Source organism: Bufo gargarizans, chromosome 4 (genome assembly GCF_014858855.1).
Source record: "Bufo gargarizans isolate SCDJY-AF-19 chromosome 4, ASM1485885v1, whole genome shotgun sequence".
NCBI classification, from domain to species: Eukaryota; Metazoa; Chordata; class Amphibia; order Anura; family Bufonidae; genus Bufo; species Bufo gargarizans.
Genome location: NC_058083.1, coordinates 402618356 through 402690444, shown reverse-complemented (window position 1 = coordinate 402690444; position 72089 = coordinate 402618356). Strand labels below are relative to the sequence as shown.

The 72089-nt window shown below is 44.2% G+C and overlaps 1 protein-coding gene across 1 annotated transcript; it reads left to right on the top strand.

The window, feature by feature from the left end:
• Window positions 1–38674: 38674 nt before the first annotated feature.
• On the top strand, window positions 38675–64326 carry LOC122936335 (visual pigment-like receptor peropsin). Its single transcript, XM_044292484.1, has 6 exons — window positions 38675–38795; window positions 42216–42421; window positions 57326–57425; window positions 61353–61457; window positions 62299–62522; window positions 63874–64326. The coding sequence occupies exons 1-6, from the start codon at window positions 38675–38677 to the stop codon at window positions 64324–64326; spliced, it is 1209 nt and encodes a 402-aa protein (XP_044148419.1).
• Window positions 64327–72089: the final 7763 nt, after the last annotated feature.

Below are 72089 nucleotides of genomic sequence, written 5' to 3'. Positions count from 1 at the left end.
TATATACAGGGAGTGCAGAATTATTAGGCAAATGAGTATTTTGACCACATCATCCTCTTTATGCATGTTGTCTTACTCCAAGCTGTATAGGCTCGAAAGCTTACTACCAATTAAGCATATTAGGTGATGTGCATCTCTGTAATGAGAAGGGGTGTGGTCTGATGACATCAACACCCTATATCAGGTGTGCATAATTATTAGGCAACTTCCTTTCCTTTGGCAAAATGGGTCAAAAGAAGGACTTGACAGGCTCAGAAAAGTCAAAAATAGTGAGATATCTTGCAGAGGGATGCAGCACTCTTAAAATTGCAAAGCTTCTGAAGCGTGATCATCGAACAATCAAGCGTTTCATTCAAAATAGTCAACAGGGTCGCAAGAAGCGTGTGGAAAAACCAAAGCGCAAAATAACTGCCCATGAACTGAGAAAAGTCAAGCGTGCAGCTGCCAAGATGCCACTTCCCACCAGTTTGGCCATATTTCAGAGCTGCAACATCACGGGAGTGCCCAAAAGCACAAGGTGTGCAATACTCAGAGACATGGCCAAGGTAAGAAAGGCTGAAAGACGACCACCACTGAACAAGACACACAAGCTGAAATGTCAAGACTGGGCCAAGAAATATCTCAAGACTGATTCTTCTAAGGTTTTATGGACTGATGAAATGAGAGTGAGTCTTGATGGGCCAGATGGATGGGCCCGTGGCTGGATTGGTAAAGGGCAGAGAGCTTCAGTCCGACTCAGACGCCAGCAAGGTGGAGGTGGAGTACTGGTTTGGGCTGGTATCATCAAAGATGAGCTTGTGGGGCCTTTTCGGGTTGAGGATGGAGTCAAGCTCAACTCCCAGTCCTACTGCCAGTTTCTGGAAGACACCTTCTTCAAGCAGTGGTACAGGAAGAAGTCTGCATCCTTCAAGAAAAACATGATTTTCATGCAGGACAATGCTCCATCACACGCGTCCAAGTACTCCACAGCGTGGCTGGCAAGAAAGGGTATAAAAGAAGAAAAACTAATGACATGGCCTCCTTGTTCACCTGATCTGAACCCCATTGAGAACCTGTGGTCCATCATCAAATGTGAGATTTACAAGGAGGGAAAACAGTACACCTTCTGAACAGTGTCTGGGAGGCTGTGGTTGCTGCTGCACGCAATGTTGATGGTGAACAGATCAAAACACTGGCAGGCTTTTGAGTGTCATTGCAAAGAAAGGGGGCTATATTGGTCACTGATTTGTTTTTGTTTTGTTTTTGAATGTCAGAAATTTATATTTGTGAATGTTGAGATGTTATATTGGTTTCACTGGTAAAAATAAATCATTGAAATGGGTATATATTTGTTTTTTGTTAAGTTGCCTAATAATTATGCACAGTAATAGTCACCTGCACACACAGATATCCCCCTAAAATAGCTAAAACTAAAAACAAACTAAAAACTACTTCCAAAAATATTCAGCTTTGATATTAATGAGTTTTTTGGGTTCATTGAGAACATGGTTGTTGTTCAATAATAAAATTAATCCTCAAAAATACAACTTGCCTAATAATTCTGCACTCCCTGTACACTTCACTGCTTAATTTGTTCCTGGTGAAAGCATGTAGGGGCATTTTTCTGTAACAAAATTAAAAATCTATACACACTTCACTGCTTAATTTTTTCCTGGTGAAAGCCTATAGGGGCATTTTTCTGTAACAAAAAGAAAAATCGATACACACTAAACTGATTAATTGTTTCCTGGTGAAAGCTTATAGGGGCGTATTTCAGTACTGCAAGAAAAATATATTCTCTGTTCACTTATTTTCTTCTATTCTCTTCTTAATTATAGGGGCGTATTTCAGTACAACAAGAAAATTATATTCGTCGCTTTTAGGGGTGTTTTAATTTGTGTTTAATTTATTTAGTTCAGCTAAAAGTATGTCAGACAGAGAATTGCCAGGCAATGCACAGAGGAGTGGCAGAGGCCTAAATGTTTCTGACGCAGGCAGAGTTCGCAGCAGAGTAAGGGGTCGCAGCGAGAGGTCTGAGCTCCCGGTGTCATCTAGCGGTCATGTCTTGACAAGCAACTCAGCGGTTCTTGATTGGTTAACTCAGTCATCCACATCATCCCAAGTGACCTCAGACACCCCCAGCCAACAGTCGGTGGGTTCATCAGACACAACCCTTAGTTGGCATGGCCCTTGAGCAGGCCATGTGCCCTCACCTGTCCTCAACCTGTCTCTGTCATTTGCTGTTCCATCACCCACTGAAGTATTGCATTCTGTGGGCTCAGCTCCACTATACAGCGAGGACGAGCTACTAGAGGACAGTCAGCAGCTATTGGCCAGCCAGGATCTGGAGGAGACATCTGCCGCTTCCTCCGCTAGGCGGGCAAGTAGTAATGAGGAGAGTGGTGTGGGAGGTGGTGTTGCAAGCGGTCAGTCTCCTGACCCAGAGACCATTGAGGAGGACATCAGTGACATGCAGACACTACTCGATGATGATTAAGCCGATCGCACTTGGGAGCTGGGTGCAGAAGGGGCTTCATCATCATCAGGAGAAGAGGATGGCAACTTGCCTGTGTGCCAGAGACGGAGCCAAAAAGTCGATAGGGTGGCCGGGAGTCAGCAGGGTGGCAGCAGTGGGAGGTCGGGAGCCAAACAGGCACGGGGTAGACCACCTGCTTCACAGCAGCCTACCTGCCTGGGAAGTAGAGGTGCAGGGGTTCACAGAGGCAGCGGCGGTAGCAGTCAGTCAGTGCAGACTGTTGGGGGGTGCCGGAGGAGGTGAACGTGGCCTTATGTAGAATCTGTGGGCAGAAAATAAAGCGTGGCCAGGGTGCCAATGTTGGCACTACGGCCCCGTGTCAACATATGCAGCGTCGCCATACCGTGGCCTGGGAGAACTGTGGCTCCAATGTGTTGGTCTAGTCTGCCGCAGAAACCGCTGTATCACCCACTGGCACGCACCCGGTTTCGGGCAGTCAAGGCTCCACAACCTCAGCCGAAGGGAGCTGTCTGTCTTTCACATCATCTGCCGGTCCTGATGCTCCTGCTCCTCCTCATCACGTATAACATTAGCAATCGATCACCAAAGCGATTGCCAAGAGACAGCAGTATGCCTGCACGCATGCAACGGCGCAGAAGCTGAATGTGCTCCTGTCCAAGTTACTAGTGCTGCAGTCCCTCCCTTTCCAAGTGGTGGAATCTGCACCTTTCAGAGAACTGATGGCTTGTGCCGAGCCGAGGTGGAGAGTCCCAAGCCGTCATTTCTTTGCCAAAAAGGCAGTACTAGCCCTGCACAAATATGTAGAACAGAAGGTGGGCCAGTTCTTGAGCATGTCGGTGTCTGCCAAAATGCAAGGCAGCGCCGACGTGTGGAGCTGAAACTACGGTCAGGGACAGTACAGGTCCTTTATGGCCCACTGGGTGAATATGGTTCCTGCACAGCCACACCAGCAACTTGGCCAGGTGACTCCGCCTCTGCCTCCACGTTCTCACGCCGTTGGTCCTGTAACAATGTCCGCCTCTGCCTCCTCATCAACCACCGTGTCCTCAGCCTCCACTGCAGGGACAAGTCCCAGTGCCCCTCCAGCATACCACATGTGCAGGGCACGGCAGTGTCACACTGTTCTGCACCTGGTTTGCCTTGGCAAACTGAGTCACACAGGGGAGGAACTGCTCGGTGTGATTCATGAAGAAATTGAATTCTGGCTTTCTCCGCGACAACTCAAAATCAGAACCATGGTGACCGACAACAAGAAAAACATGGTGTCGGCGCTGCGCCAAGGAGGGCTGAGCCATGTGCCCTGCATGGCACATGTGTTCAATCTGGTTGTCAAGCGGTTCCTGAAGTCTTCCACCCATCTGCAAGACATCCTAAAAATGGCCAGGTAGCATTGCATGCACTTCAGCCACTCGTACACCGCAAAGCACACCCTCCTTCAGCTGCAGTGGCAGAACAGCATCCCCCAACATAGGCTGATATGCGACTTTTTCACCCATTGGAATTCCACCCTCCATATGTTGGACCGGCTATACGAACAGAGAAAGGCCAAAAATGATTTCTTGATGATCCAAGCGGATAGGAGTACTCCCCTGTGTAACTTTGATGTCAGCCTGTGGCAGCTCATGCGTGACACCTGCCGTTTTCTCAGGCCCTTTGAGGAAGCCACGTTATTTGTCAGTCGCCAGGACTATAGGATGAACGACGTCATTCCACTGCGTCATGTCCTGGAACAGATGCTGGTAACAATGGCTGGTTAGGGCACTAGAGATGTGGCGCCTAGATCTCAAGGCCACATAAGCCCTGTGGGGGCTGAACTGGAGGAGGAGGAGAAGGAGGAAGAGGACATTAATGCACAAGCAATGTGTAGTGGAATTGGTGGTTTTTCTACTCAGGTGACAGGAGAGGAGGATCGGGAGCAGCCAGAGAAGCTACAGGGTGATGAGGAAGACGAGACAAAGGACCCAGACACACCGTGGCAGTATGCAGTGGAGATGGAGGCAGGGAGTCCCTCAGAGTCACTCCGAGGCACAAATGGCCTGATGCATACTCACTTGCTTGCGTAGTGACAGCCGAATTGTCACCATTCGGCAGAGGCATGACTTCTGGCTCTCCACCTTTTTGGACCCTCGCTACCGAGGGAGGACAAACTGAACTAATACAGAGACATCCTATGTAGTCAGTTAGCCGCTGCCTATCTGCATCATCGTCCATCCTCTCGTAGGTCTGACCGGGGGGCTCTCTGCACTCACGCTTCTCTGCCATGACTGCTGGGAGGGGTGGGGTGGCAGGAGACGTATCAGCTCCATCAGCAGCAGCCTGAGTCTACAGTCGCTGATGAGTAGCTTTCTTCACCCGCAAAGTGAAGAAACTACTCACCAGAAGCAGCAAGTAGACCTGGAGCAGGACTTGAACCAGGAGGTGGTGGCATACTTGGACAGCACCCTGCCACCCCACATTGAAGATCTGCTTGACTATTGGGCAGTCAAACTGGATTTGTGGCCGCAACTAGCCGAGTTTGCCCTGGAAAAGCTGTCCTGTCCGCCCAGTAGTGTGGCATGAGAGCTGGTTTTTAGTGCAGCGGGGGCCATAGTTACCCCAAGGAGAACTCACCTGTCCACTCAAAATGTGGAGAGACTAACCTTTGTCAAGATGAATCAGGCATGGACCAGCCAGGATTTCCATCCACCAATTGCATGTGCATTAGACTAGATAATCCATGGTGCCAAAACAACACTTTGACAAAAGAGACTGGTTTCTTCTGGCTACCTGCCTCAGCCACTACTCTGATGCTGCCACCCGCCTGATGCCACACATCTGATGCCAAGTGCTCCTTCTTTCACCCACCTTTTTCACCGGGTACTGGTAATGCCACCCACCGCCTGTCACCAGGTCACTTTGTGGTCTCCTGATGCAGCTGCTGCTGCCATCTCCACACTATGTCATTTTACCACTCTGTGGTATCCTGATGCTGCTGCCCTATCCACACTATGTCACCTTTCCACTCTGTGGTATCGTGATGCTGCTGATGCCTTATCGACACTATGTGACCTTACCACTGTATGGTATCCTGATGCTGCTGCTGCCATCTCCACACTATGTTACCTTGCCACTCTGTGGTATCCTGATGCTGCTGCTGCCTTATCCACACTATATCACCTTGCCACTCTGTGGCCTCCTCCTGATGCTGCTGCTGCCCCCTCCGCACTCTGTCTTTGTGCCAGCCTGTGGTCTCCTCATACTGCTGCCAACTCCATACTCTGTCATTGTGCCACTCTGTGGCTTCCTTATGCTGCTGCCACCTCTAGACACTGTCATTGTTCTACTATGTGGCCTCCTCATACTGCTGCCACCTCCAGACTCTGTCATTGTGCTATTCTGTTGCATACTCATGCTGCTGTCACCTCCAGACTCTGTCATTGTGCTACTCTGTGGCTTCCTACTGATGCTGCTTCCACCTCCAGACTGTGTCATTGCGCCACTCTGTGGTTTCCTCATGCTTCTTCCACCTCCAAACTCTCTCATTTTGCCACTATGTGGCTTCCTACTGATGCTGCTGCTGCCACCTCCAGACTCTGTCATTGTGCCACTCTGTGGCCTGCTTATGCTGCTGCCTCCTCCAGACTCTGTCATTGTGCCACTCTGTGGCTTTCTCATGCTGCGCCACCTTAAGACACTGTCATTGTGCTACTATGTGGCCTTCTCATACTGCTGCCACCTCCAGACTCTGTCATTGTGCTATTCTGTTGCCTACTCATGCTGCTGTTACCTCCAGACTCTGTCATTGTGCCACTCTGTGGCTTCCTCATGCTGCTGCCACCTTAAGACTCTGTCATTGTGCCACTCTGTGGCAAAATTAAGCAAAATTAAGCAAAAGCTTAATCGGCCAGGATTACAAATGGGGCCAGTGGTACTGCAGATCTGAGCAGTTGTCTGGGTTCTGGAAGGGTGAGCTGATTGGCCATGTAGCCATTCCCCTATTCTGGAAGCACGGAAGATGCGCGTCTCAGAAATGCTTCCATAGTTCTTGATATCAAAAATGATAAACTGGGACCTACTGTCAGCCAAGGCCAACAGCACTGCTGAGAAATATTGCTTCTAATTTAAGTAACAGGACCCTGAATGAGGCTACTTCCTAACTTGGATGTGTTTGCCATCCATAGCCCTGATTTACTTCAGAAACTGCACAGTATCTTGCAAGCCCTCAATGATATGGAGCTAGACTTCCACCTTGGGCTGTGGCATCACAGGACTTTTAGAGTTACTGGCAGATGACATTGCAAGTTAGTCTGATAATCTGATAAATGGTAGAGGTCTCTAGCAAGAACTCGAAATGCAAGGATGGAAATCAGTTTCTGGTCACAGGAAACCTGATACATATTTCTGAGAAAACAGTACAGAAGGACAACAACTGCTCCCCCCTCCTCCTGTCACCCCACTAGTAACCCTCCTCCCCTCCACTAGTGACCCTGTGTGTTCCTTTACGGAGAGGAGCCTGGCTGGAGTGTGGTGAGGCCTAGCTGTGTGTCTGTCCCTGTGTGTGTGTGTCTGTCCCTGTGTGTGTGTGTGTGTCTGTCCCTGTGTGTGTGTGTGTGTGTGTCTGTCCCTGTGTGTGTGTGTGTGTGTGTGTTTTTCTGTCCCTGTGTATGTGTGTCTGTCCCTGTGTGTGTCACCATCACCATGCCCACAGTGTTCCTAAGTCTTGACACAGCTGCATCAGGACATTCTAAAGAAGAAGAAGATGGAAGAGGATTCAGCGCCACCAGCATGGAGTCCGTGGCAGAGACACAGGGAGGCACACTAAGGACGTAGGTAACACTACCACATTATCAGCACTAGTGTTATCTGTGGTTTTACATAAGACTGCAGGTAACACTACAACATTTTCTGTACTCAGATAGCTATTACTGTGTTATCTGTGTTGTTACATAGGACTGCAGGGAACATCTACTATATTATCTGTACTCAGAAAGTTATCACTGTGTAAGGGGGCCCACTGAGACTTTATCGCCCAAGGGCCCACATGAGCCTGGATGTGTGTGGGGCTGTGTGTGGGTGTGGCTTGATGGTGGGTGGGGACACAGGGGCTCCATAATCTCCTATTGCCCGGGGGCCCCATGAGTTGTCAGTCCGCTCCTGCAGAAGACCTGCAAATATTCCATTCACGTGTCATCTCTGTTTTAGATCCACTCCTGTTTTTTTTTGGCATTAGCAATACTGATGGATTATTAAGCAAAGCTGACCAAGTGAAGGCGTATTCTCCACAGACAGGATCCGATATTTGTGGGTAATTGTTCTGACGGATCAGAGAATAGGGAAAATTAATCAGGGACGTCAACACAAACTTACTGCTGACACCCTCTCCACTCTGTCTTGGGGGGCTCTACTAGTATAAACGTTTAATAGAATAGGTTCTGCAGACATCTATGTGGAATCAGCTGACAACGGTGTAAAAGGAATGCGCTTCTTCTTGACGCTAACATCGACCTGTAAGGCTGAGTTGATACTTCAGTTATTCGGTCAGTTTTGGCCCCGTGACTGCCCAAATAAGTGAAGTATGCAGTGATTCTAAGAGTCACCCCTGTAATCTGCATGTCATATTGACTCACAGTATTATTTCACAGTGTCCTACACCCCCTATAAAGGCTCTCTGCAGCCCGGAAATAGCATTTTTTTAACGTAATTCACCGCAAATAAATTCGGATCGAACCAAATTTTTCCGAGAAATTCAGCGAACGGTCCGAATCGAATTTTTGAAAAATTCGCTCATCTCTAATTAAAAGCCGTTCACTTTTGACACCTCAACATTTGGTTTATTAGCTTAGGGTTTTTTTTATAAATAGTTTAAAAATTTTACGCCAAATTTCTTTTTTTTTAAAATGTGTTGTGGTCTGTAAAACCTTTTTTTATGTAAAAAAAGTAAAATACTTGTACACTTTCAACCTAAAAAATTGGACTGAAAGGGGAATTTGGTCATTAAAATACCTCAGCTCACAAGCCCACGTCAAGGGTCCTCATTCTCTTGCAATAACTAAACGACAGAGAAACTAACTAGAAAACTCGTAAACTAAAATATCCAGGGTGGCATGGCCTGAATGCATCTGTAGGGATGACATGAACACCCTCCACTTGTGGAAATGTATTCCAAAGGCAGACTCCACACACCAACGGGCTCTCACAAACCAGTAGTTGAAAATGCACCTCATGTTGTCCAAGTCGTGCCTTGGGAAGGGCTGCATTATGTGCGGTGACAAAGCAAAAGCTTAATCTGCCAGGATTACAAATGGGGCCAGTGGTACTGCAGATCTGAGCAGTTGTCTGGGTTCTGGAAGGGTGAGCTGATTGGACATGTAGCCATTCCCCTATTCTGGAAGCACGGAAGATGCGCGTCTCAGAAATGCTTCCATAGTTCTTGATATCAAAAATGATAAACTGGGACCTACTGTCAGCCAAGGCCAACAGCACTGCTGAGAAATATTGCTTCTAATTTAAGTAACAGGACCCTGAATGAGGCTACTTCCTAACTTGGATGTGTTTGCCATTCATCGCGCTGATTTACTTCAGAAACTGCACAGTATCTTGCAAGCCCTCAATGATATGGAGCTAGACTTCCACCTTGGGCTGTGGCATCACAGGACTTTTAGAGTTACTGGCAGATGACATTGCAAGTTAGTCTGATAATCTGATAAATGGTAGAGGTCTCTAGCAAGAACTCGAAATGCAAGGATGGAAATCAGTTTCTGGTCACAGGAAACCTGATACATATTTCTGAGAAAACAGTACAGAAGGACAACATCCACAGTGTTTTTTGCCATGGTGATCAGCCAAAAACTGCCAGAAACGAATGCAAGCCAAGCAGAGGACTCTAACAGAACTCTCTACACTGTAAAAGCAGAAGAAAATGGTACTGAAGCAATCACCTGACTATAATATGGGTGTTTCCAGGAGGTTGGGGCTTCAATAGCGACCTTTTTCTGCTTCTGTTATTTTTGCGATCCACAAACAATGGATGAAGAATGAAAACAACATGACCATAATACACCATATTGTGGAAGGAACGCGGGAGCCTAACGGAAGCATGGATCCCTTGTTTGCAGACCTTTCTACTGCAACATGTACTTGTACATGAGGTTTTACATTGATAACAATAAAATAGTGTATAAAATGTCTTCAGTAAAATTAGAGTTTAGTAACATCTTTATTGGTAAATCAGTTTGCAATTTCATAGAGACAAATAACCTAATCAAATAGAAAGGCAAGCAAGTTTGTAAATTTCACATTGAGATATGCTGGTGTAGCGTCTCACTACATGTGTGTGGGCACTGCTTAAAAGCACTTTTTACCCTAAAAGCTGTATTATGCTGTATTATGTGACTTTGTACTAATTTATCTGCAAAATCCCTGTTACCAGGCAGATTAGGTGTAATTTATACATCCCACCACTAGATGGGGATGACACTTAGTTTCTATATATACCTAGGTCAGGCCTAGTGAGAGGCTTGAGAATGGATTTAGAGATTAGAGCATATCTGAGGAGATCAGATTAGATTAGTGGGAGAGAATGCAGAGTGAAGACTTCACAACACAGATTAGTGTGTGAAGCCAATTTAGCTATGAGGTAGTACCAAGATGTGAGGTGCAGAAGAGCGTTTTCCTTCTGTGGCCGGACTATAGACTTGCATCCCTGACCGGTAGGAGAGAGTTTGCCTCCCTGGAATAGAAACAAGCTTCCTAAGGATTTATCGATGATAAAAGCCATTATTTAGGGCCACAGACACCTTTGCGTATGGTGGAGGATTTATAGCTTCTGGCAGCCACACCATAACTCTGGGAAACAGATGAGTTTCCTGTCCCAATGTTCAGCTTGTAGGGAAAGGACAAGGTATAGGACTGAGCACATCAACAGAAACAAGGTACTCCTTAACCACAGCTCAAATCAAGCCTAAGAAAGCCTAGGAACAGCAGATCTGCAGATTAACTCTAATACCAACAAGAGACTGTATTTTGTACTGCTGCAACCAAAGTCAACATCAGTAAAAGTTGTGAGTTGCACCTTACTACTGTCTACCTCATTATTACTACTATTGGTTGTACCACCATTAACGGTACTGGCGTCACGACAGAAACCATAAAGGGACTCAGCCGCAACAAGCACCCTACGCACCCCTAACATCAAGGGCACCTCAACCACCATATTGGCTGATGCTTTCCTACCAGAGGATTTTGTGCTGTCCACCTCAACACTGTGCTGCCAGCCCAGGGAGGATTTCTGCTAACCGTGAGTAAACTGATGAACTCTGTGTTATATTATTTGGCCCCTCATCGGTCCACCGTGCACCTCACGTGTTTCCCCTGCGCTACTGGCTGGCTGTGCTGGGAAATAAAGCAGATGCAAGGAAATAAAACATCTATATGAACTGTGGATCTCTTTAATTTTGATGTTGTCAATGTATACACTACATTATGAAGCTTTGGCAAAACTTTTTCCCTTTACAGAGTTGATGTCTACATATATGAATGTTGTTTTTTGATCCTACATTCATTTAACTTCTGCTATGACAAGTATTTCAAGATATACAGTATGCGGATATACGGTATTAAGGTAAAACCACTACTTTACACTGGCCAACTATTAGACTAGACTTCTGAAGAAGACAGAATCTCAATGATCAAACATACTCAGCACATGGAAAATGATAATCTTGTTTGTTAGATCACAGAGATATAGTTACATTTGTTCATGTGCTGTACATTACAATATTGTATATTTCTCTGCAGCATTCTTGATTTTAACCATTTGACTGTAATGCCTTCCACTACTGGTCCCCATTGGGTGCAAATTGCAGCAAAAAATCATATGTAGTTACCAAAGATAAGGATTACTTTTGCATTGCTGACATTGTGTGGGAACCTCAGAGTGATCAGGAGTGTGACTGCCAATCGCAGCCATGCCCCAGCTGTAATGTCTTCAGTAGAGTTGAGCGAACACCTGGATGTTCGGGTTCGAGAAGTTCGGCCGAACTTCCCGAAAATGTTCGGGTTCGGGATCCGAACCCGATCCGAACTTCGTCCCGAACCCGAACCCCATTGAAGTCAATGGGGACCCGAACTTTTCGGCACTAAAAAGGCTGTAAAACAGCCCAGGAAAGGGCTAGAGGGCTGCAAAAGGCAGCAACATGTAGGTAAATCCCCTGCAAACAAATGTGGATAGGGAAATGAATTAAAATAAAAATTAAATAAATAAAAATTAACCAAAATCAATTGGAGAGAGGTCCCATAGCAGAGAATCTGGCTTCCCGTCACCCACCACTGGAACAGTCCATTCTCAGATATTTAGGCCCCGGAACCCAGGCAGAGGAGAGAGGTCCCGTAACAGAGAATCTGGCTTCATGTCAGCAGAGAATTAGTCTTCATGTCATAGCAGAGAATCAGGCTTCACGTCACCCACCACTGTAAGAGTCTATTTTCATAAATTTAGGCCCAGCACCCAGGCAGAGGAGAGAGGTCCCGTAACAGAGGATCTGGCTTCATGTCAGCAGAGAATTAGTCTGCATGTCATAGCAGAGAATGAGGCTTCACGTCAGCCACCACTGCAACAGTCCATTGGCATATATTTAGGCCCAGCACACAGGCAGAGGAGAGAGGTCCCGTAACAGACAATCTGGCTTCATGTCAGCAGAGAATCAGTCTGCATGTCATAGCAGAGAATCAGGCTTCACGTCACCCACCACTGCAACAGTCCATTGTCATAAATTTAGGCCCAGCACCCAGGCAGAGGAGAGAGGTCCCATAACAGACAATCTGGCTTCATGTCAGCAGAAAATTAGTCTGCATGTCATAGCAGAGAATGAGGCTTTACGTCAGCCACCACTGCAACAGTCCATTGGCATATATTTAGGCCCAGCACCCAGGCAGAGGAGAGAGGTCCCGTAACAGACAATCTGGCTTCATGTCAGCAGAGAATCAGTCTTCATGTCATAGCAGAGAATCAGGCTTCACGTCACCCACCACTGTAAGAGTCCATTTTCATAAATTTAGGCCCAGCACCCAGGCAGAGGAGAGAGGTCCCGTAACAGAGGATCTGGCTTCATGTCAGCAGAGAATTAGTCTGCATGTCATAGCAGAGAATGAGGCTTCACGTCAGCCACCACTGCAACAGTCTATTGGCATATATTTAGGCCCAGCACACAGGCAGAGGAGAGAGGTCCCGTAACAGACAATCTGGCTTCATGTCAGCAGAGAATCAGTCTGCATGTCATAGCAGAGAATCAGGCTTCACGTCACCCACCACTGCAACAGTCCATTGTCATAAATTTAGGCCCAGCACCCAGGCAGAGGAGAGAGGTCCCGTAACAGAGGATCTGGCTTCATGTCAGCAGAGAATTAGTCTGCATGTCATAGCAGAGAATGAGGCTTCACGTCAGACACCACTGCAACAGTCCATTGGCATATATTTAGGCCCAGCACACAGGCAGAGGAGAGAGGTCCCGTAACAGACAATCTGGCTTCATGTCAGCAGAGAATCAGTCTTGGACTTGGAAATGCACAGTAGCGTGTGTGTGAAGTTATTCTGAATGACCCTATGTGCACCTTGAATATTATATACCCTTTTAGGGATAGATTTCAAATAGCTCTGATATAGCAGAAACCACTAAATTATGAAATTGCTAAATTGGGAATTGTATTTCAACCCTGAACAAAAAATGTGCTTTGACGGACACTAAATAACTTGCCCAGCCACAACAGTACAGCGGTAACAACAGATTTAGCGGGATATAAATTTGAGGCCTAGTATTTAGGCGCTGGGTGACCGGTATGGATTTAGTGACAGAATTAGACTGGGATATGGCCAAAAAATAACCACACTATTGCTGGTTAAATGCACTTGGTGACGGGCGCAGCTTGCCCCTGATGTAGTATATGGCCAAAAAATGAACAGACTATTGCTGGTTAAATGCACTTGGTGTCACAGCTTGACCAACCACACTACTGAGGGTTAAATGCACTTGGTGACGGGCGCAGCTTGCCCCTGATGTAGTATATGGCCAAAAAATGAACAGACTATTGCTGGTTAAATGCACTTGGTGTGATAGCTTGACCAACCACACTACTGAGGGTTAAATGCACTTGGTGACGGGCGCAGCTTGCCCCTGATGTAGTATATGGCCAAAAAATGAACAGACTATTGCTGGTTAAATGCACTTGGTGACGGGCGCAGCTTGCCCCTGATTTAGTATATGGCCAAAAAATGAACAGACTATTGCTGGTTAAATGCACTTGGTGTGATAGCTTGACCAACCACACTACTGAGGGTTAAATGCACTTGGTGACGGGTGCAGCTTGCCCCTGATGTAGTATATGGCCAAAAAATGAACAGACTATTGCTGGTTAAATGCACTTGGTGACGGGCGCAGCTTGCCCCTGATTTAGTATATGGCCAAAAAATGAACAGACTATTGCTGGTTAAATGCACTTGGTGTGATAGCTTGACCAACCACACTACTGAGGGTTAAATGCACTTGGTGACGGGCGCAGCTTGCCCCTGATTTAGTATATGGCCAAAAAATGAACAGACTATTGCTGGTTAAATGCACTTGGTGTGACAGCTTCACCCTGATGTAGGCTTTAGCCAAAAAACAACCACACCATTGAGGGTTAAATGCACTTGGTGACAGGCGCAGCTTGCCCCTGATGTAGTATATGGCCAAAAAATGAACAGACTATTGCTGGTTAAATGCACTTGGTGTGACAGCTTGACCAACCACACTACTGAGGGTTAAATGCACTTGGTGACGGGCGCAGCTTGCCCCTGATGTAGTATATGGCCAAAAAATGAACAGACTATTGCTGGTTAAATGCACTTGGTGTGATAGCTTGACCAACCACACTACTGAGGGTTAAATGCACTTGGTGACGGGCGCAGCTTGCCCCTGATGTAGTATATGGCCAAAAAATGAACAGACTATTGCTGGTTAAATGCACTTGGTGACGGGCGCAGCTTGCCCCTGATTTAGTATATGGCCAAAAAATGAACAGACTATTGCTGGTTAAATGCACTTGGTGTGATAGCTTGACCAACCACACTACTGAGGGTTAAATGCACTTGGTGACGGGTGCAGCTTGCCCCTGATGTAGTTTATGGCCAAAAAATGAACAGACTATTGCTGGTTAAATGCACTTGGTGTCACAGCTTGACCAACCACACTACTGAGGGTTAAATGCACTTGGTGACGGGCGCAGCTTGCCCCTGATGTAGTATATGGCCAAAAAATGAACAGACTATTGCTGGTTAAATGCACTTGGTGACGGGCGCAGCTTGCCCCTGATTTAGTATATGGCCAAAAAATGAACAGACTATTGCTGGTTAAATGCACTTGGTGTGATAGCTTGACCAACCACACTACTGAGGGTTAAATGCACTTGGTGACGGGCGCAGCTTGCCCCTGATGTAGTATATGGCCAAAAAATAAACAGACTATTGCTGGTTAAATGCACTTGGTGTGACAGCTTCACCCTGATGTAGGCTTTAGCCAAAAAACAACCACACCATTGAGGGTTAAATGCACTTGGTCGCAGCTTGTGCTGGCGCACCACAAGACACAAAATGGCCGCCGATCACCCCAGAAAAATGTGACTGACAAACGGTCTGGGCAGCCTAAAAACAGTGAGCAATTGAGTATCAGCAGCTCAATGATCCACAGCTGCAGATCGATCAATAATCAAGTACTTTGGAGGAGTTAATCTGCCTAATCTCGCCCTACTGTCGCAGCCGCAACCTCTCCCTACGCTAATCAGAGCAGAGTGACGGGCGGCGCTATGTGACTCCAGCTTAAATAGAGGCTGGGTCACATGGTGCTCTGGCCAATCACAGCCATGCCAATAGTAGGCATGGCTGTGATGGCCTCTTGGGGCAAGTAGTATGACGCTTGTTGATTGGCTGCTTTGCAGCCTTTCAAAAAGCGCCAAGAAAGCGTCACAAAAGCGCCAAGAAAGCGACGAACACCGAACCCGAACCCGGACTTTTACGAAAATGTCCGGGTTCGGGTCCGTGTCACGGACACCCCAAAATTCGGTACGAACCCGAACTATACAGTTCGAGTTCGCTCATCCCTAGTCTTCAGCTTAAAAAAGATAAACCAAAGGGCTCATTGGTCTGACTTTCAGGACAAATTTATGAATTCTGCTTTTAGTAAAAATCTGGATATTCAGATTTACACACTAAGGGCCACATTTATTAAGACTGACGTCTTAATATCCCTTATAGCTGGCGGTGAATCCGCTGAAGTTATGAAGAGGTGCTGGCATCTCCATAACTTTGGCGCATTCAACGTCAGTTCTAAATGTAAGACAGCTTCTGAGCTAAAACAGGCATAGAAAATGATGAATGAGACGGGCCTACCGGAACGTCGTCTTCCCCGCTCATGCCAGGTCTAAAATTGTGGGCATGAAGCAAAGTCGCAGATAGCAAGCCCACTAACCACTGCGAAGCTATCTGCACCTGAGAAACACCTAATTTAGGCGTATTTCAGATTAGTGAATGACCCACTATGACTAGGCAGAACAGTTAGGGTATGTTCAGGGGTGGCAGAGTTTGCACTACCAAGGATTAAATGCACAATGAGAGTCCTCAAATACACAAGATAATCTATATTTTTCCATTACACATGGATGAGGTTTTGAAAACTCCAGTCATTTGTATTGTACTGTAATTTTTAGTGCATCTGTTACATCTGAATGTAGCCTTAAAGTTGTCCAGGATGTTGATATTGTTGACTTAAAGGGGTTCTGCATTTGTCCTCTGGATAGATCATCAGCTTCTGATCGGTGGGGGTCCGACACCTGGGACCCCCGCCGATCAGCTGTTTGAGAAGGCAGCAACCTTCTCACTGTTTACCGCTGGCCGAGTGACGTCACGACTTGTATCAATGGGCCTAGGGGGGACTAAGCTCCATTCAAGTAAACAGAGCTTAGCCACTCCCAGGCCAGTGATACTAGTCGTGACGTCACTCGGCCAGCAGTAAACAGTGAGAAGGCTGCAGCGCTGCTGGAGCGCCGCTGCCTTCTCAAACAGCTGATCATCGGGGGTCCCGAGTGTCGGACCCCTGCCGATCAGAAGCTGATGATCTATCCATAGGATAGATCATCAGTTTAAACAAAGTGCAGAACCCCTTTAACTTGTAGCTTCAGAAGTTGATGCCAAGACTAAACAACTCTGTCCATTGTGTAGTGGATGGATTTAATTCAATGATAGCAGCAGTGGGTTACCAGCTCTGTCTTCAGGATAGGTCATCAATATTAGATCAGCAGGAGTCAAACAACCCATAGCTCTGCCGATCAGATGCTAACTTAATGTTAACTTGTAGCTCCGGAAGTCGATTGTGGAACTACTCAGCTCTATCCTTTGTGTAGTGGATGGAGCTGGTTACAGTAACATTCACTTCAATCAGAACAGCAGAGAGTTGCCAACTGTTTCCACTATATAATGGACAAAGCAGTGTAGTTCTAGCGCTGACTTCCAATGCCAGAGCTCACAGCTGATTGGTGGGAGTGCAGGGTGTCAGACCCCCACCAATCTAAACATGTTGGCAATACTGAGGATGGGCTATCAATAAAAAGAATCCTGGGCAACCTGATTAAGATACAAATAATGGTAATTTCAGAAAGTTCATTTTTTTTTACTATCTCTTTAGACATCTACCATGCACACCTTGGGCTCCTTTTTCAAAATAAATCTTAATGCTTACCTCAATGTGTTTTACTTTGGCAAGTCTTACATAAGGCAGTAGGTATTTACTGCTGTGAATTCTTAATAAGTGAGTCATAACCAAGAGAATTACATGTTACTGAAATTTTTTTCGGTGAGTTATCAAAGAATTGCACAAAAGAAAAAACTCCCTGAACATCTAATTATTTTGCCCTTCAACACACAGACGCGCACACTAGACAAGAGCACTTAACCCAGGAAGATCTTAAACCTATCCAGAGCTCCAGGTCTGTTTTTTCTTCGACTCTGCCCTAGTATGCAAACAACTGTCTCATTAGTTGGAGGACTCCAATCTTTGAAGAAAACTTGTCACATGTAACTCAATAGATGACAGCAAATTACCATGTGAACTTTGAAGAGAATTTGTGAAAGCACAAGGAAAAGTAGTAGATTAATGAGTGCTTATTTTTACTCTCCTTTCAATACCTACATTTCTTTTGTCTTTATTGAACTTGTAGAACCAATTGAAGGGTCTGGGGAAGGATTTGCTTTCAGGCCGTAAGCCACGGATGCACATCAGCCATGAACAACAGCCTTTATGAAATTAAATCCATAACCTTTCCTGCAAATCAGTGTGCTTGGTCAAACATTAATAGGTCATTGTATCTGCCATAGCCATGGGAAGTTTTTGAGATTAGACTACAGCTATACAAGGTGCTTTATGCTCCTGTCAAGTCTGTCTGTAAGTATAGATAAGACATCTGTGTAAACTTCTTAAAGGATAGAATTAGAGGCAGAAAAGCAAAAAAAAAAAAAAAGTACTCACTTTTACTGATCTCTGGCGCTCACATGTTGAAGCTTTCTAGGTCTTCTACCAATTTCCACTTCCTAGTCATACTTAATACAGAAATATTACTGCTTAGCCAATCACTGGCTTAGCTGTCACATTTCCTGATCAGAGCCTCCTGGCGCAGGCCTCTCCATAACTTAGGCACTTCCTCAAGCAGGACATGCGACAATCTTAAATCTACACCAGCTCATTTTGTGCGCCAAAAAGTGGCGTAGAAAGCTACGCAATCGAGCCTGCCGGCCTGTCGTCTTCTCTACCCATGCCATGCCCAATTTTCTAGACCTGTCAACAAAGTGTCATGAGCAGGGAAAAGTCGCTGATTTTGTCGCAAAATTGCTTGCAACAATATCTGCGACCGATATACGCCACAAAAGTTAATAAATGAGCCCTGTTGTGATCAAAATTGGCTCCAAAATTTGTGAAAATTGGCATATTTTACTCTTTTCAACTGCAATATTTCACATACATACATAAATACTATTCAATATTGTTATCAAAAATATATTTCCACATCTTTCGTTTATTTTGGATGCACTTTCAAAAAACTTCTACTTAAAAAAAAAAAAGAGACTTACCATTTTAACATTAATTTTAAGTACATATTTTTTCCTGCAACAAGCTAAGTGTCAGAATAATATAAACCCCCCAAAATTGACCCCATTTTGAAAACTAGACCCCTTAACGTATTCATCTATGGGTGTAATAAGTATTTTGACACCCTATTTTATTAGGTGAAAAAAACTTTTTTTACACAAAAGTGTCAATTTGATTTTTTTTTCCTACAAAGCACATGAAAATGAAGAAGTACACCCCAAAATGTATCACCCCATTTCTCCTGTCTTCAGAAATATCTCCATTGTGGCCCTAATCTTATGTCTTGACACACGCCAGGGCCCAAACATAAAGGAGCACCTGGGGCCTTTCAGATAATAAACTGAAAATGTTTTAGGCCTCATTGCACACTTTTAATGGCATTGAGTTGTAAAATGACAGAAAACCCTTAAAATAATGTGTATATATGGTTTGCCTGTACATATGACTATGTCTCACCAACAAAGCAGTTGTCCTGCATTTCTGTTATTCTGATGCTGTTGTGAGCAGCGTTCTGGTCTGACATATACCGTATTTTTCGCCGTATAAGACGCACCGGCCTATAAGACGCACCTAGGTTTTTGAGGAGGAAAATAAGAAAAAAAATATTTTGAACCAAAAGGTGCACTTTTGGTGGGTTTTGAACTAATTGTGGTCTGTGGGTGACGCACTGTTATGGGGGATCTGTGGGTGACACTTATGGGGGATCTGTGGGTGACTGTTATGGGGGATCTGTGGGTGACACTTATGGGGGATCTGTGGGTGACACTTATGGGGGATCTGTGGGTGACACTTATGGGGGATCTGTGGGTGACACTTATGGGGGATCTGTGGGTGACACTTATGGGGGATCTGTGGGTGACACTTATGGGGGATCTGTGGGTGACACTTATGGGGGATCCTCTCTGGATGGCACTGTTATGAGGATGAGGATCTGTGAATGACAGTTATGGGGGGGATCTGTGGATGACACATATATAGCATCTTATGCTGTCATCCACAGATCCCCTCCATAAGTGTCCCTGTAGTGAATGGGGGTCGCATCTGCTTTAATAATGACAGCGGGGCCCGTGCAGTGACTATTCTACTACACGGGCCCCGCTTACTGTATAATCATATCTCTCTAATAGTTAATTGTTGTATGCATGTAATCGCATAATGAGCGCTAATGAGCGCTGTGTATTACCGTACTTAAAACTAGCAGCGCTCGCCGTTCGGAGCAGAGAGGAGGCAGGAGGCAGGCCGGGAGGACGGGCGCTTGCAACGTGAATCATACGTCATGCGCCTGCGCCGCCTGCTTCATTCATAAGTGGGCGGTGCAGGCGCGTGACGTATGACTCACGCTGCAAGTGCCCGTCCTCCTGCCTCCTCTCTGCTCCGAACGGCGAGCGCTGCTAGTTTTAAGTACGGTAATACACACTATTAGAGAGATATGATTATACAGTGAGCGGGGCCCGTGTAGTAGAACAGTCACTGCACGGGCCCCGCTGTCATTATTAATGCAGATGCCGCCCCCAGCCCCTCCTCCCTCACAGCTGATACACCCGCCGCGCGGCATCGCGGCGGGTGTATCATTGAAAACTGGGCAAAATCAGCTACATTCGCCGTATAAGACGCACTGCTATTTTCCCCCCACTTTTGGGGGGAAAAAAGTGCGTCTTATACGGCGAAAAATACGGTAATTACTTACTGCAGAAAAAACAACTGAACTGTAGTGAAAAGCAACATGTCCAAGAAAACAAAGCAAAATGTCTCCAACTATGTTGCAAATTCCAGTTTGTTCACAAGATACAAGAACACCGATAGGCCTGTAATGACAAGCTGGCATTCAAGGACAGTGACTGGTCGTCCCTGTGTTTGCAGCATGGAGGGATTTAAAAAGGGGTATGCTGGTATAAAAACTATCAGTGTACACATGGTACCCTTTATGCAGGAATGGCGCCAATAGATCCCACACAATTTTTCCTGATGTCACAATATCTTCAGGGCAGCCTGGGAGTTAAGTTGGGAGTCTCTGCCCTCATATAAAGACAGACCGCAGGTGTAGCCGGTTGTGCTCTCGCACACTTTATATAATTTTCCCCCATATCTGGCACGCTTGGAGGGAATAAACTGAGGGAAGGAAAGGAGTCTGTTAAAACTAAAAAGGGATTCATTGACGGAAAGATTTTTTTTCAGGGCTATATCATTTTAAGAATAAATCCATAAGGAGGGAAATAAGGAGTCTCAATTTATTTAGGCGGTCGTAGGCTGGGTCAGTTCTTGGGGGGAACCACATAAACCAGATAAACCACATTAGGGCTTCATAGCGGTTTTGGAGCATAACTGTTGCAAACACAGGGGTTGAGTGGACAGTACTCGCAGCCCAATAGGATAGGACAGATGGCTTTTTTACAATGTCCATGTCCAGGGCAAGCCCCTTGTGGGTGTCCACTGTCTTATATAAATAGACATGGGCTGTTGTACAGCAAATTGTGTGGCGTACAGATTAGTCTGCTGCACAATTAATTCCAGGACTTTATCGTCCACAAATAAATAAATAAAAATCATAAGGGGTAAAATTGGTGATGTCCACATTAATTTGGGGAGTAGACAAAAATTGGGGTACTTGAGGGGAAAATGATGAAGCAGGGACCCATGTAGTAGAAGGGACGGAACCGCTGGGTGGTGAATGCGACGCGGTGGCAACTTCTACCACAATAGGGGTTTGGGGTCTGGGGATGGAAGCGGAGCTAGAGTCCCCGCTATCAGAAAATATTTCCGCCTCTGAAGTGGTGTTGGATTCAGAGTTTTCAGACCATAGAAATTCATATGCCTGCTCTGCACTATATAATCTTCGAGCCATTTTATTTACTAAAAAGCTCAGAAAGCAAAAATATTTTTTATCCCACCCTAAAAATGTTAAGTAAGTGTTCACTAGCGTCAGTAGCGGTGCGTCCACTGACCAACAATTATGGATGGACCCTAACAGATGATTACTGTCCGACTAACAGATGCCCACTGACCGACTAAGAGATGGACTGTGACAGATGTCCTCTGACCACCAGTGACAAATGGCCTCTGACCGCCAGTGACAGACGGACAGTGACAGATGGCCTCTGATTGCCAGTAACAGACGGACAAATGGTCCCTAATGAAAGTAACTGACCGTCTCTAATAGACTCCTAATGACGAACGCCAAATGATGGACGCCCACTGACCGACTGTAACAGGCGCTTAGTGACAGACGCCCACTACCCGCCAGTTACGGACGGACAGTTTATAAATGGATTTTTCTTTCTTTTACAGTAAATCGCACAGCCAGGACAGAAGTCTGATCTATCTCTCTCTCCTCACAGAACAACTGCACTGAGGGGAGAGAGAAACACAGCCCATGTCCTGGATATATTTAGTAAATATAATAGAAGTGATCTCTATGATAGGGTTATCATGAAGACTACATGATCAGGGACCAATAGTAATGCCCCCTGATGATTACTGTGCAGATCTTCAGCACAGTAACTACTGCGCATGCCTGCGCCATTTTGTTTGTTTTTTTACTTTATTTTGGGGGGAAGCTCCTTCCCTTTAATAAAACATTTGGGGGCCATATTTCCCTGATCAGGGTGCTGGGGGACCTGATCGGGGCATAATTAAAAACTCTCTTTCCTCTCCAGAGGAGTAGTAATGGGCAGCAGGGGCTATATTCGAATTTGCGATATTTCACAAATATTTTGTAGAATATTCGTCATATATTCTTGAATTTTGAGAATTCGAGATTATTTTATTGAACGCAAAAAATCGGCAATGTAAAAATCGCCTAATGTGAATTCGTAACGCGAAATACAGGCGTGGGTAACTTTGGCTACATTTTTCAAGCTGGTATATGTTTCCTAACACTGTAGAAAATGGTTGGCATGGCAGAACATTACAATAGCTTTATAAGCAGATAGAGTTAAGTGCTCCAATATATTCTCGATTGCTCTAATCGGCAGATAGAACATTTTTTCACACTATGTGCAACTTCACATTTTAGCAGGTCTGACTACAGATTACTGATTAATGCACTAAGTATTGTTATAAACTTGACATTGCTTCCTTCTCATTGGCCCACAAGCAAGAAGCAGAGAGGAAACATTTTCTCAGATGGAAAAAAAATGCTGAATATTCGATATAACAAATATATAGCACTAAATACTAAATATTCGCAAATTCTCGAAGTGGCGATATTCACGAAGAAAATTCGCTATTCGAACACTACAGAGGAGAGGGAACCTGTGCAGGGGTGGTGGCAGCGGCCGGCTTATAGTGTGTGCATGCACCGGGCCACCATCTTTCTTGAGGGCTCGTAGGGGTGAGGATCTTATATGAGAGGAGGTAGAAAGTTTACTGCCGGCAGCTTCGCTGACGGAATTTTCGGTAATCGCCACGATACACTGTATCACGGCGATTATGTGATCAGAGACCGCTTGTCACGGTCTCTTATCACTGCCCTGAGGCCTCAGCTACCTTCGGTAGCTGCGGGCATGGAGCTCCAGCGCTTGATTGAAGCGATAACTTGGGCTGAAGTGCCGCCATAAAAAGGCGGTACTTCAGCCCAATGGCCCCTTAGTGACCGCCATAAAAACACGTATGTGGTCACTATGGGGTTAAAGGTTTGAAAATGTTACATAAAACAGATAGATAAGCCTGAAGGCAAAGGTCATAGCATTCAGGACTTCGGAAAATCATTTTAATCTTGTTAGCCTGAGGTGCTTCCATGAGATTCAACCTGTTTCTGACTCATAGATCTCCTGTCTGAAAGGACATGTCAAAAGTAAGCGATCTTGCAAAACAAAATCTTTTTATTTCATCCTTTCAATTGTATTGCAAGTTCTATACTTTAGTCCATGTTTCTGTATTTTTACCATTTTATTTTGCTTTAATAAAGATATAATAAATATTATTAGGTGGAATGTATGTGAGATATGTGTAAGTATGAGGTCATCTGGGATTGCTGACATCCATTTGTTTCCATTTACAGTAAAGAGAATAATCTATCATTCTGCATGCCATCATCAGTTGGTGCAGGACCCTTCCCATAGCAATATCTTTAAGGCCTTGGAGCTACAACTCAAAGCTAAATGATAGATTATTGTAACCTGCCTTTATCTTGAGCACCTAATAACCAGAGAATTTTGGGTCATAAGGACCACTCAAGCCATTTAGATTTATGTCTGAAAGTGAAATAAAACAGAAGCAACTTTGTAAATAGTCAGGATTAAAAAAGTTTTGCTATTTTGCCTATACAGTAGCTCTTATGCAAACCTTTATATATTAATGGCCCCAAACTTTAGGTGTAGTCTGATTTTGCTTTCTTAAAATATGATTTCTACTGCTTGAAAGCACAACATGCTGAATGACTACACTATGTTAACCATGAAATGTATTAAAGCTGGCCATACATATTAGACAAAACGTGGGCTAAACCATAACTGCCAGCTTTCTAATTTGCATGTGTAATGTGCATAGGGATCTCCTGGCTCTACCTGAGCAGCATATTTTGAGGAAGCATGACTCAGCATGCTCATTAATTTGTTCTCATCAGGCAGCGGCTTATTAATCTCTCTCTATTGAAACAAATGTACATGTTTATGGTTTAGTTAAAAGAAACAGCTGCCACTGAACAGTTATTTCATGTATTTGGTTGCTTTAAAGGGACACTGACAGGCCCAATAACCATAATTAGCTGTACATATGCATGCACAGGTCTTCTAATGTGCATTAAAAACATATAAGTATCCCCCCTGTCCACATTATGAATACAGTTAACTCACGTTTTATAACCTGAACTAATCCCTGTTCTTTCTGCCCAAGGGGCAGGTTTTCAGCTTCTCTTGCGCCCAGCCAGCATCAGCCCAATGTAAAGAAGCGCGCCCGACACCCATAGCTTTCTATTGGGCATGCGCCGGATCTCGGACGGTCGGGGACTGCAGAAGCCGCCCAGCTAAGTGAATATTGATGAGCTGGGCGGCGCTTCAAAAAATGGCTCTTGGGCTGATGCTGGCTGGGCGCAAGAGAAGCTGAAAACCCGCCTTGGGCAGAAAGAACAGCGATTAGTTCAGGTTATAAAATGTGAGTTAACTGTATTCATAATGTGGACAGGGGGGATACTTATGTTTTTAATGCACATTAGAAGACCTGTACATACATATGTGCAGCTAATTATGGTTATTGATATGTCTATGTACAATGTTGACTGGTTTGCCCAGGCACACATTAATAAAATGTTAGATCCCTCTCCAGCTTACATCAGCAGGGAGAAAGTAAAGGACTGCAGTGAATTAAGTTTCATCCTACTCTACCCCACATAATTTTATATACAAAAAAAGGTGCACTCCATATAGTCTACTTCCTATCCTGTAGACTTCCTCCATATAGTCTACTTCCTATCTTCCTCCTTGATTGAACTTTTAGTATTTTTAGTTTTACACTAGCATTTACCATCTCTGGCAGGCTGTTCGGGCAGGGAGAAGCCTGCTGGAGATTTCTGGTTCCGGCACTGCCGGCTGCTACCTGACACCTGTTGGCCCCAACTATAATACGGACCTGCGGAGATGCGACTGAAACCCAGCATTCATCCAGTCAATTCTTGTCATATTTGCCAGGTTGCAGTTGGATCTCTGCAGGTCCCCATTATAGTTAATGGGACCGGACAGAATTCCATCAGTGCCCATCAGTGACAGATCCAGCAGGCTGTTCTGGCTGGGATCTGTCAAATGTAGATGTGAAACAGACCTTACTTGGCTTTCTCAGTCAGACTATTTACTGTAACTAGAGAGGGAAAAGGCATGAGTGACTCAATTACAGTACCCTGATAAGTGCAATGCTCTTCTGTGGGCTCTTGTAGGCCTATCAGGAGAACAATAGAGTTGTCAACTGTTAACCTAATTCTACTAATTATAACCACTATTATACCATCAGATAACATCTTCCCATTGCAGCAGCGGTAAACTAAAGAATGGGTTCCATATCTGTAGTACCCAAGAGCATGCACTACTATTCCTACACCCTGCTACTGTCTCTAATGACTAACAAATAATGTCTTTATATAATCTGTACTTGATTCCAGGTTCTTTGATATTGTGCCTTAATAACATGGCTATGTACAGTAACTTCTGTATTGTTATTATAAGCGCTGTGCCTGGGTGACCAGTAACAGTGTATCTGGCAGAGTACCTTTACCATTCCATTCTCCCCCTTTTTGGGCAGACGTGGGGTAGTCCTTCTTCCAACCAAGGGAGAGGTTGCAGGAAGTTACAGTTAGTCGAGAGTAAAATTAATAATCTCTACATGTGCAGTGACCCAGTGGTTCACAGCTAAAATGGATGATGTGATTTTACTGTGTATTATATGATCCCAAAAGCTGTATACAGGGGAAAGGTTCATTTACTGGCTATAGATTCAGTTGCTAGGTGTGGGCTGTTCCCACTATCAGGTAGCTGATGAGTAAAAAAGTCTTCAATGTTTGCAGTTACAAGGAAATGCAGCAGAAAGGGACACACCAGCCTCTACGAGCCAAGAACAATCAGAAAATTACTCTGACAAGCCAGCCTATAAGGAAAAGAAGCATTGAAGTTTACAGAAGGTTGAAGGCCATTTATAGGGTGAGTGCATGGACAAAAAAGCTATTGAAAGTAATGCCTGTATGTTTGCTGTGGACATCACTGCATTTGGTTGAGACGATAAGCTTCAGGTACTCTACCATACTAAGGAGACAGACTGGCTATCTGCTAAAAGACTACACACCACAGTTTGACATTTTAGTACCATATTGAGAGTGAGAGTTTATTGAGAGAGAGAGAGAATTTGCATTCCTTTGCCTGAAATAGCTGAAAAGAGACTTGGAGAACCATTAGGGTCCATTCACACGTCCGCAATTTCGTTCCGCATTGCAGACCCATTCATTTCTATGGGGCAGCATGATGTGCTGCCCGGACACGGAATTGCGGACCCACACTTCTGGGTCCGCAATTCCGTTCCAGAAATTGCGGACAAGAATAGGCATATTCTATTAGTGTCGGCAATGTGCTGTCTGCAAAATGTGGAACGCATATTGCCGCTGTCTGTGTATTGCGGATCTGCGGATCCATGGATCCGCAAAACACGTTACGGACATGTGAATGGACCCTTATACAGATTTTTCTTCTATATGCAGCAGGGGTGGGATTCAATTTTTTAACAACAGGTTCCCTACTCAGTGGTGGATACGCAGAGCGTCACGAGTCATGACACATATTTACATACACCATATATATGCAACACAGTCACGACATATTTACATACACCATATATACACTACACACAAATACACTATATATACACTACACACATACCACTCAACTTTTAAAAAGCCTTAGGCCCCCTCTTTGTTATTACTGTAATGGCCCCCTCTTTATTATTATTATAATGGCCCACTCTTTATTTTTAATGTAATGGCCCCCACTTTATTATTAATATAATGACCCCCTCTTTTTTATTAATATAATGGCCCCCTCTTTATTATTAATATAATGGCCCCCTCTTTATTATTAATATAATGGCCCCCTCTTTGTTATTACTGTAACGGCCCCCTCTTTGTTATTACTGTAATGGCCCCCTCTTTATTATTATTATAATGGCCCACTCTTTATTTTTAATGTACTGGCCCCCACTTTATTATTAATATAATGGCCCCCTCTTTTTTATTAATATAATGGCCCCCTCTTTATTATTAATATAATGGCCCCCTCTTTATTATTAATATAATGGCCCCCTCTTTATTATTAATATAATGGCCCCCTCTTTGTTATTACTGTAACGGCCCCCTCTTTGTTATTACTGTAACGGCCCCCTCTTTATTATTATAATGGCCCACTCTTTATTTTTAATGTAATGGCCCCCACTTTATTATTAATATAATGGCCCCCACTTTATTATTAATATAATGGCCCCCTCTTTATTATTAATATAATGGCCCCCACTTTATTATTAATATAATGGCCCCCTCTTTATTATTAATATAATGGCCCCCTCTTTATTATTAATATAATGGCCCCCACTTTAATAACAAAGAGGGGGCCATTACATTAATAACAAAGAGGGGGCCATTACATTAATAATAAAGAGGGGGCCATTATATTAATAATAAAGAGGGGGCCATTACATAGTGGAGTACCGCTTAAAAAAGCTGCTCTTACTCTGTGGGCAAAATAGATGTGTTTCCCTGTGTGTGGCCACCTTAAATATTGTCATCAACCCCATCCATAACTCTTGTTTGGCTAAAAGAATCTAAACATTGGGTCAGGATGAGGGGAAGGTGGAGTAGGCACCTGCTTAGGAGAAATAATTAATACTTACCTCTCTCTCCTTCACAGCTTGTGGCATCCTGGTACAGGCGGTCACCAATGCCTCGCTCACTGTGCCTTCCCGCGCCGCGTCATCGCGTCATCTCGCGAGATCCGCCGCAGGAGGTCACAGTGAGGTACGTGACTAAGTCCTGCGTCGCACCTCAACTGAAGCCGCTCCCCCGGCCCCTCCTCACTTCGCCTGCCCAGCTGCCCTGCACAGTGCGCGTCACACAGGGCCTCTCCTCTCGGCTTCCGCTCCGCCCCCACCCCTATAGCTACGCCACTGGTGCAGGCGCAGCTGCAGGACCGGGTCGGGATCCCTGCTTCTCACCGGTCCTGCGAACCGCCTGTAATTTTAACAAACGGTTCGGGAGAACCGGCTGGATCCCATGCCTGATATGCAGCCTTGACGAAACTAAAAACCTGTAAACACTGCACCTACTTCTTGCAAGTGCCTGTGTGTACCATCTGCTGAGTTGTTCCAGTAAAGTATGGTCTACTTGTTCTCACCCACAACAGGCCTCAACTTTGACTCACATCTTCACCTGCGCTGCCACTGCATTATATTGCACCTCAAGGGGCCCCTGCCTTGCACCCTGACACCCACTGACACTATAGACACCCCACCAACCCCCCAACCAGGATTCCCCAGGTCAGGATGTGTCCTAAAGGGAAGAAATGGTGCACCCCTCCCTTCACTGTGTCTGTATGCAAGGATCAGAAAGACCTAGAGAAGGAGTACTACTTCCACCACACAGTCACCATTCCCATCCTCTCCACCCATTGTGCCAATTAACTGGTTTGGCTTTGGCTAAAGCCTAAGGGCATTATTCTGGCACTCCCCTAGTATTCACCCTTTAAGCCCTGTACAGGGATCTGGACTCCGCTGCAGATGAGAAACCAGACGACTTCCCCTTGAGATAGTCCTATTATAGTTTGCAGCTGACCTACTGGGGCCAGAGACACTAGTGCAAATGCCAGAAGTTCTAGGCACAGAAAACGCACCAAAACTACACCAAAAACCATAGGTACAGTCTGCCACATATACTGATTGTGTATATTTAGCAAAACTAGTGCAATGGAAAACTGTCTTAGTTGCCCATAGCAACCAATATGATTGATTCTTTCATTTGCCAGAAGAGCTCTTAAAAATGAAAGGTGGAATCTGATTGGTTACTATGTATAACTGAGCCTGTTTTCCTTTGCACCGGTTTTGACCAATATCCCACATTGTCTTTCACCTTCATTAATGACACTATTAACCCCGTAGTGACTACTAATACATCTCTTCACTGACCTAAAGGCTTTCTGTGCCATGTGGAGACTGTACCAGCTGGACTCCTTCTGTAATGGCTGGGGTCACAGAAACCTCATATCCCAACCATTAAACTACTTAGATGATGTGGTCGATATCAACTGCTGCATTTAAGTTGTTTCAAAGGCAGGTGACTCCCCTGACTCCCTCTTGGCCCCCACAACACAATTGCTGTATATGATAGGTTGCTGTGGTAGTCAGAATCCTAACAATGTAAAGAACACTTATAAATGGAAAAGCAAGCAATCAATAAATGTTATGTATCCTAAAGTGGTATCATTAAAAAACTACAAATCATCTGCAGAACAGACCCCCAAGCTTCATCAGACCTCTGTATCAAACCCCCTTGAGACACTAATTTCTTCTTAGACCTCAGATCAGACCTCCAATCTCCATCAGACCCCCCAAGCTCCATCAGACCTCAGATCAGACCCTCATCAGACCCCCAAGCTTCATCAGACCTCTGTATTAGACCCTGATTCCTTATTAGTCTTCAGATCAGACCCCCAAGCTCCATCAGACTTTATATTAGACCCCCATCAGACTTCTGTATAAGACCCCCATTCCTCCTCAGATCATAACTCAATCAGACCTCAGATCAGACCCCTATTCCTCCTCAGGCCTCAGATCAGAATCCCAAGCTCCATCAAACCAAAAAAACTATATATAAATGTGGTATTGCAACAATGATATTGGCCCAAAGAATATGTGTATCATATTATTTATACTGCATGCTGAACTCTGTAAAAACAAATCAAACTGGAAATGTCAGAATTGTTGTTCTCCCACCTCTACCAAAAAAGTTAACACTACAAGTTATGCAATAAATGTTATGTAATGTACCCTAAAAAAAATCCTTCCCACATACCATGTTTTCTGGTTTGTTAACATGGCTCTGTTGTATATGACAAATTGTTGCTAGACAAATTTAAATTTGGCCACCAAGGTGACTTCTTCCAGACAACTACTTCCTTGCTATGAAACGGATTCTTGAAATGGTTGAACGTAGAACAAGAATACACGGAATACAAAAGCTTTTTCTAAGGATTTTGGAGCAATCTCATTTTCCAGTTTGGTTGAAGTTATACTTTAATTTTAAAATCATTAAAATCATGTTTCTATAGTACAAAAAATACAAACAATAACCTGCATGTAAGTAGCATTTTAATGTGATTTTAATTGGAAGTTCTGTTGCAGTCCTAAGACACGTGGTTAATAATGAATCTCTGTGAACATGTAGAATCGTTTTCTGTAAAGTAAAATGTAAATCCTTATTTTTTTTTTTTCTCTTGTGACTTAAATAGCTTAACCACTAATGAGATTAATGTCCTCTTACCAGGAACTTGAGGAACCAATAATGTTCTTGGAATTTAATTATTTTCTTTAAAGAGGACCTTTCATGGTTTTGAATTAATTGAGATAAATACCTTTACTTGGGGGGTATCGCCCGCTGATGCTGCCACCCTGCTTGATTTTTTTAAATACCACTCGTACACCTCGCTGTGCCCCCTGCACGTTTCCCGCTCAGTATGCTAATACTGAGCATCAATACAGGGAGGAGGAGATGCCAGGGTTTCCTAATGGGTGTCTCCTGCTCCCTGGCTGTGCCGCGATCCAATCACAAGTGCAGGTATTTTTCTCAATTAATTCAAAACCATGAAAGGTCCTCTTTAATTAATTGTGTGAAATATAAAGCATGTTCATACAGGTCATGTAGCCAATAGGGTTATTACTGAGGTTACTGTCACAATACATTAAAGGGGTATTGTCATGGTCTTACCTCCTTGCTGTTCCCTTCGTTTGACATGTGCTGGCGGCCATCTTGGTTTCTGGGTTTTCTTGTAGCCTCCCACCCTGCGGCTCCTCCTTCCCACTGGGAGGAGCTGGATGCCCAGCTCATATATATAGGAGGTCTGTGGCTTCAGTTCCTTGCTTGGTCCTCCTGTGTTCACATGCTTCCAAGACTGCTGCTGCTTCTGGTTCCTGATCCTGGCCTCGTCTGACTACCCCGTTGGTTCCTGATTCCGGCTTCGTCTGACTACCCCGTTGGTTCCTGATTCCGGCTTCGTCTGACTACCCCGTTGGTTCCTGTTCCTGGCTTCGTCTGACTACCCTTCTGGTTCCTGACCTCTGTCTCCGCATGACCCTGCTTTGGTTTAGCCATCCGTTCGGACTTTGCTTACGGCTTGCTCTTCAATAAAACCTTCTTATTTTCCACTTATCTCTTGTTGTACGTCTGGTTCATGGTTCCATGACATTAGGACCAAGCCATGAATTCTGACGGTACAGGGCCACCCTCGCTACCTACGCTGGTTGCCAGACTTGATCAGCAGGATCACCTGTTGGGTCGGTTCGCTGTGGCGTTGCAAACCCTGCTTGAACGCACGGCTCATTTAGCTTCCGTTGCCGATGGGTCGGTTGTCGCTCCTGGGCCCGCTCCTACTGCCGCTCCGGTTGTTGCGCCAGAGTCTACCCTGACACCTGTTGCTGCGCCTGTGGTGTTTCAGGGTATGACCGGTTCTGCCCCCCTTCCACAGCGCTTTGGGGGAGAGCCAACTCAGTGCCGAGGTTTCCTTAACCAGGTGGGCATTTACTTTGAGTTGCTGCCACATGCCTTTCCTACTGAGAGATCAAGGGTGGGCTTCTTGATCTCGCTGCTCTCGGACAAGGCCTTGGCCTGGGCCAGCCCTTTATGGGAGAACAACAATCCGGTGGTTGCCGAGTTTTCCGGTTTTGTTGCTTCTCTTCGGAAGGTATTCGATGTGCCGGCTCGTGCTGCCTCTGCTGCGAAGCTCCTTATGTCCATCAGACAGGGTTCACGATCCGTAGCTGAATACGCCATTGAGTTTCGTACCCTGGCAGCAGAGGTGGGCTGGAATAATGAGGCTCTGGTCGCTGCTTTCTCTCATGGTCTCTCGGATGCCTTGAAGGATGAGGTTGCAGCTAAGGACCTACCAGTGGAGCTCGAGTCTCTTATTTCTTTCCTGATTTTGATTGACACCAGACTCAGGGAGAGACCTTCCTTTAAGGAGAGCCTGCGGAGGTCTCCTAACAGATTGGCGCCTACGTTTGCTGTCCCACCCGTGCCTCCCTCTCCTCCCACGCCTCCTGGGGATGACTTGTCTGGGGGTGAACCCATGCAGCGGGGGTTTGCTCGCCTGTCTGAGGGGGAGAGGGTACTCCGGAGACGCGAGGGCCGATGCATGTACTGTGGTCTCGGTGGGCATTTTCGGTTGGCATGTCCGAACCGTCCGGGAGAACGCTCGCACCTGAGGTCCTGTCGGGGGCAGATCTTGGGTGGAGTCTCCTCGTCCCCGGTTTCCCGTGTTGACAAACCACTGATCACGGTTGTCCTCTCCTGGGTCGGGGGCTCGGTGACGACCCAGGCGTTGGTGGACTCTGGTGCTGGTGGTTTGTTCATTGATAGAGTGTTCGTTGCCGCCAATTCCATTCCTCTGCAGCCTCGAGGTTCCCCACTGGCTCTTGAGGCGATAGACGGCAGACCCCTTCTGCCGCCACACGTGACTCATGAGACCCTTCCAGTGGGGATAGCCATTGGTGCCGTTCACAGAGAGTCGGTCTGTCTCCAGGTTATTTCGTCTCCACACTACTCGGTGGTCTTGGGGTACCCCTGGCTCCAGAAGCATAATCCGACTTTCGATTGGAGATCGGTCGAGATCCTCTCGTGGTCACCGCAGTGTGGAGCTAGTTGCATCCATGGGCCTGTCAAGTTGCTGTGTACTTCCTCGGACTCTCTGTTGCCTCCTGAATACGAAGAGTACCGGGATGTATTCGATAAGGTGCGCGCGGTTGCCCTACCTCCGCACCGCCCATACGATTGTGCCATAGAGTTACAATCCGGTGCCGTTCCTCCTCGTGGCAAAGTCTATCCACTGTCGGTAGCGGAGAATGAGGCCATGGAGGAGTACGTGAGGGAGGCGCTTTCACGCGGACACATTCGCAAATCCTCGTCCCCGGCAGGGGCTGGATTTTTCTTTGTGAAAAAGAAGGGCGGCGAGTTGAGGCCTTGCATCGATTACAGGGGTCTCAATCGCATCACGATCAAGAACGCTTACCCGATACCCTTGATTTCCGAGCTGTTCGATCGCCTCAAAGGGGCCACGGTCTTTACCAAACTCGACCTGAGGGCGGCATATAACCTGGTAAGGATCAAGGCGGGCGATGAGTGGAAGACCGCGTTTAACACCAGGACCGGTCATTATGAATCCTTGGTTATGCCCTTTGGGTTGTGCAATGCGCCCGCAGTCTTCCAGGAATTCATCAACGATGTTTTCCGTGACCTGTTGCAGCAGTGTGTGGTGGTCTATTTGGATGACATCTTGGTATATTCTGCATCCATGGAGGCCCACATTCTGGATGTCAGACGAGTGTTGCAACGCTTACGAGAGAACAAGCTGTTCGGTAAGCTTGAGAAATGCGAATTTCACCGATCCCAGGTAACCTTCTTAGGTTACATCATTTCCGCTGAGGGGTTCTCCATGGATCCTGAGAAGGTTTCGGCTGTCTTACAGTGGCCCCAGCCCAGTGGGCTTCGTGCCCTGCAGCGCTTTTTGGGCTTCGCCAATTATTATCGGAAGTTCATCAGGGACTTTTCCATGCTAGCCAAGCCTCTCACGGATCTGACCAGGAAGGGCAGTAATCCTCAGGTCTGGCCGCTCGAGGCCATCCGAGCTTTTGAGGCTCTAAAGTCCGCCTTTGTGTCGGCTCCGATTCTGTCGCATCCCAACCCTGGGTTGCCTTTTGTCCTCGAGGTGGACGCGTCTGAGACGGGAGTAGGCGCCCTCCTGTCTCAGCGTAGAACACCAGAGGGTCCTCTGCTTCCTTGTGGGTTTTACTCCCGGAAACTGTCTTCCGCGGAGTGCAACTATCAGATTGGTGACAGGGAGTTATTGGCCATCGTGCAGGCCCTTAAAGAATGGAGGCACTTGCTCGAGGGCTCGGTGGTTCCGGTTCTCATCCTGACGGACCACAAGAATCTGACCTACCTCTCTGAGGCCAAGAGATTGACACCACGTCAGGCCAGATGGGCTCTGTTCTTGTCACGTTTTAATTACGTGGTCTCCTACCTACCCGGCTCCAAGAACATCAGAGCGGATGCCTTATCACGGCAGTACTCCGAGCTGTCCGGGGAGGAGTCGATTCCGACTACGGTCATACCCCCGAATCAGATCCTGGCCGCTATTCGCACCAGCCTGACTTCTCCTCTGGGTGAGCAGATTTTGGCGGCTCAATCTGGTGCTCCCTCTGGGAGACCCAACGGCAGATGTTTTGTGCCTGAGGAGTTGCGCACTCGGTTGTTGCGAACCTACCATAACTCCAAGGCCGCGGGGCACCCTGGAAAGAATCAGCTGTCCTGGGCGGTTTCACGTCTGTTCTGGTGGCCTTCTCTACGTTCCGACATCGCCGCATATGTAGCGGCATGCTCCGTTTGTGCCCAGAGTAAGTCCCCTCGGCACCTTCCGTTGGGCCTTTTGCAACCCATAGCCACCGGGGAGCGTCCATGGTCACACCTGGGGATGGATTTCATTGTGGACCTCCCTGCATCCCGAGGCCATACGGTCATTCTCATGATTGTGGATCGGTTTTCCAAAATGTGCCACTGTGTTCCTCTCAAGAAGTTACCCTCTGCACAAGAGTTGGCCTCGATTTTTGCCAGGGAGGTCTTCCGGTTGCACGGTTTGCCCAAGGAGATTGTGTCGGATCGGGGGAGTCAGTTTGTGTCCAGGTTCTGGCGCGCCTTTTGCTCCCAGTTGGGGATTCATCTCTCTTTCTCCTCGGCCTACCACCCTCAGTCCAATGGGGCCGCAGAACGATCCAATCAGGCCTTGGAGCAATTCCTTCGTTGCTATGTCTCCGATCACCAAGACAATTGGGTTGACCTCCTGCCTTGGGCTGAGTTTGCCAGGAACACGGCGGTGAACTCTTCCTCTGGGACGTCTCCCTTCATGGCCAATTATGGGTTCCAACCTGCCGTGTTACCGGAGGTATTCTCTCCCCAGGATATTCCGGCTGTGGAGGATCACCTTTCCGTCCTACGTGCTTCTTGGGTACAGATCCAGAGGTCCCTTGAGGTCTCTGCGCAGCGCCAGAAACTCCAGGCTGATCGCAGACGAGCGCCCGCTCCTTCCTACCAGGTCGGAGACCGCGTATGGTTGTCCACACGCAACCTCAACCTTCGAGTGCCCACTCCCAAGCTGGCGCCTCGCTTTGTTGGTCCCTTCCGAGTGCTTCGCAGGGTAAACCCGGTAGCCTATGCCCTTGCGCTTCCTCCTGGCATGCGGATCTCCAACGTGTTTCATGTCTCCCTGTTGAAGCCACTGGTGTGTAATCGTTTCACTTCCTCGATTCCTCGGCCTCGTCCGGTCCAAGTGGGCAATCGTGAGGAGTATGAGGTGAGCAATATCCTGGACTCACGCCTGGTCCGCGGCCGGGTGCAGTTTTTGGTCCATTGGCGTGGTTATGGTCCAGAGGAGCGTTCCTGGGTTCCCTCCGCAGATGTCCATGCTCCTGCTTTGCTCCGAGCCTTCCACGCACGCTTCCCTCAGAAACCGTTCCTTACTCCGCGGAGGAGGGGCCCTTGAGGGGGAGGTACTGTCATGGTCTTACCTCCTTGCTGTTCCCTTCGTTTGACATGTGCTGGCGGCCATCTTGGTTTCTGGGTTTTCTTGTAGCCTCCCACCCTGCGGCTCCTCCTTCCCACTGGGAGGAGCTGGATGCCCAGCTCATATATATAGGAGGTCTGTGGCTTCAGTTCCTTGCTTGGTCCTCCTGTGTTCACATGCTTCCAAGACTGCTGCTGCTTCTGGTTCCTGATCCTGGCCTCGTCTGACTACCCCGTTGGTTCCTGATTCCGGCTTCGTCTGACTACCCCGTTGGTTCCTGATTCCGGCTTCGTCTGACTACCCCGTTGGTTCCTGTTCCTGGCTTCGTCTGACTACCCTTCTGGTTTCTGACCTCTGTCTCCGCATGACCCTGCTTTGGTTTAGCCATCCGTTCGGACTTTGCTTACGGCTTGCTCTTCAATAAAACCTTCTTATTTTCCACTTATCTCTTGTTGTACGTCTGGTTCATGGTTCCATGACAGGTATTCTGGTAAAAAAAAAATTATCCCCTATCTACAGGATAGGGAATAACTATCAGATCGGTGGGGTCCTACTGCTGGAATCCCCAGCAATGGTGCGAACAGGGGCCCTTACCCTGTGGATCCCCCTGAAAGGGGTGGAGTGGCTAGTTAAAAAAGTGCACTTCCGATCCATTCATTTCTATGGGAGATAGCCAATTACATCACTCAGCTATATCCGGAGCTCCCATAGAAATTAATGAAAGGGCAGAGCGCATTTCAGACCAGCCACTCCATCCATTTCAGGGGGGCTCCAAGGGATATTGGGTCTCATTCTCGTGATCTGTGGGGGTTACAGCAGTAGGACCCCCAACCGATCTGATAGTTGTCCCCTATCCTGTGGTTTTCCTTTGGATAGGGAATAACTTGTTATAACCGGAATACCACTTTTAACCTCATGACCATATTAATTTGTAACATAGTAACATAGTTTATAAGGCTGAAAAAATCTGTTCAGCCTGTTATCCTCCAAGTTGATCCAGAGGAAGGCAAAAAAAACTCCTGTGAAGTAGAAGGCAATTTTCCTCAATATAGGGGAAAAAAATTCCTTCCCGACTCCAATCAGGCAATCAGAAAAACTCCCTGGATCAACAACCCATCTCTTATAACTATAACCTGGAATATTCTTACACTCCAGAGAGTTCCATAGTCTCACTGCTCTTACCGTAAAGAATCCTCTTCTATGTTTGTGTACAAACCTTCTTTCTTCCAGAAACAGGGGATGTCCCCTCGTCACAGTCACAGTCACAGTCCTGGGGATAAATAGATGATGGGAGAGATCTCTGTACTGACCCCTGATATATTTATACATAGTTATTATATCTCCCCTTAGTTGTATTTTTTCTAAAGTGAATAACCCTAATTTTGATCATCTTTCTGGGTACTGTAGTCCCCCAATTCCAGTTATTACTCTAGTTGCCCTTCTCTGAATCCTCTCCAGCTCTGCTATGTCTGCCTTGTTCACAGGAGCCTGGACACACAGAGTAATATTCCACATTCTGAAATGACACTTTTTTTTGTGAACCCCAATATTAAAAACAAAGTTTCTCCAGAGCCAGAACCACCCAGGAGATAGTCATTAGGGCAAGTATCCCTAGGAAAAAACTGTGCAAAACATCATTCCTTTAGTAGGAAGGAAATCATCTTCTAGGTACCTACCCCATATCAATGTCTTTTGATAACCAAGATCATGTTTCAAGGCTCATTGAAGGGCTAGACACTGACTAGGTAGCACCTACGGGAGCATTACTATGCATACTATGAAGAAGAACTCTTTGGATTGATAGAGAAGGGGAGAGGAAACAGGATCTAACTAATGATTGTCCATCTGACATTATGTACTTACAGATTAAGGTTGGGGGTGCATTATGAAACGCCTGCTTTTAGTACAGATGAAGATTGTATTGAGTGACAGAGAGTGACCACACATGTGTGACCTCTTCTCCACTGGACTGGGAAATGGTTTGAGCTGGGTAAAGAATTAATGGATTCAGCTAGAACCCACTCAAAAACTTGACTGAAGAGTTTTTCCATACATGTACATTAACGCTACACTGATGGAAATTGGAATTGGTGCATCTTTCCAATATGAGAACAAGCATGTATACAGTGTGTGATCATGTTCGCTTTGAAAACATGGAGCAATTCGTTAGGGATCTGAATATTGGTGGTAGTCTTGGTTTCCAGACTCTCACCACCTGTCTAATATGAAATCTCTTTAATCAAATGTAAAGGGCATGTCAACGCTGAAACTCTAGTGAGTGTATTTTATCAGTTCTTTGCTTGTGAGAATTTGGAGCATGCAAAATCATAAATAGGCAAATGTCCTTATGAAAGTTGCCCAGGAAAAATAAGGTGCTTCAATGTAGCACTACCTATTGTAGCATATTGTCATTTATATTGACAAGGCTAATGCTCCCATAAGTAAGAGCACCCTATGATTATGACCCAGTCTCTCTTGTCTTAATTTGATGGATATCCAGTAATGATCGAAGACACCTTTCTGTGAACCTATCTATTATATATGCTGTTCAGTGGCATATTGTGATGTATTTATAGCCCGGATTAGAGCATGAGGAGGAGGGGGTCATACGTTTACACTGCTCCCTGTCTGTTGAGAAGATTTTCATCCTTAATTTGCTAATCTTGGAACACAAGACACACACAAGTGCTAAATGCTGGCCAGAAGGGAAATTCTCGCCATTCATGCCCCTATATAGTTAATTTATTATTTTAATCCAGAACAGATATAAAATGTCCATACAGTTTCCACGGCCAGCACCATGGAGGAACAACAATATGACCCTACCACAAAAAGAAAACCCACTGTCGGAACAAGGGGAGACCATAATAGGCATCTATCTACTTTGTCTTGGTATGTACAGTCAATACACATTATTTCTTGTGTGCAGGTCTCATATAGAAAGACTAAATGATCTACTTATGATAAATATGCATTTAAATCTATCTATCTAACCCGTATCTATCTATCTATCTATCTATCTATCTATCTATCTATCTACAGTATCTATCTATTTATCTATCTATAGTATCTATCTACAGTATGAACCTACAGTATCTATCTATCCACAGTATCTATCTATCTATCTTTATCTACCTATCTATATCTACATATCTCTATCTATCTATCTATCCTTATCTACCTATCTATCTATTTCTAGCTACAGTATCTCTCTATCTATTTCCAGCTACAGTATCTATCTATCTTTATCTACCTATCTATCTATCTACAGTATCTATCTATTTATCTATCTATAGTATCTATCTACAGTATGAACCTACAGTATCTATCTATCCACAGTATCTATCTATCTATCTATCTATCTATCTATCTATCTATCTTTATCTAGCAATCTATATCTACATATCTCTATCTATCTATCTATCTATCTATCTATCTTTATCTACCTATCTATTTCTAGCTACAGTATCTATCTATTTCCAGCTACAGTATCTATCTATCTTTATCTACCTATCTATCTATTTATCTGTCTATGGTATCTATCTACCTCTATCTATCTATCTATCTTTATCTACCTATCTATATCTATCTATCTATTTATCTATCTGTCAACACAATGTTGGGTATACAGGTATATAACACGTAACTGCTTGAACGCCTGAAAGAAGTAATTTTATTATCTACTATTATATAACTCATAGCTCTCTCTATCTTTTTAACTATTTAAACTATTGTATACCTATTTTTTTTATTAAGACAATATGACCTTTAACATTTGCAAACAGAACACTATGTTTTAAAATTCATTCTTCATGAAAATTCTCAGGATTTTCCGACAGGGTACAACACAAGCACCACTGCGATCAGGTACAAATGGATCTATCATTAGCAGAAGTGGATCTGTCAGAATGATTTAATTACAAACTATCTCTCTGTTGCATTACATAATGTACGTCAATGGAAGGACTAAGTCTCATTGCATAACTTACTTGTGTTAAGCTGCAAATCATAAGCAAGCTATTGTCAAGTCAAATTGAAACCATATGAAAAAATACTAAAATAATTCAACATAAGTTTTGGTCACCTGAGTTTCCAACGCTCAAATGTTTTGCATCAAAACCATTTATTGCCACATTACTCCCTTCCCTGAGCTCACTGCCATCCCCTATGAAAGAAATCACAGAATAGCAAGGAAATTTCCTTAAAACTTAACTTTTATTACCCTGATTAAAATTATTGCATAATGATACCCATGGAACAAAGAATGTCCGTCTCTGACCCTACCTAAAGTGGAACACTTGCCCTGATAAGGGCGATCTCACTCTCTTCAAAACTATTCACGGATGGCCCTAATGGATGACTTTAGGGGTACCGAAAACAGACAGTCGTGGAATTGCCTGCGAGTATTTATTTATTTATTTTATGCACTTATATAGCGCTACTATATTCCGCAGCGCTTTACAGACATTAGCATCCAACTGTCCTCAATGGGGCTCACAATCTAAGGTCCCTATCATAGTATGTCTTTGGAGTGTGGGAGGAAACCAGAGAACCTGTTCGAAACCCACGCAAACACAGGGTATAGGCTGGCCAAAGGAGAATATAGCTTGCTCGACCCTACGTAAAGCCCACCCTGATAACAGCTATCCTACTATCTTTGGAACTGCCCCCAATGAGTGTAGAGCAAGGAGGCAAGTTGAGTTGTGGATGTCCGGGTTGATGCAATAGTGATATATGATAGTGTGAACATTCACCTATCATGGGCACCATGCTTTTTAACAGCGTGCAGGTGTCAATGCTATATTTCGCTAACAAACAGTACAAAGCAGTACAGAAACAGCAACCAGCTCAGGTGGTTGAGCAAAATAGTATGAAACATAGTCATTACTCATCTGTCTATGGTGGCAGTGACTACTGAGATAACACTGCCAGCATGATATACACCCCCTACTGAATAATCTACTTTATACAACCTGGGAGGAAGAGAAAGTGAGAGCTCTTCTTGCAATATTCTTGGCTCAGAAAACTGATGGTTGCCTTTCAAGTTGACTGATATGCTGAAATTGATTTGGCAAGTATTAATAGTGTGTCCTATGGATTAGAATAAGGATCTGAACAAGAACAAACGTTTTCATATTAGACTTTGGTCTCACTTGTGTTTTGGCACTATTGAAGAATACAGATTGCTAAATTGTAAATTGTATTCTGCCTTTGCTTGATTTCTTCAGTAATATAAATCTTCAGAACTTTTGAATGGATTCCTTTTTTAATATTGATGTCAGTCTAGCATTAAGAGTCTACAACTGTGCTGTAAATTCACTATTTACGTCCTTCGTCCACTACAATAGCCTACCTGACAACACACAATGTATTGTTCTCAGCATGAGAGAAAGGCGGAAAATTCTCTAATATTTCATTACAAAATGTTTTCTTCTCTCGCGTGTCAAGATCGGATTGCCCTTTTCATAGAAAAAGAAGATCAGATGTCCAAAATTTGGAATGAATGGGTTTTAAGATTATCATATTCACTGCTTTTTTTCAATACATTGTGAAAACTAAGAAAGTTTGTATTGTAACTAAATAAATCAGGCTCCTTTCACACCTGCGTTCAGGTGTCCGCTCGTGAGCTCCGTTTGAAGGGGCTCACAAGCGGCCCTGAACGCAGCCGTCTGGCCCTAATGCATTCTCAGTGGAGGCGGATCCACTGAGAATGCATCCGCCTGCCAGCGCTCAGCCTCCGCTCCGCTCAGTGAGCGGACACCTGAACGCTGCAAGCAGCGTTCGGGTGTCCGCCTGGCCGTGCGGAGGCAAACGGATCCGTCCAGACTTATAATGGAAGTCAATGGGGAGGGTTCCGCTTGAAGATGACACCATATGGCTCAATCTTCAAGCGGATCCATCCCCCATTGACTTTCAATGTAAAGTCGGAACGGATCCGCTCAGGCTACTTTCACACTTAGAAAATTTTTCTAAGTTATAATGCAGACGGATCCGTTCTGAACGGAGCCACCGTCTGCATTAAAATGAGCGGATCCGTTCAGAACGGATCCGATCGAACTCTAGTGTGAAAGTAGCCTAATATTTATAAATATGTTATGCATTGTAAAAACTGATAATGTTTGGTACATAATTATTGTATATAAATTTGTGTACATGCTATAGGTGTCTGTTGTATGTTATAAGTGGGTAATGTTTTCAATTAGTATACTTTTACAATTATTTAGATCTATTATAACATCTTACACTTTCATCATTTTCATCTATACTACTGACTTACTACTGTTACTCACATGTAAATGTTCTTATTTGCAGGATGGATGTCATGGTTTGGAAACAGTATTGTCATTTTTATCTTGTACAAGCAGAGGAACAGTTTGCTGCCCACAGATTATCTTACTTTTAACCTGGCAGTTTCTGACGCCAGTATTTCTGTATTTGGTTATTCCAGAGGCATCATAGAAATCTTCAATGTTTTTAGAGATGATGGCTTTCTCATTACCTCAATATGGACATGCGAGGTAAGAAAGAAAAGCAGAGTTCTGTCTAAGAGTCCCGTAGCATGTCTGTTATATATTTGTGACGTATTGTTTGAAGTTAGGCTTGCTATTTCTCTTGCAGGATTGTGGGAATCAAATGGCCACACATTAGATTTAAAAAAAAAAAAAAATCGGCAAATATAAATACCGTATAATATATACACCAATCATTCATAACAGTAAAGTTTAGAAAGGTGGTACAAGACAAGCAACATCCACATGAATGCCAGGACGCTCAACAGAAGATTGCCTAGTGTAGTGGTTCTCAACCTTTTCTCGCTAAGTATAACCCAGTGTCAAGATTTTTGAATTGAGTACCTCCAAGGAAGCAAATAATCCTAAAGGTTAAAATAATGCTATTCTCACACTGCTGTCTATTCTAAGCCTCCAACAGCCATTTCATCAGATTTGATTGAAAGTATAGCACAGCATGCAGCACTAATTTTCTTGTCAAAATGATAGATTAGAACCCATGATGGATGACTATTACTTTTTTAAATTGCATTCTGTGCTATTAAACATACAGGAGAATACATAACCACATACCTCCATCTAGTGATGTCTCATCCGATTTACATGTTCTCGTTCCTCATCTTCTCCATTCGGAGCAGACCACCATGATGACTTCTTTCAGCCATGTCTCATCTCTGTACAGAGTTTGTCACACAGTAGAAATTAGTAGAAAGTAGCTTGTGCCAGTAGAAAAAAATGTCCCCTTACAATTTGTGCTAGTAGATTACCTTTGTGCCAAATGATTACCTCCATGCCGTTGTTAGCAATGCAATACGGGACACAAGCCTCTTCCAGCCTGTGTCCTGAGCTGTATGCAGCCTGGCTCAGATGGCACAATGATGATGTCATCTCTCTGCATGCACTGGCCTCTGATAGGCTACAGGCAATAGACCTGAGATTAAGAGTAAGTGTTTGGGCAGGGAGATATCGCCCCTATGCCCCAGAGAAGCATTTTACTGTATTGTCATCCTGAGGACTATGATCCAGTTGAATATTGAGAGGCCTTAGGAACCAGCATACCAGTGTACCACAGGTTAACAACCACTGGTCTAGAGCATCACACTGACTTCTTCCCATAGTGCTTCTTGGCATCTTGGTATCATCTCTTCTCTATGTGCTGTAGGTGATGCACACACATCAAGCTGTTATAATATAAAAGAAAATGATTTATTAGACCAGGCCAACTTTTTTTATTGTTCAGTGGTCCAGTTCTGATGCTTATGTGCACTAGACAGGCTAGTGAATCAATGACCAACCTATATACTGTTGCCTGTTCATTGGTTGTAATTTCTGGGACCACTTTTGATAGGTACTATTCACCGCATACTGGGAACACCACACAAGAGCTGCCATTCTGGAGATGGTCTGACCAAGTCATCTCAAAATCACAAATATGGCCCTTGCCAAGATCATTCATATCTTAGTTTGGCCAACAGATCAGAACTGTTCAATCAATGTTAAATTATTGCAGAATTGCTAAGAATGTGTTAGAGGTTGTAATAAAGGGATTGAGAACTGTAGCTTCTCCATTCTGGAAATCACTGTTAGCTTAAGATCATAAATTCATCCAATATGTTCCTATACCACATATCACTGAAATGCCAGCAGACCATTTTGCCTGGATTTCCCCTATAATTCCTATGTAGTAATGTATTACACCTGTTTTACCTATATTTTATAGTTTCATGAACACTTGTCTTAAGGGAAATGAGTCATGACTCATCTATAAAAAAAATGTTTTAGCCAGTTACAACCAAAAGGGTAAAAATATCCTTTTCTTCTCATCTGTTTTCCGATTGTAGATTTTTTATTCTATTTCCTGATCATGATTATAAAGGCAGCCATCCTTCCTGACCTGTAGTTAACAAAAATTACAGCTATATCTTACTCAGCAACCATGGGCCATAGACGCAATGGCCAGGAGCTGACTCATTGACTTTTATGCTCTGTGACTAGATATGAGTGATTCTAAACAAATCAAATGTGACCTTAATTTTCCAACTAGGTTCAATTCTGAATTTCAATTTTTGGTAATTTGATTTAGGTGAATCTTTCAAAATGTCATCAGTCATTTTTCAGATCAGAAGAAAGATAAGGAAGAAGGATCAAATGACCTCAGGACAGGGGTGTAGCTAAAGGGGGTGCAGAGGTAGCAGTTGCTACTGGGCCCAGGAGCCTGAGGGGGCCTAAAGACCCTTGTGCCACATAAGAAGATGCCGGTATTATAGAAAGTGCATGCTGTTCAAGTTACACCTCTGGCTGGAGAGAAGGGGTTAGTTCAAGAATTTGGCATGGGGGTTGCCGTTTAACTTTGTGCCTGATGCAGCATGAAGGCTATGTGCTTCCCTGCCCTTGGCCACAAAGCACTGAAGGAAGGGGGCCCAAGCTGAACTCTTGCACCAGGGCCCATGAGCCTTTAGCTACGTCCTTACCCCAGGAGGTGCATGTATACACAGCATTAGGCATGTGCTGCCAAAATATGAAAAACATTTTTTTAAAACATAAAAATCCTACAGTGCAGTTTGTTTTTAAAGAGGCTGTTTTTTACCACCAGCAATCATGCATTTTTCCATAGCCATATATATTGCTGTCATTTTAAGATGCACTGTCTTGGTGTTAAAGAGATTGAAATAAGTTTATTACTGTTACACTTTTTATTCTGACCTAAATCGAATTGTTTTGCCACGTACATTCCCGCGACAGGTGGCAGGAGATCGGTGAGACTGGCAACACGTGGTTTGACCTGACATGTTTTCCATTTAGATCAAATGACTTCTGTGTTGTTGCTGGTGCTTGCCACACCTTCTTTCCCCAGGTGTGGCTATTAGGGTCATTTAACCTTCTCTATTTATTGTTGTTTCTCCCACTATGCTTTGCGGTTTATAGCTTCTGTTTGAGTTGTGGATAGCTGTTGTGTGGATCTAGGCTGAGTTCCTGATGCTGCCATAGCCACTTGAAGTTAAGTGTTTTCTTTCCCTTTCGTATTTTGTTTGGGTTATTTTGTGTGTTGCATTTCTCTGTCATTTGTATTAAGGCCTGAGCGAGACTCCTATTCGTCCTTCCTTTTGAAGGAACAGGTTGTCTCAGTCCTGACATTAGTACCAGGGTCCTATAGGGTGAATTAGTACACTAGGTATTCCGGTGTATGAACTTTTATTAGGGTTTTACTAGGAGGTGTTCATCTCTTTTCCCTAGTTTCTAAGCCTTATTCCCTCACCCCTTTCCCTCCGATGTTCGGTGTGGTGTTTCCCTCCCACACCTGAACGTGACTATTTTATTCAGACCTGAATCAAATTCACTGACTGATTTGGCCAAATTAAATCTAAATCGAATTTCAAGAAATTGATTCATCTTTATCTGTGACCTGTGCAAAGGTCAGCAGGGAGTAGATAAGCTGGGACAATCCCCTATTGTGAAAGGTGGATCCTGTGTTATCTATATATACATGATATCTGTCATTGCAATCCTGTCTGTACTGCTAAAAGAGATGACTGCAGAAAACTGATCAGTACAGACCCAGAACTGGCTCCTGTTATTAGGCTTTGTAGCCAGTGCAAAAACTGCAGGATTTTAGTAGATACAGTTGTGTTCAAAATTATTCAACCCCCAATGCTGTAAAAGGTTTTAGGGAATTTAGTTTACATTTGTAATTGTGTTCAGAATGAAATCTTACAAGGACTTTTTAAAGAACCAAATGCAACTAAAATGACATCAATTGTTTTTGTAATACAGTATTAAATGTTTTTTTTTGTGATTTCTTCATTGACACAATTATTCAACCCCTTAAAGACTACCACTCTTAAGAACAGAGGTTCATTCAAGTTTTTTCGATCAGGTATTGAAAACACCTGTGGCTGTCAAGGAGCAGCAATCAAGCATAATAAGCACCAATTAGGCAGATTTAAAAGGACTGTGATACTCAGCTCCTTCTAGACATTTACTGGTGTGTTTACAAACATGGTGAAGTCAGGAGAATGGTCCAGGAAGACAAGAGAAGAGGTGATTTCTCTTCACAGGAAGGGCAATGGCTATAAAAAGATTGCAAAGATGTTAAACATGCCAAGAGACACCATAGGAAGCATCATTCGCTAATTCAAGGCAAAGGGCACTGTTGAAACGCTACCTGGTTGTGGCAGAAAGAAGATGCTGACTTCGACTGCTGTGCGCTACCTGAAGCGCAAAGTGGAAAAAAGTCCCCGTGTGACTGCTGAGGAACTGAAAAAAGATTTGTCAGATGTGGGTACTGAAGTTTCAGCTCAGACAATAAGGCGCACACTGCGTAATGAAGGCCTCCATGCAAGAACTCCCAGGCGCACCCCCTTGCTGTCTCCAAAGAATAAGAAGAGTCGACTGCAGTATGCCAAAAGTCATGTGGACAAACCAGAAAAGTTTTGGGATAGTGTTCTGTGGACTGATGAAACAAAATTAGAACTGTTTGGGCCCATGGATCAACGCTATGTTTGGAGGAGGAAGAACAAAGCCTATGAAGAAAAGAACACCTTGCCTACTGTGAAGCATGGCGGGGGGTCAATCATGCTTTGGGGCTGTTTTGCTTCTACAGGTACAGGGAAGCTTCAGCGTGTGCAAGGTACCATGAATTCTCTTCAGTACCAGGAGATATTGGATGAAAATGTGATGCAGTCCGTCACAAACCTGAGGCTTGGGAGACGTTGGACCTTTCAACAGGACAATGATCCCAAGCATACCTCCAAGTCCACTAGAGCATGGTTGCAGATTAAAGGCTGGAACATTTTGAAGTGGCCATCGCAGTCACCAGACTTATATCCGATTGAGAACCTCTGGTGGGACTTAAAGAAAGCAGTTGCAGCGCGCAAGCCTAAGAATGTGACTGAACTGGAGGCTTTTGCCCATGAAGAATGGGCGAAGATACCCGTAGATCGCTGCAAGACACTTGTGTCAAGCTATGCTTCACGTTTAAAAGCTGTTATAACTGGAAAAGGATGTTGTACTAAGTACTAAGATTGAATGTCACTTGGGGGGTTGAATAAAGCTGATAATGATGTGAGCACAGAAAAGACATTTGTGGTTATTTCATTATAAATGTTATGTTATATTTGTCTGACTTACAAGTGCCTCTTTGATTTAATTGTAAACAAGATGACTGAAATGATCAAAATCAATGTCAAACTGGCCAAAACACTCAATTGCAGTGGGGTTTGAATAATTTTGAACACAACTGTAGGTAAACAGATAGATAGATAATCAAAAATTCTTTAGAAATATATTTAACATAAAAACTATTTAAACAATCGGTTATTCCCTTTAATAGTTTTTGTCCATAGTCAAACAAGTTAGGTTTCTGAGCCCTTTAAGAATGCTTAAAAGCTACAGCTATTCCTTACAAGGTGCAAATGGTAAATACTGGGTCATTATTTAGAAAGCAGCAGCAGAAATGTCTTTGATTTCGGAACAATGCAGTGTACTCTGTACTACCGAGCAGGAAAGAAAACTCAGCAAAAATCAATTGACAAAAAAATCGGATGTGGTTTCTGTGACTTGTGCAGCAGCTTTATTAACAGATAATGGAAGGATTAGAGGCGCAGACTAAGTTGACATACAATAGCTACTTTGGCAATCTGGTTTTCAAGCCATTCTAACTCTGTTAAAAAGGGATTAGAAGAGAAAGGTTGGTAAAAAAAAATTCTATGACAGCTGCCATGTGATAAATCCACAGGAGCAAAGGGAAATATTTCATGCATTGATGAAAACAGAGAGAAATGTTTGTATAATTTTTTATCATTATTATTATTATTATAAATTGGCCTCAGCAAGAACAAGAGCCTCCCTATCTTGCTCGGGAAGGGTGATTTTGTGTAAGGTTCTTCCAATGCCAAAAAATTATTGACTACTTCAATACATCAAATATAGTAACATTAGGGGCATCTGTCAGCAGTTTGTTTATTAAAAACTGCTGACAGATAGGTAGGGGCATGAGACAACAGGTATTATATACAGTACTTCTGCCCCAGCTTTTAATCAGTGGATTTCGGTGAAAATAAGCTCTGAATGCTGGGAGTGTCACTCCCACAAGTGTAATGCAAGTGCACTGTGGATGGGCACACAGGTCTCCTGGTTGGACCCAATATCTGTCCTCAGAGGACAAGCATACACTGAGCGTGAAGCACTCCAACCCTTGGTGCAATCTTGGAGCACTTGTTGGAGTGGCACTCGTGACATTGAATGGCCTCTCATGATTAAAAGCAGGGACAGAGGTTTGTATCACCTCCTGTACTTTTTCCCTAACTAGGACAAGTTAGCAATTTGCATCAACAAAACTTGTAAAATACTCCCTTTGAATACTTTATATATACAATATAGTAAAGTGGACCCCCAAATAAAATATTCAAAGTCACAGATTGTAAAATAATAAAACCGTTTATATAGCATTGTTCCATATATTAAACAATTAATAGTGCCATACAGTACCAAATGCAGATAAACAGTACATATAAAACTCAGATAAATGTCCCCAGATAGTGGATAGAGTGCCCAGATAGACATTGAGATATATTATCCTGACGAATAATGCTTTTAGTGCACATGTGCATACAATACTCATGTCAATTGTGTCATATGGTGCACATGTTAAGTGTCATACAATACTTATGCAAACAGTGCCATACAGTTCACATGTAAACAGTAGCATACAATACTCAAGTCAATTGTGTCATATGGTACACGTGTAAACAGTGTTATACAGTTCACATGTAAACAGTGTCATACAATACTTATGCAAACAGTGCCATACAGTGCACATGTAAACAGTGTAATACCATACTTATGCAAACAGTGCCATACAGTGCACATGTAAACAGTGTAATACCATACTTATGCAAACAGTGCCATACAGTGCACATGTAAACAGTGTCATACAATACTTATGCAAACAGTGCCATACAGTGCACATGTAAACAGTGTCATACCATACTTATGTAAACAGTGTCATACAGTGCACATGTAAGCAGTGTCCTACAATACTAATGTAAATTGTGCCATACAGAGCACATGTAAATGGTGTCATACAATACTCATGTAAACAGTGTCATACAGTGCATATGAATAATACACTGCCATTAGCATATGTGGTCCATGTATATAGATTTTTTAGCTATAACTAGAAATAAGCGAATTTTATGTTATGAAATTCATTCACGCTTTGTTTGGTGGTACAACCAGAATTGAATTATGGATTCCGTTACCACGGACCATAATGCAATTCTATGACGGAATGCCTGCATAAAGGATCGGTCCTGTTTCAGTTATGCAGGAGAGGACTCCCCTGCATAACGGAAATGGGACGGATCTGTTATGCTGGCCATAGACTTCTATTATGACAGAATAAAAAACGTAATGCATTCCATCATAGAATTGCGTTATGCTCCATGGTAACGGAATCCATAACGCAATTCTGCTTTTACCACCAAACGAAGCGTGAACGAAATTCTAAATATGAAATTCGATCATCTCTACCTATGTCTTTAAGAAATCCTATCTCTACATACAAGTGTTTTTTTCCTCATTTTTAGTGTATTGCCTTTAAAAAAAGCTTAAAAATTAAACTACACTTTAGTTTATGATATACACTATGCTGTATGTGAAATGTGAGTGCTTAGGTTGTAATACAGATGTACCATGGTTAGCACCTCCGCTATTAACTTAAATTTCTTAACTCATTTCATTATCTTGAGACAAAAGCCCTTGAAAAGCAATTGAAGGTGTTTGCTTAGATTAGATAACCAAACTCAGAAATCTCAGAAAAAAGGAGTGCTAACCATGTTACATCGGTAAGTAGAGATGAGCGAATTTCTCAAAAATTCCATTCGGTCGGTTAGCCGAATTTTCCAAAAAGATTTGCGTTTAAAAACAGAGTTTTCCTAGCTGCAGAGAGCCTGTATAGTGGTGTAGAACACTGCCTTGCAGCAACAGGCGTCACTCTTAGAATCACTGCACACTTCACTTATTTGGGCAGCTACGGGGCCAAAACTGACCAAATAACTCAAGTGTGAACTCAACCAAACAGGTCAAAGTTAGTGTCAAGTATAAAGAACCGTGCAGAGGCCCCAAATCCTACTATAGCATGAAAGAGCACACTTTTTTACACCGTCATCAGCTGATTCAACATAGATGTCTACAGAACCTGTTCTATTAAACGCTTATACTAGTAGAGCCCCCCTGACAGAGTGGAGATGGTGTCAGCAGTAAGTTTGTGTTGACACCACTGATTATTTTGCCCTTCCTCTGATCCATCAGAACAATAACCCCCCAAAAAACGGATCCTGTCTGTTGAGCATCCGCCTTCACTCGGTCAGCATTTGATCAGTAATACATCAGTATTGCTAATGCCCAAAAAAACTGAAGTGGATCCAAAACAGAGATAACATGTGAATGGAATATTTGCATGTCTTCTGTGTTTTGTACCCACTCCTGCTTTTGGCTACCAAATCACAAGCTAATTCTGATGGAACCATAGAGGCCTTACAGCAGCTACACAGACAGGATCCATTTTGTGTCTCATTTTTCCTTTCTTCTGACAGATCAGAAGGGTCAAATAAATGATGATGTCAACTAGGCCAAAAAGGCAAAATAGTGTCCCAGTCATGAAATGGCCAAATGACATAGTGCAGGGGTGGCCAACCTTACAGACACAAAGAGCCAAAAAACAACAACTTATGACTAAGAGGAGCCACAAGCTACACACTTACACACGAGTCTTTTCACCCTACAAGATGCACCTAGGTTTTAACAAAGAAAAATAAGACAAAAAAGGGTAAATCAGATCCCCAATTCTCATCTGACCTCCAAATGAGACCCCCAAAATGAGACCCCCATGCTCGGAACACACAACACAAATCAGACTACCAGTAACAGACCCTCAGTGCTCAGATCTTCCCCCCCCCATGCTCAGATCTGCCCCCCCCCCCATGCTCAGATCTCCCCCAATGCTAAGATCTCCCCCTTTCTCAGATCTGACCCCCCCATGCTCAGACCTGACAAACCCATGCTCAAACAAGACACCCCATGCGCAGATCTGCACCTATGCTCAAATCTGAACCCCTATGCTTAGATCCCCCCCCCATGCTCAGATCAGACCCCCATTGCTCAGATAAATAACCCCTCATGCTCAGATCAGACCCCCATTGCCCAGATCAGGACCCTCCATGTCCAGGGTGGACAGGCGAGTTCTATGGATAACTATGGCCCCTGCCGCACCCGCTCTGATGCCACACTACTGGCCGAGCAGGACAGCATTTCCAGGGCAAACTCGGCCAGTTGCAGCCACAAATACAGTTTGGCTGCCCAGTAGTCCAGCGGATCATCAATGACAGCTGGCAGGGTGCACTCCAAGTATGCCACCACCTGCTGGTTCAAGTTCTGCTCTAATTCTAGCTGCTGGTAAGTAGTCTCTTCACTATGCGGATGAAGGCTGCTGCTGATGGAGCTGGCACTGCTCCTGCCACCCCCCCCCCCCCAGCAGCCATGGTAGTGGAAAGTGAGGGCCCCGGTCAGACCTGCGAGAGGTTGGACGATGACGCAGATAGGCAGCAGCCAACTGACTACATAGGATGTCTCTATAGTAGTTCAGTTTGTCCTCCCTCTCAGCATGTGTAAAAAAGGCCCCCATTTTGGACCGGTAGCGAGTTTCTAACATGGTGGAGAGACAGTATTCATCCCTCTGCCGAATGGTGACAATTCGGCTGTCACTACGGAAGCAAGTGAGCATGCATCAGGCCATTTGCGCAAATGACACCATCTCCACTGCATACTGCCATGGTGCGTCTGGGTCATCTGCCTAGTCTACCTCATCTCCCTCTTGATCCTCTGGCTGCTCCTGCTCCTCCTCTCCTGTCACCTGTGTAGAAAAACTACCCATTTTGCTACCCATTGCTTGTGCTCCAATGTCCTTCTCCTCCAGTTCAGCCCCTACAGGGCTGATGTGACCGTGAGATGTAGGCACCACGTCTCCAGTCCCCTGAACAGCCAGATTTACCAGCATCTTTTCCAGGATATGAATCAGTGGAATGACGTTGTTCATCCCGTGGTCCTGGTGACTAGTATAATACCACAATAATTTTGAATGACCCCCATTTCTCAGTTCTATTGTTTGCATGTGAAATGTTGTGCAGCCATGCTTTAATTAGATCTCTATATGCTTGATTGATGGATATGCACCTGTGACAATGATTGTGTTAGTCTAAATTTTCTTGTAGTAGACTGACAAATAAAGTGTGAGCTGCCACTGGCTAACATCAGTTACACAGGGGAGTACTGTATCATCTGCCTGTATCATCAAGAAAATGTTTATGGCCTTTCTCTGTTCGTACAGTCGGTCAAACATATGGACAGTGGAATTCCAACGGGTGGAAACGTTGCATATCAGGCTATCTTGGGGGACGCCTTTCTGCCGCTGTAGCTCAAGGAGGGTGTGCTTGGTGTTGTACGAGTGGCTTAAGTGCATGCAAAGCTTCTTGGCCATTTTTCCAAGGTCTTGCAGATGGGTGGAAGACTTCAGGAAATGCTTGACAACCAGATTCAACATGTGTGCCATGCAGGGAGCATGGCTCAGCCCTCCTTGATGCAGTGCCAACACCATGTTCTTCCCGTTGTCGGTTACCATGGTTCAGATTTTGAGTTGTCTCGGAGAAAGCCAGGATTCGATTTCTTGATGACGGGCACAGAGCAGTTCCTTCTCTGTGTGACTCTGTTCGCTCATGCAAACTAGTTGCAGAACAGCAATGCATGACACCACCGTGCCCTGCACTTGTGGTATGCTGGTGGGCCACTTTGAATTGTCTCTGCGGTGGAGGCTGAGGACAAGGTGGAGGATGAGGAGGCAGAGGCGGACATTGTCACAGGACCAATGGCGTTAGAACGTGGAGGTGAAAGCAGCATCACCTGGCCAAGTTGCTGGTTTGTCTGGGCAGGAACCACATTCACCCAATGGGCCATAAAGGACATATATTGTCCTTGACCGCAGTTACAGCTCCACGCGACGGAAATGCCGTGCACTTTGGCAGACACCAGCAAGCTCAAGGACTGGCCCACCTTCTGTTCTGCATATGTGTGCAGGGCTGGTACTGCCTTTTTGGCAAAGAAATGACAGGTTTGGACTCTCCACCTTAGCTCGGCACAAGCCATCAGTTCTCTGAAAGGTGCAGTCCACCACTTGGACAGGGAGGGACTGCAGTACCAGCAACTTGGCCAGGAACACGTTCAGCTTCTGCACCATTGGATGAGTGCACGCATACTGTTGTCTCTTGGCAATCGCTTCGGTGATCGATTGCTGACGGAGTGACTGATTAGGAGGAGGGGGAGCAGAAGCATCAGGACCAGCAGATGATGGGAAGGACAGACAGCTCCCTTCGGATGAGGTGGTGGAGCCTTGACTGCCTGAAATCGGATGCGTGCCACTGGTTGCTGTGGCAGGCTAGACCACCACATTGGAGCCATGGTTCTCCCAAGCCACTTTATAGTGACACTGCATATGTTGAGGCAGGGCTGTGGTGCAAACATTGGCACCCTGGCCACGCTTCACCTTCTGCCCACCGATTTGACAAATGGCCGTGTTCACCTCCCCCGGCGGCTTAACAAAAAACTGCCAGACCGCCAAGTAGGTGATTTTACGCTCAACACTCCGCACTGACTAACTGCTACCTTCCTCTGTGAAACCCTGCAACACTCCTTTCCAGGCAGGTAGGCTCCTGCGCAGCGGGTGGTCTACCCCGGGCACATTTGGCTCCCGACCTCCCACTGCTGCCACCCTGCTGACTCCCAGCCACGCTACCGACTTGCTGGTGTCATGGTACGTTCTGTGACAGAGATTAGAAGATCGGAGAGACTGACTGCACATGAGGTTAACTGACAGTCTCTTGATTCTCAGTGTTGTGGTTTAGTAATGACCACACCTCTTGTCAGGTGCAGCCCATGGTCATTATTGCATTTCCTACTTAGTTTGGTCTCACACTTCATACCATGCTGTTGACATTCTCTGCTTGGATTTGGAAGAGTTGGTGTGTGGACCTTACCTGTTTTCCTGCTCATCCATTTTCTATAAGATTAGTTGTACTGCTCTTTGTATTTGTTTGTTCCCCTGTGCTTGTTGTTACTAGGCCTCAGGGAGACGCTGGTTCGTTCACCTGGGAAGGAACCAGTAGTATCATTCCCTGCCACTACCTAGGGCATTTCAGGGCTCCTAAGGTCTAGGATCCGGCGTATGTATTTTCCCACCTTTAGTGTCTATAAATACTGACAGGAGTTAGGGCCAGGTTTAGGGGCTTCCTAGGAGGTGACCTTTTCCCTCTCCCTAGCCTTGAGGCCTAGTTCTGTTTCCCTCCCCTCCCCTGTATTCGTGACAGCTGGCCCCACCGCTGCTTAACACACAAGCTGTCACCCTCTTGTCCCAATGATGATGAAGCCCCTACGTCACCTGGCTCCCAATTGTGATCGGCTACATCATCACTGAGTACTGTCTGCACGTCACTGATGTCCTCCTCAATGGTCTGTGAGCCAGGAGCCTGACCTCTTGAAACACCAGCTCCCACGCCACTCTCCTCATCACTACTTTCACGCCTACCGAATGAAGCGGCAGATGTCTCCTCTGGATCTTGGCTGTGCAGTAGCTGCTGACTGTCCTTTAATAGCTCATCCTCGCTGTCTAGTGGAGCTGATCCCACAACATATAGTACTTCTCTGGCTGAGGGAACAGAAAAGGGCAGAGGCAGGTTGAGGACAGATGAGGGCACATTATTATTATCATTTATTATTAAAGCGCCATTCATTCCATAGCACTGTACATATGAGAAGAGGTATACATACATAATACAGACAATTGCACTAATCATAAACAAGACGAGTTACAAACTGGTACAGGAGGAGAGAGGGCCCTGCCCTTGAGGACTTACAATCTTACAATCTCCTGGGCCATGCCAACTAAGGGTTGTGTCTGAAGAACCCACCAACTCTTGGCTGGGGGTGTCTGATGTCACTTGCAATGAAGTCGAACATTGAGTCAACCATTCAAGAACCGCTGGGTTACTGATCAAAACACAACCACTAGCTGACACTGGGATCTCAGGCCTCTTGAAGTGAACCCTGCTGCCACACCTTCTTACTCTGCTGCGACCTGTGCCTGCGCCAGAAACATTTAGGCCTGTGCCCCTGTGCAGGGCCTGTCACTTCTCTGTCTGACATACCGTTAGATCAAATAAGTAAATAAAAAGGAAATTAATACATGCCAAAACGGCTAATAAGCCCTTTTTCTTTTTCCCCACTAATACATGCCCAAAAAAGGCTTTAGAACATATAACTGCGGCCGTGAACGGCATATAATTACTACGTAAAAATGGAGAAGCCAAGCTTGATAAGAGGTGGGGAGGTTAAACATCTATTGTCTGCCACATACAATGCTGTCTTGACACCTTTTTCTGGGAAGTCTTTATCACCTACTGACTCCAATTAGGATAATGGAATCAACACCTTTGACCCAATGCTGGGTATAATTGATTCAGTTACATATTTATTCCCAGAATTTTTGTACAGTCACTCAGAATTGAGAAAGCTCGTTAGAAGAACGAGTGAAATGTTTTCAAGAAATCTACAGTACGTCCAGTTGCCTTGATTTATTATTTACAGATATACCATGACCTGGATAAATGAGAACCTTCACAGACACATTGCACTAAGTATTGTTGTGACATCACAGCACTATGTCTGTAGCATGTATGTATGGACAGCTACACTAAAATCACTATCTAACCTACACTGACTATCTCCCACTAACTATCTGTATTATATATATGAGCTTACTAACTTCCTAAAGTAATTGGATAAGGAGTATGATCCAGATAAAGGCACAGAGCACAGTAATGTCACTGCTTTCTCAGAGAACTGCAAAAAAAACAGAAGAAAATGGCTGCTGTGTTGGTTCTTATATAGTAAGAGGTAAGCAACTTTCCTATTGGTTGCTAGGGATGTTGCTAAGCTCTGACAAAGACATTGCAGCCTTCTCATTGGCCCACAAGCAAGAAGGGAGGTGACTGAGGAATTAAAAATCTAGACTATTCGCAATGACGAATATATAGCACTATATTCAACACTAGTTATAGGGAGGTTATTACTTGATCAAATTTCGATAACTTTCAAAGTTAACAAAAAAAAAAAAAACATGGAAAAAACCCTTGTTCTTAATCATGAATATTAATGTAGATTCTGATTGTGTTCATGTTTAATTGGGAGAATTTCTTAAAGGAGTGACTTATGCAGTAAGGAAATGTGAAATTGGATATTTTTGGAAAAAAATAGTAAAGGAAATATTCAGCACAGGGCACGCTATAATTATTTGGTATAATTATCCCTGGCCATATGAGACAACCTCATTATGATTAATTCATGACCACATGATATTTTATATTCTTCTCTTGGATAACATAATAGATGATATTACAGGACTTTCTCAAGCTAGAAATGATATTCATCAATATATAAAAGTGACAAAAGCTCATTGCTTGGGGCTTTGGCTACTTGAAATGTGATCTAACTAGAAAAGAAAGCCCTTGGTCTTTTGGGATAGTTTAGCACTCACTTCTTATCAATGGCTCACTGGGGATGATGTCAACTGCCCTTTGGCATATTGATGAGTTATACAGATTTCGGAAAAAAGTTTGTGTCCTAATATATATTTTTTTCTCTTCTTGGAATATTGTTGCTACTGACAACTGGGTTGCAGAATTTAAAATGGTTATCAAACATCTGGAGACACAAGTCAACTAAGAATAGTATTGTTATCAGGAAGGATCCTTAGAAATATTAACTGAACCCGAACATCAGAAATGTGACGTTTGTTCTTTTTCATTACAGGTGGATGGATTTCTCACACTGCTTTTTGGTCTGGCCAGTATAAATACCCTTACCCTCATTAGTGTAACTCGCTATATTAAAGGTTGCCATCCACAAAGAGGTAAACTTTAAAGTGGCAGTACTTTCTCTTAGCATTTCTAAAACCCACTTCAATTTTCATAGCTGCAAATTTTTATAATGAAAAGTATTATAATAAAAAGTTTTGCAAATTGCTAATATAATTGACATATGTCTGAAAGCAGCAGAGATTTCTATTATATAGGGTAATTATATCAGACCAGAAACCCCTTTAAATTCAACATCAACACTTGACTGAAATGCTGTGGGTCTGTCGAATCTGCAGAGTTGTGCAGTACCAGCAAAGCTGTAGTATTTCAGTCTTGTGTGGATTGGGCCGGCCCTTGAGGTGTGCGAGCTGTGCGGCAGCACAGGGCACCATGGCAACAGGGGCGCCCAGGCGGCCGACACAGCTCGTATTCAGTCTCTTACAACAGGCCGGCCCGAGATTGTGTGAGGCGAGCCTGGCGAGCTGAGCTGCTGCAGCTGCCAGGTCAGGTTCCGAAGAGTGGAGGGGGAGCTTAGGGGCACAGGCGCAGCGTCCAAGTGCTGCGCCTTCACAGAGAGCCACGGAAGGATCCGCTCAATGTGTGAGGGAGGCGGCCGGTGCTCTGCAGACAGGGAGGGAGCAGAAGACTTTAAATAGTGAGTACCTGTTCTTATTGTTTTTTTTAATTACCAAATATCTTTCATTAAATGGGGGCAGGGTCTAATTAAGGGGGGCAGGGGACGGGATAAGGGTGACAGACACTGGGTATGATTAAGGGGGCAGGGGATTGTATAAGAGTGACACTGGGTATGATTAAGGGGGCAGGGGACTGGATAAGGGTGACACTGGGTATGATTAAGGGGGCAGGGGACTGGATAAGGGTGACACTGGGTATGATAGGGGCAGAGGACTGGGTAAAGGTGACAGGGTATGATTAAGGGGGGCAGGAGACTGGCTCTGAGTGACACAGTATCATTTAGGTGGGCAAGGTCTAATTGAGGGGACAGGGGACTGGGTAAGGGTGACACTAGGTATAATTAAGAATGGCAGGGAACTGGGTAAAGGTGACAGGGTATGATTAAGGGGAGCAGGGGACTGGATAAGGGTGACAGACACTGAGTATTATTAAGGGGGCAGGGAACTGGATAAGGGTGACACTGGGTATGATTAAGGAGCAGGGGACTGGCTTTGGTTGACACTGGGTATGATTAAGGGGGACAGGGGACTGGGTAAAAGTGACAGGGTATGATTAAGGGGGGCAGGGGACTGGCTCTGAGTGACACTGGGTATGATTAAGGGGGCAGGGTCTAATTGAGGGGGCAGGGGACTGGGTAAGGGTGACACTGGGTATGATTAAGAAGGGCAGGGGACTGGGTAAAGGTGACAGGGTATGATTAAGGGGGGCAGTGGACTGGCTCTGGGTGACACTGGGTATGATTAAGGGGGGCAGGGGACTGGGCAAAGGTGACAGGGTATGATTAAGGGTTGCAGGAGACTGGCTATGGGTGACACTGGGTATGTCATCAAAGTTTCACCTTTTTAACCCTTCCCATAGCTTTCTAGCAGCCTTACAGTTAATAAAAACGTTACCTTTATGAGCAATCCTGGACTTATAAAACCGGAAAAAAACAACTTAGTAGCATATGCAAAGGAGGGCTCTCAAGTGCCCAGGGGCGGCGTTACCCTCATAGGTGACCAGCTAGCTCAGCTTTATCGTCGCTTCCCCCCACCCATTCTTTTCCTCTGCCCGCCCATCCTTTCCTTCTGACTGCCCATCTACTTACTTCTTGTTTCGCCGAGGGAAAGGTGGGCGAAAGAATGGGCGGGGGGAAGCGACAATATGGCTGAGCTAGCTGGGCACCTATGAAGGTATCGCCGCCCCTGGGCACCTGCGAGCCCTCATTTGCATATGTTACTAAGTTGTTTTTATGCCGGTTTTATAGGTCCAGGATTGCTCATAAAAGTAAAGTTTTTATTAACTGTAAAGCTGCTAGAAAGCTATGGGAAGGGTTAAAAAGGTGAAACTTTGATGACAGACTCCCTTTAAGGGGGGCAGGGTCTAATTGAGGGGGCAGGGGACTGTGTAAGGGTGACACTGGGTATGATTAAGAAGGGCAGGGGACTTGGTAAAGGTGACATGGCATGATTAAGGGGAGCAGGGGTCTGATTAAGGGGTGCAAAGGGTTGATGAAGGGGTGCAGCCTGGGGATTGATGAAGGGGTTGATCTATACCTGCAGTACAGGGTTTTATGTATTATTCAGTTGATCGCTAGGTGGTATCTAGTGCAGCCCTATGTTATTTGGTATTTTGTTTATCTATTCTTTATTTGGCGCAAATGTTGGCGTACTACATTTAGGAAATTCATATTATCTGTACACTGCTGCTACGAATCTTGCATTTTTTTTGTATCTATACTTAAAAGGGCCTCTCTTTTAAATATAGCGGGGCGCCACAAGATTAGCTTGCACAGGGCACCTGAACACCTAAGGCCAGCCCTGTGTGGATATATTCTAAAAGTCAAATCTAGGATGATCACTCTCAAAGATAATTAAAGTATTTAATTTTTTCTGCAGAACAGTATCTCATATCTATAACATAAATAAAGAATATAGACGTTATGACAGAATACATGTAAAAATGACATTGATATTTAATAATTTGTAAAAGAAAATGTAAGCCTGTAGTTTACAGTTCCCTACCTGCAGGCTCTCTGGAAATGTTAAGAAACCTCAACAGTCACCCAAAACAGTAAAAATTAGATGGGGATAGTGCAGTCTCATGTTGTCAGAGGGGAGAGGGAACATTAGGAGTGATATGATTGGATCAGACTGAACCTACTGGATCTAATGATGGGTAAGGACCTTACAATCATCCCAAGCATGATCAACATGCTTAAAGGGAACCAGTCCACCATGTGGATATTTGATTATAATCTAACTAATTATATACAATCATTAATTACTAAAAAGTGCCTTAGATGTATTCACTTACTGGTGTGACAGATGGTTACCTCATAATATACACACAAAGATGCCGCATGCTAATAAGCTGATTTGAGTCCAGCGTGATGTCAACTGAGTCCAGCGTTTTTTTAAATCAGAACTATAGCCACTCCCCTGCCCACCTGCTGCTGATTCATATGAAAAAAAACTGTAATTCAGCAGCAGGTGGGCGGGGAGAGTCAGGAGCTCATAAATATTAATGACTCATCATTATCAGCTGGAGCTTTTCCATACAAGATGTTGGCAGATTGACTGGGTCAATTAAAGAAAGTGACCCAGCATTTTGCTAAGAGAATCAGTCACTTATTTATGTTGCCCTTAGTTAGGACACCATAAAACTGGTGACAGGTTCCCTTTAACCCTTTGTTCCTGTGTCTCAGGTTGAAGCTACTGGTTTCAGTGGGTTCTGCCTATGATCTAATGATCGGTGAGAAGTTGGACCTTCTGATCGTTCCCCAGCAGATAAACATGCTTAATCCTTTGTTCCTATAGCAGCTAAGCTGCTGCTAAAGGTGTCTGACAGTGGCTTGTTCCCCTCTCTGAATTGAAATAAACAAGCATACTTGGCCAGTTTGGACAAAATAGCTGTTGGCTTACAATTTTAAGTTATTTCTCAGTTCAGAATTTTCCACTGTAATTCTCTATTCATCTCTAAAAGAGCCATACATTACACACTAGTCATGACATCAAGGAACTCATTACCTTGATGACCCTGAACACTGCTTCTGGTTATTATACTTGTAAAGAATGGAAAGATGAGCAGTCAGGGTCATTGCTGGGGCAAACTAGAACAGGAATGCTACATAAATATGTTAGCCGTGCCAAGCCTTTCTCGTTTTTCACCCTTTAGAAATTGACCTAAATGAGTGTAAATTATTTTAAATATCCATTTCGCCCAAAGTATGACTGAATTTGTATGCTGAATTGAATTTAAATTTACCACATAAATACTAATCATACATATATTATATTCCACAGCAAACTGCATTAGCTTTGGCAGCATTACAATATCATTGGTGCTGATCTGGATTGCAGCTTTGTTCTGGTCAGTGGCTCCTTTACTAGGTTGGGGAAGCTATAGAGGTAAGTTGCCTACCAGGTTTACTAAACATTACAAATTATATTGGGTCAGAATATTTCAGATGTGATGTTCAGCCCTCACATGTAACAAAGAACACTGCAATTAAATGTGTCCTCTTGCTAAATAACTATGATCAATGTACTACTCCAGATATATCTTGAACAACCTTGAGACATGTTTTGGCAACGAATGACTTCTCATCATGAGCTTTATAAATTAGCAGAACTTATATTCCCTGTTGTATGACAAAACAAATTCGGGCAGCTATAAAGGGTGCAGAGGTGGCAGTCAAACTCAGGCCCTGTAACCTGAGAGGTCCAAAAACCCTTCCGCTACATAGGAAAATTGTATTTGGAATGACACATAGTAAGTGAGGAACCGATTTTGAATCATGGCCAAAATGTTCAGCATCAGGTTGATAGTGTATAAACCACCCAGAACATTGGCATGGAAATCTTCCAAATCCTAGTAGAAATTTGAGCTTCCAAAGCAATTTTTACACGTTCCCCAATGTTGTTGTTCAGTCATGGAAATTTAAGAAGTCTCATCTATAAAAACCTACACATGCACTAAAATGTCTTTAGACACATTTTGGAGGACCTTCTTGTACAATGATGGCCATGACTATTGAACATTATACATGAAGTCTACTAGATTTGTAATAATACAAAATATTTATTACTTTACAGTCTTGGGATAGCCAGGAGAGAGTATCCCACAATTGTACTAAGGTCATAAATTTTGTTATGTACAGATATACAGTAGCCTGTTATCACCATAATATAAATTGTACTATGTCTATATTGGTTACATTATTAATTGCACATTTTCTTATTTTTCTAGATCGGATGTATGGAACTTGTGAAATTGACTGGTCCAAAGCCAGTTTTTCCACAATTTTTAAATCCTATATTGTGTCCATTTTTATATGCTCCTTCTTCTTACCTGTGTTGGTGATGGTGTTCTGCTATGTTTCCATCATTAACACTGTTAAATCAAGCCGCGCTTTGACTACAGAAGGCAATTTATCAGAAAGACAAAGGATGGTGGAAAGAGATGTAACTAGGGTATGTTTACTAATATAAAATATTCAATTTCAGCCAAGAGTCTAGATAAAAAAAATGCTGAAAAGAGTGAGACTTTATCACTTTCAATACAAATTTTCCCAGCAAGGCTCATTTTCAGCAATATTTGACCTGGAGGGAACAATGCTGCTTAACAAAATTTACAAAAACATTTAGCATTTTCACACAGAATTATTTCCTCAATAATATTGTACAATATATTACAGTCTATATGGATAAGAACCCCTAACTAATAGTAATATTTTTCCTCCTTATGTTTATTTTTTTATTTCCACTTTATGATTTTACAATGTATTTTCTATAGACATGATTTCCCACTGTAATTGCAGCTGCATAGCCTGACACTCAACATTCACCTTCCCAATCATTGGGAACAGGTTTTAGGAACCAGTAGCATGTCAACAAACTATATATACCTCAGTAGAGCAGGTGTGCATAAGAAACTTTGCAATTTTTATTTTATTCCCTTTATTCCCTTTTATTCCCTTCCCTCCTTCTGAATAGGGTTGAGTGAACCCGTGGAAGTTCGGGTTTGCCCGATTCGGCAGAACTTTAGGTCAAAGTTTGGGTTCGGGACCCAAACTTCACCCCAATCCAGGACCCCATTTAAGTCAATGGGGACCCAAACTTCACTTAATTATTTTCCACTCTTACATGGTTAGAACGGAAAATAACAGCATTCTTAAAAGACGCGGTGAGCACGATGATGTCACCGCAGGTCCTTTTGCAGGTCCTGAAGAAAAGATGAGGTGAGGTTTTCTTTTTTTTAACCCCTCAATAGACATTTTATTTAGCATTCTGTTTTAAGAATGCTATTATTTTCGGTTATAACCATGTTATAAAGGAAAATAATAAAATCACCTGAACACTGAACCCGAACCCTAACTTCAGTGAAAAAGTCCGGGTTTAGGTCCGGGTACCCGAACTCGCAAAGTTAAGTACGAACCCGAACTTTATAGTTCGGGTTCGCTCAACTCTACTCCTGAATGAACATTTTCTACAAAATCTGCCCTAACATTCAAGACAGACTGTCATCTCACTGAAGGATACAATTACATGCTGCCTATAGAAGTCTATTGATAAGATATATTACAAAGTTTCATATGTTAACCTGTACTGCTGATTTATGTAAAGTTTGTTGAAAGTACAGTGACCATATACATTTCCCGGCAGTACCACCACTAGGGAAATTAAGCATTATACAATTCCATAGGTCTGCCCGAGCAATGGACACTCTGCACCACCTAATGACCATATTATACAATGTAGCAGAGTTCTATAGAATTTACCAGATGTTTTGACGGAGTAAACTATATTTTCTTTCTATTTACAGGTGTCAATTGTGATTTGTACAGCCTTCATAATTGCTTGGTCTCCATATGCTGTTATATCTATGTGGTCTGCAAGTGGATATTATGTGCCTAGTCTTACTAGCATATTGGCAAGCCTCTTTGCAAAATCTGCCAGTTTCTATAATCCCCTCATCTACTTTGGGATGAGCTCCAAGTTCAGAAAGGATCTAAGCATCTTGCTTCCATGCACTCAGAAGAGTGGCAAGGACCCAGTCCGGTTGAAACGTTTCAAACGTCTAAAGCACAAACAGGAACCTGTTCAACAATTGAGGCATGAGAAATGCCTTGAACATCCAGAAGGACAAGTCGCACCTAGTCATGACTCTGGGGTGGGAAGCCCTAGCAATAGCCCTCCACTTGAATTGAAAGATGTCTACAACTGTCATCTAACTATAACACCTGAAAACCCTAGTTATCAATGTGATCGATTATGAATTGTTGAAAATGACCAAGTTTTCATAAGATTCAACACTTTTCTCAAGCTATAAATCGCATGCTGTTTGGGTGTATCTTATGTTATCCTTTATTATTGAGCTACATTTCATATGTTATCTTCAAATAGGCAATAATACAAACCTGCCTTATGCGGATCAATATGCTTGCCTTCACAAACCAAATGAATCACATAGTAATATGAACAAGGAGAAAAAATATATCTTCATTACAATTGAACTAGTTTTGACTTTAACGGGCAATAAATAATTTTTAGCTCACCAACTCTGGAAATCTTTTTAACATTGCATTCTAAACCCAAATCATTCTCCTAAACGAAACTGAAATGCAAATCCAAATACAGGGCAAAGGGAAAGAAAAGAAAGATAGAGCCCAACAGAATATTGAGATCAGTATCTGGATTTCAAGAGGTTATAAGGGATTAGAAATAAGGGTTTGTGTTTCTCCAGAAACAGTGGCCATTCAAGTCCACAATCCCCCTTTTGAAGCTCTTACAATCAATAAGTTACTGTTATTCAACTTTTTTGTTGTTGAATTTAATTATTTATTTTTTAATTTATATAGCGCCAACATATTCCACACACTGTATAGATATGGTCTTCACTAACATCCCAATCCCCATTGTGGCTTAGAATCACTGTTTCTTGGAATGTGGAAGGAAACTGATGGAAATCCATGTGAAAAACACGCAAACTCCCAGTAGAAATTTCCCTTGATCAAATTTTAACCCCAGATCTAGAAGGCAACAGTGTTAATAACTGAGCCTATAGCATGTCTGGTCATATGCCATATAGAGCAATAACATTAGGTCAAGTCTTATGTAGTGTTGATCGAGCACCAAAATGCTCGGGTGTTCGGGTGCTCTACCGAGCACCAGAGCACAATGGGAGTCAATGGGAGAACCTGAGCATTAAACCAGGCACCCCCTGCTCTGAAGAGGGGAGGGTGTCTGGTTCAAAAGAAAAGGTCAAAAATTGATGGAAACACCATCAAAATGGTTCCGGAACATCATGGGGAGGATGTCTGGATGCATCTTGGACTTCCAGGTCGCTGCTGGGAACGATGTTGTCCAAGTAGTACGCCACTTTAACAGACTGACAATAAGACACCCAAAACCAAAGATAAAATACGGAGGAAGAATGTTAGGAAACATTCTTTCCTGTATGTTTACTTGTATATAAAGTGCAAGTGCTGCCAAAAATTACAAGGGAGAGGCACTCCGATACAACCTATATATCACATAATGTAAGGCCTCATTCACATTGTGGTACAATTGTTCAGGTAGTGGGACTCCTACACTCATAAAGCCTATGCACAAGTGAAAGGGCTTCCAAAAATTACAAAGAACCGGCACTCCAATACAACCTTTATTACATATAAAGGAGGGAATCATGCACCCTTGAAAAATTATGATTGATAGCCTGCTGGTGACCCTCAAAAACATTAGGAGCCTGCTAGTAACCCTCTAAAACAGGGGTCTCAAACTCGCGGCCCGTGGGACATTTGCGGCCCTTAGTACAATATTTTGTGGCCCGCACCAATGGCCGGCGTGCGCAAAAATTAATGAATGAAAAAAAAAAAATCATCTGACTTACTGTAGTACTGCTGCAGCGCCGTGCCACCTGCCCAGCCTGCGAGTGCCGTCATGGCAACACACGGTCACATGGGCTCAGGGCAGGCCACGAGGGTGTGACAGGGTGAGTGAGCAGTGCCGCGGCGGCGGGAAGCAGCCAGAGCAGAGGGACTGTCAGAGGCGAGCAGTCTGACACAGCCACAGCGGTCAGAAAAAGATTGAATTGAAGAATCGCAGGCAGCCGGCAGGAGAGTCAGGACAGGTCAGGTTGTGTTATGTTAGTGTAGCGAGTGTGATGTGAGTGACAACACAACATGGATGGCATGGAGGGAGAGAAATATGATAACATGTATGGGGGGGAGAAATATGACAAGATAGAGGATGGAGGGAGCCAGAGGGGGAGAAATGTGACAACATGGAGGGAGCGAGAGGGGGAGAAATGTGACAACATGGAGGGAGCCGCGGGGGGGGAAGTTTGTGATAACATGGAGGGAGCCGGGGGGGGGGACAAATGTGACATTTAGGGGGTGAAATCTGACATGGGGGCATGATTGCTGACATGGGGGGCTGATGGCTGACATGGGGGGCTGATGGCTGACATGGGGGTTAATGGCTGACATGGGGGGCTGATGGCTGACATGGGGGGCTGATGGCTGGCATGGGGGCATCTTATAGGGCGAAAAATACGGTTCTCAAGCCAGCGATTGTCTGAGGCAGAGCGAAGATACCACATAGGAGAAGCCAGCTGCTGCAGACGGGACCAGGGCCAGGTGAGCTGTGGGGCAGAAGGGGGGGGGGGCATAAAGTTATTCTCCACCTTGAACTTCAATAAGTCAAAGTACAGGTCTAGACTTAATGATGATCATCTTCAAGCCATACTGAGGGTCTCAACTGCTTCCTCTCTAAAGCCAAATGTGGTTCAGATTTGTGAGAAGAAGCGCTGTCTAGTCTCTGGCAGCAAGGAGTAGGCAAAAGATGCCATGTTCAGAAGAACTGTTTATGATCTTCACTCAATGTTCTATTCATGTTCAGGACACTTCATGTTCAGAAGAAATAATTAAAACTGTTAATAATGACATTTGAGGACTTTTTTTTTTGTGAAATCCCTTATGCGGCCCAGCCTCACCCAGACTCTGCCTCCTGCGGCCCCCAGGTAAATTGAGTTTGAGACCCCTGCTCTAAAACATTACGGGTGAGGGTCTGCTGCTGAGCTGACCATCTAAAACATTAGGGGCGAGTGCCTGCTGCTGATCTGAGCATCGAAAAAATTAAGAGTGAGTGCCTGCTGCTGAGCTGACCATTGAAAAAATTATGGACGAGGGCCTGTTGGTGAGCTGACCCTGAAAAACATTTTATGCGAGGGCCTGCAGGTGAGCTGACATTCAAAAGAGTGTAGGTGAGGGCCTGCTGGTGAGCTGTCCCTTTAAAAGATTGTAGGTGAGGGCCTGCAGGTGAGCTGCCCTCTAAAAGATTGTAGGTGAGGGCCTGCTGGTGAGCTGACCCTCTAAAACAGTGTTTCCCAACCAGTGTGCCTCCAGCTGTTGCAAAACTACAACTCCCAGCATGCCTGGACAGCCTTTGGCTGTCTAGGCATGCTGGGAGTTGTAGTTTTGTAACAGCTGGAGGCACACTGGTTGGGAAACACTGCTCTAAAACATTATATGCGAGGACCTGCAGATGAGCTGACCCTCTAGAACATTAGGAGCGAGGGCAGACTAATAAGCATGTTGATATGATGGAAGAGGAGGAGGACAAGAAAATAAAGATTGAACCATACACCCTTTTTTGCAGTGGAAGGGGTGCATGGGAATACAGTGTATTCAGTAGGTTATACAAAAAAAGAGTCAACCTATCAGCATTTTTCAGTTGACAGGCGGATGTGCTCATCAGTTATTATGCCCCCAGCAGCACTAAATACCCGCAAGCCATCACCTCCAAGGCATTGAGCGCAAGTTCATGCCACTTGTCCAGCTTGGACACCCAGTAGTTGTAAGGCACAGAGGGATCATTGAGGATGCTGACACGGTCTTCCACGTACTCCTTTACCATCTTCCAAAATGTTTCCCTCCTTGTGACACTAGGCCGCACATCAGGGTGAGGGTGCTGGCGGGGTGTCATGAAACTATCCCAAGCTTTGGAGAGTGTTGCCCTGCCTCTGTTGGAACTGCTGTGTGTTCCCCTTGTCTCCCCTCCTCGGTTGCCCCAAGGAACTATGTACTCTGCTGCCAGCGTTATCAGTTTTGAGAAACCGCTGAACCACTAAGTTGAAGACGTGGGCTAGGCATGGGATGTGTGTGTGAGCTTGCCAAGCACCAAAGCTGCCACCAAGTTTCGGCCATTATCAGACACAACCATGCCTGGTTCTAATTTGAGTGGCGAGAACCACAGCTCTGTTTTGTCTCTTATCCCCTGCTACAGCTCTGTGACAGTGTGCTGCTTGTCACCTAAGCAGCTCAGCTGAAGCACGGCCTGTTGACGCTTCCCCACTGCAGTGCTACACTGCTTCCAGCTACCGACTGATGGCTGACTGGTGCTACAAGAGGATAATTTTAAGGTGGAAGTGGAGGAGGTGGCGGAGGAGAAGTGGGGGTTGGAGACACTAACATAGGTGGTGGTGGAAACCCTGATGGAATTAGGGTCCGCAATGCTTGGCATCAGTAGCACCTGTGCCATCCCAGGGTATGACTCGCTCCAGGCCTCCACAACGTTCACTCAGTGTGCGGTCAGGGAAATGTAGCGTCCCTGGCCTAAAGCACTTGTCCATGTGTCAGTGGTTAAGTGGACCTTCCCAGTAACTGCGTTGGTCAGGGCACGGGTGATGTTACGTGACACATGTTGGTGTAAGGCCCACCTTGAAAAATAGTGGCGGCTGGCGACTGTGTAAACGCGGGATGGCAGCCGACATGAGGCTGCGGAAGGCCTCAGTGTCCACAAGCATAAATGGCAACATTTCCAGGGCCAGTAATTTGGAAAGCTGCGCATTAATGCTATGGCCTGAGAGTGGGTGGCTGGGTATTTACGCTTGCATTCAAATGCCTAGGGTAAGGGCATTTATATGCTGCGCTGGGACACGAAAGTGGATAAGGTCGCTGATGGTGCTTGCGAAGGTCCAAGTGCAGGGCGGGAGGCATACGGGCCTGCGCCTTCGACAGGAGATTGACCAGCACGTAATACAGGGGAAGAGGAGGCAGTGTAATATAAAGGGGAATACAGGGGAAGGAGGAGGCACTGTAATATGGAGGCACTGTAATATAAAATTACAGGGAATGTCACAGGTATTTTGGATGTGGAAACGTTACACAGGAGATGTACCCCAGGTAATGCTCTGGCAGAGCACACCATCTATGGAAAAAGTACATTGGATGTCACAGATATTTTTGGGATGCGCACATGTTACACAGGAAATTTAGCGCAGATAATGTTGCTGTCTGCAGCGGCCTATTGCTGATGTCAGCAGCGGCTAATATGAAATTACAGGGAATGTCACAGGTATTTTGGATGTGGAAATGTTACACAGGAGATGTACTCCAGGTAATGTCACTGTCCACAGCGGACACCGTCTACGGAAAAAGTACACTGGATGTCACTGATATTTTTTGGATGTGCACACGTTACACAGGAGATGTAGAGCAGCTAATGTCACTGTCCGCAGCGGACACGTCTACGGAAAAAGTGCACTGAATGTTGCAGATATTTTTGGGATGCGCACACGTTACACAGCGTAGATAATGTTGCTGTCTGCAGAAGCCTAACTATTGCATGCTATTTAGCACAGGATGCGCTAAAAATAGATATTGCTGCCACATACAACAGTCCTTAAAAGGAATCTTGGGTCTGTAAAGTTTTAGCAATTTAGCGCAGGTTGCGCTAAAAATATATATTGCTGCTGCCACACACACAACAATAGTCCTTAAAAGGACTTTAGGGTCTCTGACAAGTTTTTAAACTTCCCCAAAAAATATTTCACTCGTTACACTATCTTTCCCTTCTTCATCACAGCTCTCCCTGACTAACACTGAGCCGAACACGTGTCATCGGGTGCTATATAGCACCCAATTGCGTGTTCCGGCCAGCCAATCAATATAATGCCAGTAACCAATATGGCTATGGCATTACAGTGAAGGGCAGCACTTACCTGCACGGGGAGAAGTCTTGAGCAATGCGCTCGAGCACATGCGGTATTCGGCCGAAAACTGCCATGTGCCGAGCATCAAGATGCTCAAGCAGAACTGGTGTTCGGACGAGCATACTCGATCAACACTAGTCTTATGGTACTTTAAAAAATATATAAATTTGTATTAAGGGGAAATACCTCTAAGGCCACTTTCTTACAATTAGTGTGTGGTCGGTGTTTTAACAGTGGTTTCCTTTATTGATTGTGAGCCAAAACCAGGAGTTGAGACTACCCAGAGATAAGGTATAAGCGATAGATTTGCGTTGTTCTGTGTTTTGGACTCACAGGTAAAGTTTAAAAAAATGAATAAATAAACTTGTATTCGCTCACCCTTTTACAGCAGTACCACAACTCTTGGATCTCCACACTGCTCTAGAGGAACCCAGGCTTGGCTGTGTCAGTTCAGTCCACCACTTATGCTGTGAATCCTGGATAAATCTTCTGGCACTTGTGGTTAAAAACTCAAAATCTTTGACCAGCACGTAATACAAGGGAAGAGGAGGCAGTGGTGTGACCCGCAGACACAGATTGTGACCCCAGGCGTTCGGCCCAACTATTATGGTACTTTGATGCCATGTGGCGGATCATGCTGGTGGTTGCTAGTGTTCACACCCCTGCTAATTTTTTGTATGGCACAGGTTGCAAATTACAATTCTTTTGTCGTCGGCACTTTTCTCAAAAAAGCGCCAGAGTGCAGAACATTTTCAAGCCCATAAAAACATCATACACTATAAAAAATTTTTTATAATCACAGTAAAAAGACTTTTGCAGCGCTCACCTAGCTCCAATTTTCAGATGCACGGACGTTGCCTGGAGCCGGCTATGAGTAAGAATCCAAAAGAAAAAAAAATCCAGATTCTAAAAATCAGATCCTTTATTCCATAAAGTCAAAAACATTTTCCAGACACAGAACAAAAGTACACGGTCAAAAAATGGTACACCATAAAAAATGTGTTTTTGAAAAGCTACAGTATGCTTTTCAGATGAAGCACATCATCCTTTCTCATGGTTTTTGACACCTAGATTTGGCTAAAAACAAATTACTGATGAAACACTGAATAAACACTGTGTGAAATTTGCCTAATGTATACTTCTCAAAGATTACTTTGCAAGAACTGAAATCGTTAATAAGTAGGGTTGAGTGAACCCGAACTGTAAAGTTCTGGTTCGTACCGAACTTTAGGATTTTTGGACCCCGGACCCAAACCCGAACATTTCAGCAAAAGTTTGGGTTCGGTGTTCGGCTATTTTAAGGCGCTTTATGAAAGGCTGCAGAGCAGCCAATCAACAAGCATTTAACTTGTGTGCCCTTAGAAGCCATCATAGCTGTGATTGGCCAGTGCAGCATGTGACCCAGCCTCTATATAAGCTGGAGTCACGTAGCACTGCACGGCACTCTGCTCTTACTAGTGTAGGGATAGGATGCTGGTGATGTGAGGGAGAGAATAGGAAAGAATCTATCTGTTATCAGAACTTGTTAAATCTGCGATCTACAGCAATTTTTTTTTGTGGGTGCAAAGCAACATTTTTGTACCCTGCCCTGAGGCCAGTGACACAGAAAAATAAGTTTTATCGATCTGTTAGTTAGGTGGGCGTCGGCGGCCATTTTGTGCAAGCTCAGTGCACCAGCACTGCATATGTGCCAGGGATAATAATTAAATCCTGGTATTTTAGTTCAGTGGGCAACATATACCAATTTTTTAAGTGCACTTGCACTGCATATGTGCCAGGGAAAGGAAAAAAAATATAGGGAATCCATCTGTGAGTTCAGGGACCCAGGGGGTGACATAGTCACAATTTTTTTATTTAAAGTACAATCCAAGTAAATCCATCTATTAGATTCTGTGGGGAAAGAAAATTAGTAAAAATCCATCTGTTTAATTGTGGGTGAAAAACATCTTTTTTTTTTTTTACATAAAGTACCTTTTCGGCCTGCACTGCAAATCTGATAGTGAAATAAAATTTGTAAATCCATGTTTAACTGTGGGTGAAAAATC

Coding starts and splice junctions, on each gene's coding strand:
- LOC122936335 (XM_044292484.1), top strand. CDS start 38,675: ATGTCCATACAGTTTCCACGGCCAGCACCATGGAGGAACAACAATATG. Junction 57,426..61,352: donor AGGTTGCCATCCACAAAGAG/GTAAACTTTAAA, acceptor TATATTCCACAG/CAAACTGCATTAGCTTTGGC. Junction 62,523..63,873: donor TGGAAAGAGATGTAACTAGG/GTATGTTTACTA, acceptor TTCTATTTACAG/GTGTCAATTGTGATTTGTAC.